Raw genomic sequence first — 72,089 nt, 5'->3', positions numbered from 1 at the left:
CATATAATATGGAATTAATTAAATTACCAAAAAACTAAAAATGGAAATAATTTAAGTGATTGCTTTTTGGGAGTGTGATTGATTGACTGACTGTAAGGTGGGATTGTCAACTTTCACATTTCATTTCATAATATTCTGTTCTATTTGACTTTTCATTACCATATGAATATATTATTCTTATACTTTCTAAAAATTTCTGTTTTTAAAAGATGAGAGCATTTGTATTGGAAGATGCTGGCCTATATCACTTCCCCTATGACATATCAGCATAGATAAATCTGACCAAGAAAAATATGAAAATGAAAACTTGGCTTTATTTTTCTGATATAGTTTACAAGATTATAGAATTTGGAATCAAAAGAAACAGTAACACAATGCAATATATATATGCCTTACTGTTACATCGTATACCTGAAACTTACTGGATTTCGTTAACCGATGTCACTATAATAATAAAAAAACAAACAAATAAACAAACAAAGAAATAAAAGAAACAGAATCTTAGACAAATCTTTTAATACATTTCTGTGCTTCAACCTTTCTACCCTTCAATGGGGTCCTTGCCTGCAATGTTTTACTCCTTTATTCAGAGTCCCGAGGAGCAGAGAAGTTCAAATGCTAAGTTTTAGGAAACTATGCCAGTGGTTGTTTTCCGCCTATGTGAATCAGGACTTGCGGAGAAGAGCAGAACAGTTTTTATGAAGCTTTTGCATGCAAATGAATGTGCCAAATGTTGTTTGAATTACTCAGTATAAGTCAGCAGCCCCGATTCTCCCTGTAGCAGAATCGAATTTCTGCATGAAGATCTTCTGAGGAAGCTACTGACTTACTGAACACTCTGAAGCCACAGCCACCCACACAGCTCATAGCACACTTCGAAAACACTCAGGGGGAGCAGGGTGGTGGGTGAGGAGCCTCCTTCACAGAGACCTGCAACCAGTCTCTTGCTCCTATCTCAAAGACCTGGATTTTAGTCATTTGTCAACAGACTTTGGGGAACCACCCACTCTATTGCACTGGGTTCTGAGAGGACAGTGGAAAGTGCCCTGCAAATTTCTCTCTCTCCCTCACAAGTCTGGCTCCCCTCGATTCTAAACAAAGGGCTCTCCAGTTCCTCTCCCCAGAGTGATGGTGTTTCCATGGGGGCCTTGGGTTGGGGGTGGGGGTGGACAGGAAATATACAGTAAATAGAAAACAAAAATGATTTGTGCAAATCCTCATCTGGGAAGCCTGCATTCCCGGTTGCCTGCATTTATAATATTAAGGGGGGAAATTACAAATAAGGCAGTCAATGAGTTACCATGAATCAGGTCTTTGTTCTTTGGCAAACCCTGCCTGGAAAGCTGAGTTCAGGCTACTCATTGACTTGCAGCATCGATTTTATAGAAATGGTTTTAAAATGTGCCCAACGCCCTTTCTCCTCCCACCAGGCCAGAAAGAGTAAGAAAGGGTGACCACACAGCTGTATACCCTGTGGTCGTGCTTATGAAAGAGGCAAAGTCTATGCAGTGCCTGTGCACTCCCCCAAAATTGGAAAAGAGGTGAGAAAATCGTCCCATGGAGGGACCTTGGAACAGAAAAAGGGAGCCAGTGAGAGTAATAATTCTCCTGGCTCTGTTATATGCCACCCACATCCATGGGCTAGATACTCTCTCTGAACGCCAAACCTGCCCTTCCCTGTCACTCTGCTGCCAAAATGTAGCTTGAGAAGACAGCCAGAAAATTCTACAGTCCAGGCAAAAGAGTTTGACTGGAGGCAAGACCATGGAGTTGGAAAACAGGGAAGTAAAGCATTTTATTCATCTGTATATTCTTTTCTAAGTTCAAAACACTTATACTTTTAATTCACTTGTCTTCCAGATGAATCTGGGGGGCAAACTGTTTTTTCTCCAATTAATAAATAATGAAAGCAAAGCTCAGATTTGATTGGGATCATAGCCAAATTGCTATGGACCAATAGGACCATATCAATAGGACCAATATCAATAGGACCAATGTTTAATAGGACTACATTCTATTCTCTGGTCTTCTTATTTTATGGTCTTCCCCAGACCACATTACCAGTAGATGTCATTATCTGATCAGCCGACAAATGCTTGACAGTAGAAATTCTAACCACTCTGCTGAAAATTAAGGTTCAGGGGACTTTGCTAGAGCGAGAGGGACTTGGGACCTCTCTTCCCTAATAGAACTGGAAGACTAGATCTCATATTACCCTGATATTAAAACTACTTCTTATTTTACAGACATTCAATGATGCCTCACTGGCATTCAGATCTTCTATCTCATTTAAGCCCTGCACTCCGCCCTCCAAAAAAGAAACTGGAGGTGTTGGACTATATGTTTTCCCTCCAAATCTAAAATATGATTCCAAAGAGTTTATTTTTATATTATTATTGTTATTATTATTATTATTATTATTATTATTATTATTTTGTGCTTTGTTATTTATTTCCTCTGGTCATGAGTCTCCTACGCATCCAAGGAGAGATGGGTTCAAATATTTCTCACTTAATTTTAATTCCTACATGAACAAAATAAGCATGACGGCCTCAGATCGCATTTCCCTGTGCGGATGAAAATGAAAATTCAGCATTTCTCTCACTGGACAGCTTGCTGTTTTGATGCTCCTACCATTATTAACATGGCAGCTGTCACAGCAGTTAGCCATGGAAAGACCCATTACCTCATCTGACCTTGTCTCCCTGCCAGGACGGGATATGAGCCCTAAAAATGCTTCCTGGTCTAACCACCATTTCAGGGTTTATTTATCCTAGGTTACAGCAAACATGGCTTTAAAAAACAGGAAATAGAGTCTCATCTTAGTTAATTATGATACCAGTTATAACAATGTAGTTAGTGGAGGCTTTCTGGGAGCAAAGCTTGCATTTCCATACAAGGCTGTGGTGGAAGTTCATCTACTATCAGGGGTTTGAGGTGTGCAGCTATGATACCTTTAATAGGACCTTGAGAGTATTGTATATTTTTACATGCACTTTCCATTGGACCATCAGAAATAAAGAAAATTATACCAGTTTGTGGAATTCTTAAATTGGTCCTAATTCACTGAGCTCCTTATGGGTAAATGAAGTGTCTCCTTTGCCTTCAGTTACAGCTGGCACTTAAGAAACTCTCAATAAAAATTTAATTAATTAAGACTGCTTGAAAGGGAGCCCAAGTTTATTAGGGAGGGGCTAAAAGAGAAAGTACACAAGGACTCTGGGTTCCTTTGTATGGGAGGAGCCTGGGTGCATAATGTCTCAGCTCAAGTTTAAGAAGCAACTCTCCTACTAATAATGACATTATTAATAATAATAGAACCAAAACTAACTGCATACTTATACTTGGCCTGTTGACATACATCATCTCATTTAACAACACTTAAGAGAGTTGGTATTATCATTCCCATTTTGCTGAAAGAAAAAAACATGAGGCTACAAGAAGTTAAATAATTTGTCTAAAGAAATATATGTGTAAATCTGAATTCAGATTCAAGTTAGTCTGACTCTTAAGCCCATAGCATTGACCACAGTGTTATATCGCCTTTCTGCTCTTGGTTTATTTTTGGAGAACAAGTGCTTTCAGAGAAGAGAAGTGAGAGACAATATCATCGCTGTTGTCAGATAATTTTAACTCTACCCTCGTTTCTGAGACCGTTGTTTGCCTTTCCCATCCTCCGTGGTCCCCAACTGCCCCTCATCAGGTCTTCCATCGCCCATTCTCCCACTTTCTCTTTTTACCCTCTTTCCTCAGTAATGGGGACACCCTCAGTAATGGGCGAACTAGGAAACATGGCCACAGTCAATGACCTTGGATAACTCCACTTTCCGTCCATCTCTGCCTCAAGCTGAGGAGAAGAAATAATCTTGCAGGTGCTAAATTCCATGAACCAGCAACAACTAATGTATACAGTTCACCCAGCACCTTCACCCTTAGAGTCTTAACTGATGTGCAGGCAACCATATAAATTAAGCCAGGCAGGATTATTAACCTATTTTACAGATAACAGAATCGAAGTTCAGAAATCAAATACAATTGGGATTTGAGTCAAATCTGGTTTCGAATCTCATCTGTTTTCCACAAAACTACAACAACCTCTAATGAAAATCAGATCCTGCCTATTCACGCCATCCTAAAGAGATGGTCTGCTTCATCTGAGATTTCAAGATCCACCCCCTGCAGCACCGATGTCTTTCATGCAGGGGAAGTTTGCTTAGTGAACAGAGGTATTCTATAGGATCACGTGTCTATGTTGCGTATAAGATTGTTCTTCTCCTTGCATGTAAACCACATTATTTTTATTTTTTTAAAGTCATTTCTGCATTGCTTTAAACATTATCTTGATAGAAAGGGAAATATATAAGGTTTTCGGTATCAATGTAAAGTTTATCAACAAGTCTAAACAGACATATGCATCTATAAATACAATATAAAAAGCAGTGAAATGTGAGTCAAAGAAACCTGAATTCTAGCCCAGACCTCCCAGTGAATTATAAGAAGCCTTGGGGAGGGTGTCCTCTCTCCCAGCCTCAGTTTCTGCAAAGGAAACAACAGCGATGGACTGGAGGGTCCCTATGGAGGCCAGCATTAAAAACTCAGTGTTTTTAGGATTCTTGGCTACACTGACCCTGGTTTGAGAAGGAGAAGTATACTTGTTCTACATAATTACTATTGTAGGAAACTAGTATTTTCTTCCTAGGATGGCCAGGCAAAAGGTGTAGGTAAGAAGATGTGCAAGGAACAGAAGGTATGTGGTAGGCCTGAGTAAGAGCAAGCTGATCTCCTGGAAAAAGAACAGCAGTGCTGAGAAATGGTCACTGTCACTGAGGAAAGAGTTCTTTGAGCCCAGGTGATGATGCTGATGACTCTCCATGGGCGGTCTTCAGGCTTCCTTTCTTCTAAGGAACTTGTTACAAAATGCGCTCTGCAGGATTAACTCATCCAAAGAACATGTAATAAGCCTTGCTGTGTTTCAGACATTTGATAAGAACTGAAAATAAAAGATAATACAAGATCTGTTTTTAGCTCTTGTACTTTATCAGAGGAACAAGTAACAAGAAGATCTAAATTTTTAGTGGAGACTTTATTAGTAAAGAGTTAGATGAGAGAGACAAAATCTGATTATCTCTGAGTTGCCTCCCATCTCCAAAATTTGTGTAATTGTTCTTTGCATTTGAACATCACACTAACTAAGCCCTTTTATTTTTTTTTTCAGATTAGATTCTCATTTGCCTCCTCAGGACTTGGAACACGGTACCTAAAATTCTACTATTCCTTCCCTTGTGGTTTGTTAGGACATATTATTTTCTATCAACTCATAATATTCTTCAACTATTTGATGTGTGGTAAGTCCTAGTTCCCTAACTACATAAAAAGCTCCTTGGGGGCAGAATCAAGACTCATGTTTATTTTGTTTATTCGACAATACCTAACTGAATATTAAGTATATCATATTTGTTTTCCATAGATTGTACTTCTTCCCCAATCTGGGCACATGGTAGAATCTCACTTCCCTGAGTCCTTGAAATTGGGAGTGGCCTTGCTTTCACTGGTGAAATTAAAGCACTTCTGGCAGAAGCTTGGAGAACCAGCGGATAGTTTCAACCATTCTGTTTTTCTCTCTGGCATGTGTCAGGTGACAGCTGCTTATCAGCCTGGGGCCCAGAGTAACTCAGATACCATGGAACAAAGTCCCTTGTCAACCTGAGATGTTCTTGTTAACATGAGTAAGTATCGTCTCAAGCCACTAAGGTTTAGCACTTGTCACCACAGCATAACCTAGCCTAGCTTGACTGGTACAGAAGTGTTCAACGAATATTTGCTAAGCTCCGTCCCAGTGGCTCAATTGCAGCAGATAAGCAAAAGGTCAATATTGGGTTGGCAATGGCCTGGGTAAAGGTTACCTTTATTCCCTGGAAAATACTTTGCTAGCTCTCTCTAATATTCTCTTGTTTCTGCTTCTATAAAAGTACCACGCAAAGCCACTGACATGCCATATCTGTCAGCATTTCTTTCTCTTCGAGGCCACTTTCCTTCAGCAGGGAATGTCTCTCTATCCTTGCCTACAGAATTTAACAGTCAGAATAAGAAATGCTATGAAGTGTCTTAGAAAGGGGAAGAGAACTTTGGGGAAGGTTAGAAATACAGATTGTCTGAATGAGTGTACAAATATCAGAAAGGAAAGGTTCCACTGAGAGCTTTGGATCTCAGTCAAGATCCAATGGGAAATCGAAATCTATAGTGAAGGCTTTGGGAACTTGGCCTCTGGTGTCAGCCAAAACTGAGCTTGAATTCTCCAGCATTTCATTCTCTCACTGGGTAACTCTGAGCAAATTTACTCAACCTCTCTAACCAACCCAGTTTCTCAATCTGGAAAAAGAAGGTAAGAATAGAACTCAGTTCTTAGAGTTATTGAGGACAAAAGAAATAATGTTGCTTCATAATAAGAAAGCATTTTAATATGATGTGCTTAAATATAAGTGAGGGCATTTTCTAGTGCACTTAGCAAAGTAACTACAACACAGTAAGTTAAAAAAAAAAGATAGCTCTAAAAAAAATAAAAGGGTATGGAAACTTCATTAAAGGGCCATGGAACATAAAAGGGAGCTCAGCCTGGGTTCAGCATCCAGGAAACCCTAAAACTCTTGCCCGGAGCACAGTGGTCATTGGCCCTCCCACAAATGACAATGATTTTTTTCTCCAGATATCAGAACTTACTTAAACCTCAGCCAGTTAAAAAGACTCTCTGGAAAGTGTCCGATAAGGGCTTGAGAAAGCAAGGAGACCGTGATAAGTGAGGGTCAAACAAAGTGAGAACCTCATGTTTCCTGGGCTGAGTTCCCGGACTTTCCAGAAAGTTGGAGGTGATTGGCCTTTGTTCTAGTCACCTGACTTTGAAACATTGGCCAGAAGCCTCGGGACAAGTGAGAACATGGAAGGTCATTTGTCCGCCTTCATCTGAAGTGGCCACACTTGTCCTCCTGTTCCAGTTGAATGTGGTCCCAGAGAAATAAAGGAAGAGAAGGAAAACTTTGAGTTCCTCACCTCCCTTTTTCATGCCTTGTCCCTAACAGGGGATCTTGTGCTTTCTTAAAGCTCTGCTCCCTTCAATATTAGTCTCCCTAGTGGAGTGGAGAAAACAAAAGATTTGAAGTTAAATATCCAAATCTGAATTCTCTCACATCAGCTTTTTAACTTATTGTCCCAAAGCCTCAGTTTCTTTGAAATAATAGTAACCACCTCAAAATATAATAATTATTTTATTATAGTAGTATTAGATTTGGGTTTGATTTGAACATCAGAGACAAAAAAAAAGTTAATTTTTATTCCTATAAATGAAGTAAAATCTTTTCAACTGGATAAAATTCCCTAATCTGCTCACTCCATTTATTTTTCCATCCATCTCATCACTCAATAAACATTTATTCTGTGCCTATTATCATACTAAAGTGCTAGATGATGAGCACAAGAAGGTAATTACGACAGAGTCCCCAACCTCATCAAGCTTAAAGACTAAGGAAGAAGCCAGATACATAAATAGATTGTGAAACCAGGCAGTAAATGCAGTGTCCAGCATATCACAAAGGAGTAACACCAGTTCATCCTCGAGGGCTCAGGTAAGGCTCCCCGGAGGAGTGTGAACAACGGCTCACAGTGAAACAGGTAAAAGAGGCAGAAGGGATGAGAACAGACAGGGAAAGCTTAATTCAGGCAAAGGGAGGCAAGAAAGTAAAGCGTAAAAGAAGAAAAAATATTTTCGTACTGCTGCCACATTGAGTGGGAGGTGGAGAATCGTGAAAAATGTATAGATCTTTCTTTGCACCGAGTAAACCTTCATTTTGGAAAGGAAACCCTGGAGTGAACCCCTGCTCTCTAGAACCACCTCTACCTCATCCTCCGTAGTTTCCCAAGTACTTTTAATTCGTACTGAAAATAGAGGGAAAAAATAAATGTAATCACCAAAATGTTCAAAGCTCTTTCCATGTCTCTTTTTCTCTCTCACCCGTTTTCTGTTCCTTTTGTGAGCACTAAACCCCCAATAGTAGGAAGCATTTGTCTAAAAATAGCCCTTCTAAAAGACCCAATCTTCTCTGAGTTTCATAAAACATCTGCTGAACAGTTTCCTATAACTGTTTTTGGCCATTAAATCAAAGCCTGGAGAAACAATGTCTGTTTCTGCCTTTAAAGCAAAGAATTGCCATCAGGCCTTCCTCTCAGATCCCGACGACAATGGGGCCAGAAATAGCCATAGGAGGCTTTGAAACACCTTAAGGCCCAAGTCCAAGCAGAGAGTTACCGGTGTCTTGTTTTTCTTCCTTTTTAAAGAGGCTGTTCATCTCTCCAGAGCAGAATAGAAACTTAGATAGGCAAAACCTCAAGTGGGAGGTTACGCTGCCCCATGCAAATCACCACCTGCAGGGCAGGCCTGCTTGGTGTGCACACAGACCCACAGACTAGTGAATCTCTGTACTAGGTTGGAGGGACAGCTGCCTGCAGAGTGGCATGTGGGGCAGCTGGTATCTGATGGTGCTTGGTTCTGTGTTATGTCTGAATGTTCACAGGGCTCCCACTTGTTTACGTGGCACAGAATGTGGTCTAGGGGGAAAATTACAGACACGAGGCTGAAAGACTCAGTGGATACTCTCCAGACTATGCTTCCAACTAGCCCAGGGTTCTTGACAAGACATTTTACCTTTCTGACTCCGTTCATTTTCTCACCACTGAGTTGTAGCCTGTCTTAATATAAACAAGCATTGGTGCAAAAACCGCTGGCCCTTGTAACCAAGGCAGAAGGCAGAAAGAGAAGGAAGCCAGGGCCTGGTGTGAAGCAGTCTGGGAAACTGCCCAGGGCAGTCAGGTGCCCAGGGCAGCTCAGTGCTGGAATATGGCTGAGGGACCAATCTGGGCAGGGCCAGCATCACCAGCAATGCAGGGAGCTAAGACATCTAAGCACTTGTACAAGACCCAGTTAGGCACTGAGGGGTACTTAAAGCTGGATCAAGTCCTTCAGGGGTAGAAAAGGCCTGGAACACCTCTCTCTAGGTGAAGGAGCATGGGACACTGAAATTACAGAGCACAAAGGGTTCATTCATCCATGGCCTGTGCCTACTGGACTCACACAGCACATGCTTTTAGCCTCAAGACTTAAAACTGTCTCAAATGAGTGATGAAGCCAAATTCACAGCATCTCATGCCATTGTCAGGATCAGCTCAGAACAGTGATGGGTCCTGGGAGCCACCTGTAGGTACAGGCGTGGACAGGTGGGGAGGAGAGGAGCCAATAATGCATGGCTGACAGAGGGCTGTACTTGATGAGCTGTGACCCTCTCCAGGTTCAACTCTCTATGACCCATGTACATCTCTTAGTTGGTATGGAATAGCCTTAGCAGGTTTTGGTAGAAACTGGTTTTCATGTTTCATGTCCATCGCAATTTGTGACTGGATCAAAGGCAATGGAGCCTAGTGCATCTGATCTGAGGCAGTTAGGTGGATACCATGCCTGCGATTGTGAGAGCAGAACTAGGAGTGAGTCCTGTTGTGCCCTCATCATTGTTTCTGGGCTTGATTTGCCCCAAACATAGCCAACTGGTGGTCTTGCAGGAGGGAAGCAGAGCTCATTTTCGTTCTTTTGTCTTGCTTGCTTGTTTTCTCTCTTTTCTTTCTTTCCTTCCTTCCTTCTTCCTTCCTTTCTTCCGGCTACCTTCCTTCCATTTATTCCCGTACAACTTCTTCCTTCAGCCCTTCTTCAACTACTCCTTTCTTCTTTCTCTTACTTTTTTTTTATCTTTCTCATTCTCTCTCCCATCTCCCTCCCTCCCTCTTTCTCTCTCCAAGCTAGTTAGTATTAAATTTGTATTAGTAGCACTCTGAGAAGAGTTTAATAAAAAAATGTCAATTAATATTTTAATCAAAACGATGAAGCCAGATCCCAGTTAAAGTGAAGAAAAAATCCCAACACAGTTGTAAACTCTCATGTAATCTTCTTGAAAACTCAGAATTCAGGAGATGCCTGCCACATCTGAGCAAACGACGCTAAGACAGACAACGTTTTAGCTTGTTTTTGAAATCATTTCTATGTCAGCTGAGTTTGGAAGCAAAAATGCATAACTCAGGCTATGCTTCCAGATTCTGAGCCCACTTCAGGGCTTGCCCCTCACCCTGTTCCAGCCACTGTGCCTGGAAGCCCAGACCAAGGCTTAGCCTTCTGCAGGGTAGCTGAAAAGCAAAGCCTATCTACTACTAGTGAGGCAAAAGCACATTTATTTAAGAAGAGACAGTAACTTAACGACAAATGAGTCCAATGTCCAATATTGTGGCTGAAGAACGAAGCTTCATAGATAATATTTCTTAATAATATCACTTAATCTGCCATTTGACTCTGCCCTACCTGCCAAGGTTGACAAAAATGTAGCCCCGAGCTTCGGTATATCAGGTCCTATGTCATCAACAAGTTTGGACAATGACCAACAGATTCCCGACTGGGTACCGGTCACCATCCCAGCCGCACGACCTGGCCCCTGGGAGGCTTGTCCTGCAGTAAGCATCTCAGTAACTGCTGTTCACATGAGGCACGCGTGGAGTCGTCACTGGACTCCCAGCAGGCAGCCTTGGCCTAGCTGGAAAAGCGTCTGCTGCTGCTCTGGAGGCAGCTGTCTGCTAAGCAGCTGGAACAGCCAGTGCATCTGGGTCTGCCTGCAGGCACTGGGCAAGGTGACCATCTTCGCCTGTCTTTCCTTGTCCACACGTTCAGGGCACTTTCCATTTGGTCTGGGAGTGCAGCCCCAACTGCTTTCAAAGAGACGCCTGCTTTGCTTCCGCCTCAACCTTTGCTTTCCTGTAGAAAAGACCAATGTATTCCTTGTGGGATGCAGATGTGAGCATGACACCTACTGTGGGTGGGAAGGAACAGGGAAGACCGTTGGACTGGCTCAGCTGTGCCCACAGTGGCCTCAAATTACTGAGCGAGGCAAGGGCAGCTGGCTCCTGCTCAGTGGCAGAATTTGGACAGAACTAATCCTACAGTTGGAGGTGACTGAGGTGGCTACATCTGCCATGCAATATTCAAAACCTCCCAAGGCCCTGTGCTTGGTGTACAAACAGGACTTTAGGCCCTTGGTTCCCTGAGAAACCATGGATTTGGTAGGGTTGAGAGGGCAGCAGGCAGTCATGCTCGGCAGTGGGGCTTCATGAGAATAAAGAGCCCTAAAGGGTAGAGAAGAAGTCTCTTATGGCAGCATTTAATGTGATTGGGTAACCAGAGAAAGCAGCCATGGACAGCCTTCCATACAGAGGACGCGGCTGCCTGCACAGTGCAATACTGGTAAAAGAACACAGACCTTCACACACTCACACATACACACACACTCAGACAGACATAGGTTCAAGGTTGGCTCTTCCACCTGGCTCTGTGTCTATGGGCCAATTACTCAGCCTCTCTGAGCCTCAAATCCTTTTGTCCAAAAAAAAAAAAAGGTATTATAATAATACTTATCTCACAAGATTGCCATAAGCTTCAGAGATAACATAAGTGTTTCATGTATATTCAACCAACATGAAGCATGAACTCTCTGTAGGCCTACATCAGGTACTAGGAGCATCACAGGGAATAAAACAAACACACAGCAATGGGGTTTCGGAGAACAGGGGGACACAGACAACAAACAAGTAGGTACACGTAAATATGCATTTACAGATTCTGACAGTACGCTCTGGAGGAAGGTCCTAGCAGAGAGCAACAGAGACGAGAGGAAGCCATCATAGAACTGTAGTGAGACATGATGCGGCCAAGACCGGACAGGTGGCAATGCAGGGAGCACGAAGCGGCCGGGCACTGAGGACTGCTTAAAAGTAGCACCAATGGGATGTGCTGACGTGCGGAACGCGGCTGCGAGACGTAGAAGAGTCAGGCAAAACCGCAAAGGTATGGGCCTCAGACCCAGGAGCAGGCAGCCAGGTCGGCAGAGAGGGGGCTGCGGGGAGCGGGGTGTTCGGAGACCAGGCACCCCGGGGGCGTCACCTGGATTCCGAGCTGTCTTGTTTCCCGAATTTCACGTGTGTGTCTGCTGGAGTCAGAGGAACTTTGGGCTGGAGTTAGAAATGTGGATTTGCCAGCTCCCAGATACTTTCCAAAGCCATGACCGTCTGAGTATATCAAGGAGAAGGGAGAATGAAAAAGAAAGCAGAGCCAAGGACCCTCCCCCCAAAAGAGGTGAGGAACCTGCAGATGGGACCGAGCAGAGAGCAGTGACGTGAAGAACCAGAGAGCAGCATCCTGAAGGCCCAGTGAGGAAAGCAGAGTGAGGAGAGAGGGAGGGGCTGCGTCCCAGGCCACGTGAGTGGGAAACCAAATCGAGAACTGAGATTTAACATTCTTGCTTCACAGGGACCTGAAGGGGTGTCCCAAAACCTCGTCCTTCAAAACAATGTCTTGCTCTTGGAAGTATCCTCCCTGTCCCACCCAGCCTGGTAGTCCTGCCTGGAATGCCTCCTAGTCACAGAACTGCAAGGACTGAGGTGACATCACGGATGGAACCGTCTATTTCCAAGGCCATAACCAGTCTTTGCCCTAGGTGCATGTCAGGAATAGAAGCGTTGGTGTAACCTCAGAAAATGGAGCCAAGCCCAAGGGAAGGGGGTCCGTAACAGAGGCTAGGTTTGACAAGAACGGCACGGCAAGCTGAGACTGAAAGCAGCCCTCAATATTTATATGATCCAAAAAATGTCAACGTTTTCACCCAATCCCTAAGCACCCCTCAATTGAAGATGTAGGGAGCTAAGGGCAGCCGGCCACAAAGGGAGGTCCTACTTTAGCATCAAGACAGCGGCCTCTTCAGTCAGGGGGTGAGTGAGGAGAGCATGCAGGGCGGCCTCATCTGCAGGTCCTGGAGCCACCTTCCTGTCCCCTGTTCCACAGTGTTTATGGATAGGAAGGCAGCGGGGCTGGACCACAGAGAGGAAGGCCAAAGCCCTGGTCTGCCCGTTGCTGATAAGTGATTCTACAAGACAAGCAGAAGGAATCCAGACAGAGATCTAAGAACATCCAGATGCTTGGCTCAGCGGGCTGGTTCCTGGGGTATGACAGGCTTTCATGTGTGCCCCAGCTCCTGGGGAGAGGGGCCTGGCTGCAGGCCCTCCCATCCTCAGCTTAGACCCAGGCTCCCTAGGCAGGGGAGGGGATCATGTCTGTAATCTGATCTCCCCAGTCCTAGCTGCTTCTTCTCTGCACCCCCCACCTCAAACATGGTCCAGGCTCTGTACAATCTGCAGAATCAAACGTGAGGTATTTACTATGTGCTTAATAATTGAAATGAGGAGTACGCATCCGGCATTGTGCCAGGTACTTTAGATACTTTAATAGAGTCAATCTTCACACACCATCTATGAAGTAATTACTAATTTGTCTCCATATGATAAATGAGAAAATGAGGCTCAGAAAAATGAAGTAATCTTCCTAAGTTTGCACAGCTAATAAATAGCCACACCGTGGTTCACATCCAGCCCATGCAATTTCCTAGGCTTGCTAACTTAGCCAGCCATTGAGCCTAGTTTCCTTGATAATCAGGGAAGAAAGAGCACTCAAACATTGCATGCATTTCCCTACTTAAAGTACTTTACATCAGGAAGAAAACGAGGAAGGATTTAACAAAGCTCCATACACACACCAAAAAACACAGTCCAAATATTTCAGGGTCCTTCCATCCCTGCATTCTCCCTCCTCCAAAAAGGGAAAAGTAAATTGCCTAGTTCCTTCTTCTGTGAGTTTGATTGAAAAAAGAAGCAGAGGATACAAAGGGGAACGACGAAGTGATAGGCATAGAACTGAAGCAAGACAACCTGACCCATCTCAAAGAGGCAGTAATGGAAGCACCATCTTTCCATGGGCTTGGGGAAGAGCTGAGCTGCCCTAGGACAGAGGCTCCCCTTCCTCTCTTGTGATCGCTTGTCATCTTGCAGAACAGAGAGGATGGAAACACCAGGAGGCGAGGAAAGAACCAGAGAAGAGAAAAGGATGGAGCGAAGGTGAATGATGGGGAGAGACAGCCAGACACAAAGACGGCCATGGAAAGACTGAGCATATTGACTTTTCGGGTTTTTCAGACCCTGTGATTCTGTGAAATCTGGTGATTCGGGGATATGACAGAACCTGGAACTCCAGGGCTTTCATTGGGGTGGGGCGGGGGGAACAAGTGAAAAAAAGGAAAGCTTCTAAGTTCTCAAAACTCTTGATAAATCAAAACCAAAGAGAGACAAGAACCAACAGAGAGAGCACTTGGAAAGCAGAAAATAGGGATCTGAATAATGAGAGAGGGTCAGAGATGGGTTAAAAAAGAGTAGTCATTGAAAGACAGAATAGTAAGCAGGAGGGAGGTGGGAAGCGAGGTAAATCTGACCACCTAACCTTATTCCTGTCCTTGACCTTCAGGTCTAAGGCAGGGGTCACATAAGTTCCTGCCTAGGACCCTGTTCATTCCTTCCTGCCCCAAGATCCATATGTAATCCTGGGTTTGTTGATCTGTTTGGGGATCTGAGTCCCTCACCCTGACAGGACAGGAAGGATGGTGACCACTCTGTAAACGTTGGTTGGATGAATGAATGGATGAATGAATGCCTGATGGAGCCTTTTTGCCCTACCAATTCTCTGCAGGTCTCTCTCAGAGGTTCCAGCCCTGGCTCCCCTGGGTTAAGAGCTGCCTCTCTCAGGGCCGAGCTCCTGCTGATATGACTGCTCCTCGCCCCTTCCTGATTTCCATCTTTATCTTTTCCCCACTCGATGTGAGAAGCCTCCACAGGGCCAGGAGACAGAAAGGAAAACGGCAGGGAGATGAGACAGGCAGGACTGGCAGAAGCATTGTCTTTTGTGTTCATTCATCTGCCAGCCTCTGATGGTGCCAAGGCTGGGAAAGTGGAGAGACGGCGGGAGGTGGGGTTAGGGCAGGAGAAGGAGCTCTGCAGCGGATATTAAAGAAGTGGAGAATTTAAGCCAGAGAACGATTTCGATTTCATACTGCAGGGAGTGAGAGACGGGTAGGGATGTCTTCTCCATACAGACCGTTGGCTCAACAGGAAGTGAAAGGCACACCACCTCAGCAGTGTGTTTGGGAGGCAGAGTCCTCAGGTCCTGTAATCACTGGCCCCGACTCCCAAGTCGAATCCAAAGTACGTCTTCTGTAGTTTTTCAATGAATATATTCTGCTCCGAGCCAGACACTGTGTGTACTTAGTGCTAGGAACAAAGCAGAAAATAATGTGGACCAGGTCCCTGTCCAAAGGGTGCACATAGGCCACTGGGGAAAGTGTATAAACAAGGAACTAACTCTATAGTTGCAGTTGTGATAAGAGTTATGAAGAAATAGCACAGAGTCAGACTCAGGTAGGGACTCTTCTTCAGTCCCCCAGGAAGTGATGTTAGTGTTCCCCTGGGAAGTGAAGAATGGGTAGGAGTGACCTGCTCACAGGTTGTAGGTAAGTAGGGGGAGTCTTGGAGAAGGAAGCAGAGAAGGTTGGGCTTGAGGAAAACCAAAATATGGACAAGATAGAAGTAGTTAGAAAAGAGTGGGGAGCATTCCCAGGTGGAGAGAAGTGCAGGACTGAATGCTGTTTGCACCCCAGAAGGGGCAGAGTGGGGGCGGGGGTGCGGGCAGCCTGATGGGAGAGAAGGAGGAGTCGGAGCAGTGAGTCCAACTAGCTAGGTGCCAGGCCAGGAGGGCCTTTCGAATTCTGGTGGGAGGATTCCCATGAGAGGCCAAGGGAGTACTGAAGGATGTTGAAAGGTGAGCACCAGAATAACGTAGGTGAAAAAACGTGTTTAGTCAGACGGTGATGTGTAGCATAGAAGGGGAGGAGAGAAAAGCTAGTTAGATGCCACAGCAAACTAGGCCCCAACAGGATGGGACCAAGAGGGGCACGGCAGGTGGGACCAGAAAATGCCCAATCTCAGAAGCATTTCCAAGGCAGCAGCCAGGATCGGGATCTCGTATACAGGTGGGAATCACGTTGCTCGCTCGTTGGTGCACTCCTGGATCTAGAATCTGAATGACTGAGAAGATAGTTTACAAAATCAAAAGAAGGGAGAGAAGGGAGTATGGGGAGCAGACGGGGGAGAGGCACTTTTAATCGGAACGTTTTAAATTTTAGCAAGGACAGTTTCAACCTAAAAGGCAATGGTTGTCAAACTCTGTGTTAAAAGCAAACAAAATCTTAAGAAGAACCTAGCACATAACATAGAGTCAAAGGGAGATGCACTAGTTTAAAACAAGGCCTGCTGTGAGCCCTAGCCCCTTGGCACCCCACCGCCCACCCCTCAGATTCTGAGGGGTCCCCAGAATTACGTTGGAAACCACTCTGCTATCTGCATTTGAAGATACTGACCAAACTCAGGTGAGAGATTTGAGTCAGAGATGAAGATTCAAGGTCCCCAGCATAGAACTGATAACTAAGACATTTAAGACACTTCTGAGGACATGGCCCAGTGCCAAGCTCCCATTTAAAGACTAGAGAAGAGCAGGGACCTTCAGCTAAGCCCTAGCCTGTCTGTTTTTTCCTTTAAAATATTAATTGCATGTTTGTGTGAAATAGACATGTCTTCTCTTCCAGACTCTCTTTCTTCTAGCTCTATCTCTCCTCCTTTCATGAGTTTCCTATCCAATGACATTCTCGTTCTCTCTTTCTCCTCTTTCTCTCCTTCCCCCAACCCCACCGCAATCCCTCCATGTCCCGGCTCCTTGCTCTTCACTCTCTCGTGCTCCCCACCACCACTATCCTGCCCCTGGCCAGGGTCTTTTTGGTCATGGCTTATTTTTAGTCCCTCCACCGTCCTGAGGATGTGAACAATCTTCCTGAGTCGTGGCTTTGCAAGGAAGCAGGGACAGACAGCTCCCTGGACATCTCTGAAGATCGCTTATCAGCCTCTAGCCAGGCCTGCAGGGGACAAGGCTTGATCTCCCAGTTCCCCTTCTGGATGGAATCTCAAGCTCAGCCTCTGAGTCAGAGAAGCAGCTACTCTTGCTGGTCCCGGGGAAGCAGCTCGAGCGAAACTCACTGGATCCACATCACATCCTTCACAGAGCCCATTTCAGGAAAAGAGACAGTGCGGGAGCCTCTGCTGTCTGTGTGACGGAAAGCAGAGAAGAAGCCTATGCAGAGAAAAAGCAAAGTGAAATCGATTCTGAAGAGCCTCGCGTTTGAGTGCAGACTTGGATGTTAAGGTCCTGAGTAGCTTGCCAATTCCACTCGACCAGCGTTTACAGAAACCCTCTTCTGTGGGTAGTGCCAGTCTGGGTTCCAGTCTCACTTGACAAAATGAGACATTATACTAGATTATAAGAGAGGCGTCTATGTGTTAACAATTTCCATATGCAATGTGTCCATACAACCTTGAGACACGTTATCCACCAGGAGCAACTGAATCTCAAAGGGGTTTATAGAGCCATACGCCAGCAAGTCAGGATTTAAAGTCAGTTTAGTGTCTCCCAGGCCCAGGTATTGCTGCTTCGCCACTCTGCCTCCTGGGGCCTCCTCCGGCTCCAAGCATTACCTGTCCTTACTGCAGAGGAATAACAGTCAAGTCTTGTCAGTTTATTCACTTGCCAGGGGCTCAGGCTGGCCCTGTGAGATTAAAGCCTTCCGGAGCTCACAGTGATCAGAGATTGAAGATCTTCTGCAGGAGCTATGTTTGTCGAGGCAATGGAGACCAAGCCCCAGGTTGGGGACAACTGATTAGTCATCTAAACACATAGCGTGCCCCGTTACCTACCAGCATCACCAAATGGTGGAGAAAGAAATTTTGTGTGACACGGTTTCACTCAATTCTTTAATCCAAATTATGAGAAGTAAGTGCAGTTGAATGTTGCCATGCAGTGTCGAATGGGACAGGATTATCAACCAGCTTCCTCCTGGCCATTTCTTTTCTACATTCTTCTCTCTGTCTCTCTCTGTCTCTCTGTCTCTCACTCTCTCTGCCTCCCTCCCTCCTCCATCTCCTCTCTCACCCCCTCTCTCAATTTCTCCTCCTCCTTTCTCCTCACCCCTCCTCTCCCTCCATCCTTCCTTCTCTCTCTCTCCTCTCTCTCTCTCTCCCCCCCCACTCCCACTCCTCCCTCCCTCCCTCCTCCTCCTCCTCCTCCTCCCTCTTCCCTCTACCACCTTCCCTCCTCTCTCTCTCCTTTTCCCAGCAGTACTCTCTTCCCCAAACCCGGCACACATATACCTTTGGTTGCAACTTAACTGCAACTGCTTGTGTTTTAGATGCTTTGGGATTTCCTGACCAAAAAAATATTAAATGGTGTATAAGTCATTAAGTGATGTGTAAATCACATAGCTGGGGTGAGAGGTGGGAAAGAAATAGCCTGAATCAGACTCAGAAACTAGTTTCTTCCAGATGGACACAAACAATCCCAAGGGTGTCGCTCAAAGAGGCGCTGGTCTGCTGACCCTGATGCAAGTCCTGGGACCCAGCTGATCCCTATAGGATATTAGTCACGCTGTAAAACCGCTAGGCCAGTTTCCCAGGCTGGGGGACCCTATAGGCAATTTCCCATAGGGTCTCAGAGCATGAGAACCTATGCATCTCACTGCCCAGCTGTGGGCTCATGTTGCATCAGATGTGATTCGTCTCTTAACACATGACTTCGAAAATGTCCCAGGACAAAGCTGTAAATGTCCTCAACTTCTTTCATAGGGGGACCTTTGGGACCCAACCAGTTACCCTCCTCCCGGCCACAAAGTATTTCAGAGCCTGGAAGAGTCTGGAGTCCTAGCCACAAATGCGTTTCCAAGAAGGCATGCACTGGGAGTCACAGAGATGATGCTGAGGGGAGAAACTCTGTTCCCCAGGGTGCCTCTGAGAGGAAGCCAAGGGACAAGAAGCATGACTCCGAGGTGGCAGCCCTCGAAGACTGCTCAGTGTGAATCCCTCCCACAAAGGCCCTTTCTTGGACTTGTTGGGTCTTGGCTTAAACGCCTTCCTCCCTTCCCTCCCCAATGATCAACTTCATCTTTGGAGTCCTCTCAGTGTTATAACATTTATTCTTCAGCTGGTCATCAACTGGAAGAGGGGAAGTGGCAATGATATCTCATCAATGACCGAACGGGGAAACACATTTACTCATTATTTATTCCATCTGCAGCACAATAGGAAGGAGTTTGGATTCAGAAGAGAGATGGAAATCAGAATGGACAGAGAGATGAGGAGATGGAGGAAGGAGTAGGAAACGTTGCCTAAACGGCAGACACGCAGGGAAAGCCACGCCAGGGAGGTGTCTGGGATGTGCCTCATCACCTGACCCACGGGGGCAGACTCAGGCTCTGCTCTCAGAGTGTTCCTATCTCGATGTCCAGGGACACTCCCCAGGCACAAGCCTCTCCTCTTGCCCTGCTCACCAGCCCCCGTATCTTGTGTCTTGATCCACCCCAAAATAACATTAACGACTAAGGATAAAACTAAAAGCATTGCTCTTCAGAAGCAGAACTGGTGTTTTCACTGGTATTTTACTCTTGATGATGAGATAGGTGAATGAATCACTTTGGCTCTAAGGCAGTAGGATCAACCAGATGACATAAAAACCACAGTGAATTCCAGAATCTGAGGCTTTATTCTTTATTCTAACCACCATGGAGAACTGCCCGCCTGCAGAAAGATTGACCTCTTCATATCCATGGAAGCTTCTCCCAACCCTCCACTGTCTTGTTTTCCACATCTCTTATGATGAGAGTGAGGGCAGCAGGAGAAATCCAGGAGTCTGGAAGAACACAAAAAGCAAATGGCCGGACCCCCGAGAGAGACCTAACTTGCCAACTTTTAAACTAAGTTTCTGAGCACTAACAAAATCTAAACCCCTAGGTACTGGGGCTGATTTACACTGACCTGAGGTGACTTCCTGTTTTTGAAGAAAAGAGGTGAGTAGAAGCTTAGTGACATGTTCTGGGCATCAGTCAGTTTTGATAAACAGTCCTCTCCTGACTTCAGCATAACTGGGGCATATTTGGCGAGATAGAATTACTCCCCAAACAAGAAGTTTTTACACCCAGGCGTGCTGTGTGCTTAGGAGAGGAGAGACTAGCCTCTGGGGCCTGAAAAGGGTGGACACAGGCCTTCAGCGAGCTCATGGGCCACCAGCTTCAGTGGCCTTTTCTCAGCATGAAACAGAGAAAGCAATGCTAAAAGAGGCTGGGTGAGAATCAGAGACACACACTGGCTGCTGCTTTGCATTTGATTGCAGGAAAAGGTCTAGCAGAGTGTGAAGTCCGCTGGGCAGTTTCCACGGGACTAACGGGCGCTGTCAGGTCAGCAGGGTGATAACCCACACTGGATGTTCTGGGCGAGACCCGATTTCAAACTGCTCATCCAAATGTGTCCTTAATAGAACCCAATGTTAGCCTGCGTGTCCTGTTCATATTGGAGTGATGTCACCGTGACCATGGATGGCGCTGGGTGGGCTAACGTGGATCTGGCTTTGGGTCAGGAGTGCCCCTCTCCCACACAGTGAGGCCTTCCTGCTCTGACTCCTCCATGGGAAATAGCATGTGTTCCTTATTCCATTCCTGCTAACCCCCTACCCTGCTTTCTTTTTCTGAATAACAGCAACTATCACCACCTGAGATACTATTTGTTCATTGGTCTTGCCCCTCCTTACCCCCGAAACACAGTAAATGGCGGTTAGAAGAGTGAGTTCATTTGAATCTATTATTCGTCACTTCCCAGACTAAGCTTCTTAGGAATAGGGCCCGTGTCTTACAATTCTATTATACCTCTCCCATGCCTTGTACACAGTAAGCATTCTAATAAATGTACATGAGGCACGAATGATTCCAGTGGAGTCTATCTTTGGAAGAAAAGAGAGGAATAAAGAACAAGAGATAAGAGGGTAGGAGGCCCCAAAACACACACTCCACCAGACCCTACACTTGGGGTCCTGGTGCAGCAGCCCTGCCTGGGTCTTCAGCACAGAGCATGCTGTGTTGCTGCCCCATCCCCTCCCCCACCAACTCCCATTTTCCTAACACTCTTTACATAAGTTTTTCCTCTCTACACTCAGCATTCCTCACCTGGTCTCCACACAGTCTCTTATCATTCCTATACCAAAATCCACCAGACTCACTCCTGCCCCTGGTTTTCACCCAGCAACCTATAGCAATTGCAGCCAGCTTTCCCCAAGGATGATTCTTTGACCAGAAAAGCACAATAAGTTTGGGGTGGAATAGGAAATAAGAGTGGGCTGGCTGTAAAAGTTCTCATTACCTTACCTTTTCGTAATAAGGCAACTTTTCATGATAAGTTGCAGACAACTTATCATGAACCTGCTGCACTCAGGAGTCACCCTGAGGACTGTTTCTCCATCTCACACAAGGAAGATAGAGGCCAGAAAGAGCTCACAGCAAGCTGCAGGGAGAACCAGGTCCGGGGCCTAGGTACTCTCAGCCTGCTTTCACACATGGAATCTCTGCAGGTGCCAAGGGACAGTACCAAAAAGCCCCAGTGTTTGGGTCAGAGAGACCTGAGTAGGAACTATCCCATCTGTATCCTTGAAAAGGTGATTTAACTCACTCAACCTCAGTCTATCTCCTGTGAAATTGAGAAAATAGCATCTAACTGCTCACAGGGCGGTGTGATATTTAAATGAGATAGCAAACATAAGGTGCCTAGTTGGTCTCTAGGCATTGCAGATGTTTGATAATGCAAAAATTAGCATGTAAACCTTTATTTTTTTGGTTGCCAGTACCATAAGATGCACAGCAGAGACTGCAAAACTAATATTATTAGCTACCCAAAAAGGGGAGGATGAAGAGAAAGACAAAAAGTAAAAAAATAAAAGAAGAATTAAGGGTAGTTAGCAGTCTGTTTGGATTGAAATGATAATAACAATAGCAAGCCAGCAGCTATCTGCATGGAAGGAGAAGTCGTGAGTCACCGTGTGGCTGTAAGTGCTATCACAGAAGTACCCGTGAGGGACGAAGAGACTCTGTACAGGAAGGCCGCCCACAGTACACGTCAAAATAGGTCTTTAAGGACAAGGAAGGGAAAGTCAACTTTCGACTTTGGGAAAAGGCATTTTGGGCAGAAAAATTACACATGCCAAGGCAGCAAGCTGAGAGCCCTAGAGCCCTCAAGCCCTCGAGCCCAGGTGGCCTGTGTCATGGAATACATAGGGAGCTGATGAGAAATGAGACTAAGAAGGCAGGTAGGGCGGTGTCATGAAGGGCTCATTGTGCCTTCCTGAGCAGTGACACTTTATCTGAGTCCTCACAATATTCCAGCAAGGGTAGGGGTGACACATGACCAGATTTCCTTCAGAAAGATGACTCAGGTGCCTGTGGAGGGGAGCACAGAGGAGAGGAAAGTTGGAGCATGGAGTTAGTAACCACTCTAGGTGGAGAAATCAAATAGGTAGATTGCCTCCACGGTAAAGGAGTATAATCTTCAGAGCCAACAGTGAACTCCAGAGTCGCTAAAATCTAAAATGTGAGTTGGGCTTCTCAGCATAGTCTATTTCTCCTGCTCTGTGTGAGAGTTACTATAAAGCCTATCTTCACTTCCCAGCTGCTTTCTAATCCTAGAGATAAAGGTGAGTAATCCAAAGGAAAGGGCCCCCGAAACCAAAGAGATTATTTATTTTAAGTAGATTGACGTCTGTAGGAAGGGGAGGAAAAAAAAAAACTACCAGGCTTGAATGGGGGAACCATGACATTCACATAGCTCAGCCATTGTGTAAAGAGAAAAAGTCCTCCAGATTGTGTTTGTCCAAGAAATCAGACAGTTTACGGTCTCTGAGTCAAAACACTCAAGGATTGGAAGCCAGAGTTTCCTGGGCTGAACCCAGTTACTAAATAAAATGAAAAGGAAAAGAGCAATTAGATGCCATGAATTGTTGTAAAGCGGGTGGAGTTGGTTTCCAAGGCTCTAATCCAGCAGATGCAACAGAAGAAACGCGGGAGCTAGGCGCTGAGGTGTGCCAGCCGCCCTCCCACCCCAGCTTGTGCTGCTGATGGGTCACAGTGAGATCTCCTGGGATCTGGGGATGTCCTAGTACCAGTGGAGTCAGTGAGCCTGGCCTGGTCTCAAAGGCCAGCCTGATTAGTGCCTGCTCATCCTAGAGATCAAAGGAAATCCCTGCTCTTTGTGCTAATTTGAGTAACAGTCTTCACTGATGTTCTGCAAAGCATGGCCGCCCCAAGGAGCAGGCCAGTCCTCCTTCATCCTTATTGAAAATATTGTGAGGACCCAGGAGGCTGGGCAGGGGCTTTATCACCTTTGGGGGAACAGGATTAAGGAGGAAAGCCTCACAGGTGGGAACAGCAGGAAAGAAAAGCTGAGAAAGAGAGATGAGATGATGGGGGGATGATGGGGAGGCTGCTGTAACCTCCAGGGGCCTATTCACGTCCCTCCCCCAGCTCCTACACCCACAATGAGTTTCAAGCCGCCATTGTATGCAGGCTGGAATTAAAGAACCACCACTGGCAATAGAGATCTTATCTGGACCACCCAGCTGAGCACTGAGAGAAGAAATAGAGACAGTGATGAAGAAAGAGTGCTGCTTGACATTGTAACGGCTCATCTGTGCTCCAAGTCACTGAATGTGACCTGTGTGTAGTAAGTTAGAATCCAGCTGCCTCCTGCCTGGGGGAAAAAAAATACACCAGGCCACTTCTGTATGTGTCTGGGGTCACATAGTGACCCCTGGGCATTGCTCAGCTGTCTCACACATGGCTACACCTCCGTGGCCATCAGAGGGGCATGCTCTCTGAATTGAGGTTCTTAATGGAAGACTCTCCAGGATTTAAGTCCTAAAGATTGCATTTGATAAGATTCTAAAAGGGCCCCCTCAAACTGAATAGAAAGTTTAGCTCATCATTCAAAGTAATGACAACTTCAAAAGGAAGTATGAAATTTCTTCTTAAAGATGAAGAGCAAAAACATGTCATATACAAATGAAAGAGGAAAAACCCCAGCACAGTCTGTAAACTGTTAATTACATCTCTGTTTATTTCAAAAAAGCAGATCGTCTTGATGTGTGTGTATACGTATATATTAAAGGGTTAGATTCTTTTCTTTAAAGCCCTTTTTAAGGAAAGCTCCATTTCCACAACTAACCCTTCTGAGAACAGATGAGGTGTTTCCCGGAGCCGAATCCGATTCTTTCAGCTTTACCAAGGAGCGTTGAATGGTCACCCACATTGTGTGGCAGAAAACAGAACAAGCTGTTAGACTGCACGGATGCCATCAAAGGGCTGTTGAGGTGCATAACTGCCATGCAGCTCAGCTCTCCACCTCACTCTGTGGAGACTTGCTTACGTGGGTAGGTACGGGTGGTGGGGGTTGTTTTGAAACCAGCATCAACACCCTTTCTCTGAACACACTTCATTTCCCTGAGGGTGGCCCTAGACCCATCTGCTTAGGATCAGTCTGCCCTGGAAGGCAGCACCTCATCCCTTCTTTATTTTGGTCCCTCTCTCTCCTTCTGCTTCCTACTCCGCATTTTATTTCAGCAAAGAAAGTAGCTGTAATCTAGACCACGTTAAGACAGTAGGGACTATATCAGCCCTTCTTTATGGAGGCATTTGCATTTTGCAGAGCAGAAGACATCAGGCCAGGGCTGCAGGAGGTGAATAGTGACCATGAAGCCAAGAAGGCTAGGACCAGAATGGGTCCCTCAGGAGGGGGGAGATCTGGACAGGCCTTCTGAGTATACCTCAGATTCCACCACACTGTCCCTGATTGTTCTGCTAGAAGTCAAGAACTTTTTGGTAAAGGTGAACTTGGGAGAGTGAGAGGAGGCATGAACTTGGGAGGTGGAGAGGAGGAGTGCAGAGCAAAGATGGTTTTACCAGCACACCCTCTGGGAAATTCTACAGAGGGGAAGAGAAGCAACCCGTGAAACCAAGTGACTTCCATCTTTAGCCCTGAGTGCTGCTCAGCAAAAGTTGAGGATCTGGTCATTGAAAGACCCCTGGATTTAAATCAAAAGAGTTAGAGCTTCCAGAAAGCCCTTCTAGCAGCTGTGTGACATTGAAGTCACCTTCCCCTCTGTATCCTGTAAAGCAGGCATGATCAAAAGATGCAGGTAGAAACAAAATGGTCTACTGACTTGAAGGTGCCTCCACTTAGAGGTAGTCAGAAAATGTTTGCCAAGTGACTTCAAGACGCAGTGGGACTGGAAGCATTTTCTTTAGAGCACAGTAACTCCCTTCCACACTTGGCTTACACCTGAGAGGAAGGAGAGAGAAAGAGTCACTGACCACATGAGAATCGCCGTTTGTGGAATAAAAGGCATCATGGGACCTTTGACAATTCCGCAAGAGCCCAGACCTTGACCACGGGAGGCTGATTACAGAGGCTGGCATTGGCGGGGTCAGGCCAGGGAGCAAGAAAGAGGATATGGCAATATGGCAATGCCCCAGGTGGGCAAGGCCGTCCTTCCCAACATCCAAGCATAGGGGACGCTCGGTCTTTCCTGTTGAAAGGTTCCAGGGAAGCCACCCAGATTGGAACCTGAGATCTGGCAAATAAGCAAAGGAAAATTGGTTTCGATTATTTTCCAGGGCTTCCATTCTCTCTGATGTGTTAGAATCCTGATAGCATTTATCAGAGTCAAACATTTCGTTTATTCTGTAGGTGGACAGTCAGTCTATGAAACACTGTCCCAAAAGGGTGAAGGCTGCAGGGTCTGACACTGATACTGTCCCCAGAGTTGTGCGTGTGAGTGTGTGTGTGAGTGAGTGTCTGTGTTTTAAGGTAGCTATATAGCTTTCTTTTTAAAGTACATGGATCATAGAAAAGATACAATGCACCTTACAATAACTTGAACTTCTGCAAAGTCCTCTCATTTCTGCAGGGCAAAAAATTTGTTTTTTAAAAGCTGTTTTGTCATAAAGTCTCAGCAGTTTGGATTTGGGCCTTCAAGTTTGACTTTTCGTCCTTCGTGTGTAATTTACAATTGTGCTGAGGTCCTTTGGCCTGGAACTCGGTGAGTACGGCTCAATGGTGCCCCCTCAAGGCCAACAAGGAGGAGTGCAGTAAAAGAGGAAAGGGTGAGGAACCAGGAGCCCTTCCACCAAGGGAGGCCCAAAGGCAGAGTGTGCAATACCAAGTAGATGTACTATTCCCCAGCTCTGACACTGGCAAGCCATTTATGAATGTGCTTATGTAGCTGAAAAGATATTGAGCTTTGGCATAAAACAGGACTTGGATTGAATTCCAGCACAGACAAGTTACTTAACCTCTGTGACTCAGTTTCCTTTTCCGTATAATACAGAATGCAAAGTAACATTTTTAGATTGCTTACTATGTAGCAGACTCTGTTCCACATGCTTAGCGTGGTTTGACCCATTTAATCCTCACAAAAAAACCTATGGTTTATGTGTTATTATTATCTACTTTATCCAAATGAGAACACTGAAGCCGAGAGTGAGCTAGAAACCTCCACAGCTGGTAATTAGCAGAACCAGGTTTGAACCTTGGTGGTGAGGTTGGGAGCCTGGATTCAACCACACATTTCACTGCTTCCCACACCTCCCCAGATGGGCCACTGGAGGACTCGGAAGAAGAATGTCAACTGCCTAAATCTGAGCCTGGCACAGAACTGATGCTCAATAAATAGTAGCTACAATTAGATTCCCATTCTTGGTTTGACTACTTCCATGTGCATGACCTCAGGCAAAATATTTCAACTTCTGTGTGCCTCAATTTCCTCGTCTGGAGAATGGGTCTATGGAGATGCCCTCCCAGGCACTTTCTAGTATATTTTAGGCTAACTTAAAAAGTCTTATTGAATTTACTAGACAAACCAATCAGTTCACCTCTCAGGATACTTTCTCATCGATGAATAGAAGTAGTTGGGGACCCTTAAAGACACCTCTGATTCAATGGCATTTAAATCCTTTCCGTTGACCGTTAAGAGAGAGATAGAACATTATGGACTGCAGGCATGAAAACTAAGAGCCTTGGAGTCTTCCCTAGCTCTGTGCTTGCAGGCTAGGAGTCTACATGGTGATCAGGAACATGCTTGGAGGCGAGGAGTGGCCTTGAGCATTCGGATCCACCCTCTGGCTCATTTATCCTTCTGTAACGCAGCACTTAGGTTCTCGATCCAACAAAGCTTTAGAAGGAAGAATACACATAGTGTACAATGGGGTCTCCAGTTAGCTGGGCTGAGAGCCCTACTTCCTACTGTTCGGTGGGAGAGAGAATCCAAAATGATGTAGCATCCAGCCATAGAAGTTACCTCATATTCAGGGAATCAGTAAAAAGAGATCACTAAGAGGACACTCATAACATTTTAAAACTCTCTTAACTCTTATGTGACTGGTTTATTTCACTTAGCACAATGTCTTCCAAGTTCTTCCATGTTGGCATATATGGCAGAATTGCCTTCTCTTTTAGGGCAAAATAATATTTCATTGTATGTATGTACCACATTTTCTTTATTCATTCATGCACTGATGGACATGTAGATTGTCCATCTTGACGACTAGGAATAGTACTTCAAGGAACGTTGGGAGTGCAGATATTTCTTTAAGATCCTGATTACGATTTTTTTTGGATAAATTCCCAGACGTAGGATTGCTCGATCATATGGCAGTTCCATTTAATTTTTTGAGGCACCCTAAACTGTTTTCCATTTTGCCTTCCTACCAACAGGTTTCCAATTTCTCCATATCCTCACTCCAACACTTGTTGTCTTTTGTCTTTTTCATCATAGCCATTCTGTCAGATATGAGGGGATGTCTTCTCGCAGTGAAGTAAAATATGAAAGAGAGTGCTAAATTAATAAGTTAAGAAACCAGTAAATAGTGTTTGGACAACAGGTACACCACATCAAAAAGTTATGTATGAATCAAAAAACCCAATTAACTTTGGCTATACATTCTTGGTATTCTTATTGTTGATACTAACCTATGAGACAATAGGAGAAAAATACAGTAGAAGGAAAACCTCCCAATCGCATGTGTTACACACATGCACACACACACACTGTTATAAAGAGAAACCTCTTCTTTATTTAAAAAAAAAAAAGAAGAAGAAGAAGAACAGGTGAGTTTAGGGGTGGGAGGGGAGAGGCAAGAAACAGTTCTCTGTGTGGAAGGAGGTCTTAAAACATGCCTTCCAGAGAGAGTCCAGATTTGGGAGGCATTTCTTTTGAGAATGGAGAGGCGCTATGTTCCTCTCAGCATAGCAGTTAAGAAGCATAAGCCAAATTTTCAAGGAAGTCTGGCTCTTGTCCCTCATTGGAAGATGCCCCTCTCGGCAGCTTCCCTTGACTGCAGGCTTGGGAACTTGTGTTCTGCGCCTGGAGAGACCCCTTCTGCTCAAATGCTGGTGGTGCAATGCAGCAACTGCAGAGATCTCATAGAGATGCTGGGGAAACGGGCAGAGGCCAAAACCAGCCCACTGCCCCAGGCCTGGGCAGCCCCCTCTCATCTCTGACAAGTCAGAGCACCGCTCTGTCCTTCGTGTGCACACCCTGGACCACCACGTCATTCAGCAAGCTCTGTACTGGAACTGGTGGGAAGCGTTCCTGAGTTTCCATGATATACTCAGAGGCCACTGCAGGAGAGAGCTGGGCACACATGACTACAATGTGGGTGGAGGATTTTTACCAGAGGAAAGAGCAGGGCAGTGACAACCCTGTCTAAGGAACACACAGCACCTTCTCCAAAGAGGAGTTATTTGAGCTATTAAAGAGGATGATCCACCAAACAGAACAGGTGAGCAGAGAGTAGAGTGTGCAAAGCTGGGGAGGCCTGAGGGGCAGGAGGCCGGCACGCTGAGGTCAGGGGGCTCTCTGAGGGTGGGACATGCAGTAGGTAGGGTGGGAGCCGAGGCTAGAAAGGCAGGATGAGGGGGTACGGAAGGGCTCTGTGTGACAAGCTGAGGGTCTGCAATTTGTCCTATAAACAACACTTGGCCTCTTTGATATTTAGTAGATAATAAAGATTTACAAGAAAAGCTGATATTTCTTCAGGATATATACTGGGCCTGGAGTTGGAATGACTCAGGGACAAAGTGACAGAGCAGTGGCCTCCCAAGTAGCTAGAGATATCTTCCCTTAGCCTGTTTTGTTTGTTTGTTTGTTTGTTTTGTCTAAGTATCATTTATCACCTCTTCTCTGAAGACAATATAATACATTTATGAGCAGAGGGGCTGGCTATGGAGGCCTACGCCAATTCTTACTTTAGAGCACATGATCACCACAAAGAAAAGTCTCTGTCCTCTGTGGGACTTCTGAGGCAACAAGAATCCAACTTGAAGAAGGTTTACAACAGAACAGGGCTAAAGAGACGAAAAAAAAAAGTAAGTTAAGAAAGAAATACATTATTACATTCGCCATTAGAGAACATAAGTTTTAAGTAAGATAATTCACATCAATCCAGCTACACTGGTGACCTTCATGACAGAAGAGGTGACAGCTGGACCAGTAAAGAAATGACACGTGTCCCCCAAAGTCCAGACCTTTGTATCTCTGTAACAATGGTCCCTATAAGACTCAAATGGAATAACTGACCAGAAGTCGGAAACCTGAGTCCAAGCCCAAGTGGAATCCGGCAACCAGTGGTTCTAGGAAGTCTCTAGCCCTGGACGAACATTTGGCTCTGGGCTCCACCTCCTGCCATCTGGCCATCCTGAGTACAGAGAGGAAGTGAAAAGTTCATTGGGCAGAAAAGACCAAGTGGAGGGATTGCTCTGCTCATCCAGAAAGCAGCGCTATTGTCCTAAGGCCCCTGGACCTGCTGAACTGACCCCAAGCCCAGAGAGCACCTCAAAGATGGGATCTTCACTTGCCTCAGGCCTTCAAGCGCCTGCTCTCTCCCATGAGCTCAGTGGAGGGAAGCGATGGCCTCAGAAGCACTTGTTACCAGGCAGAGGCTCCATGTCATGAAATGTGATCCCTCCCAGGTCCCCACCCTGTGGCTTTCTCATAACCATGGCTGGCCAGGCAGACAGACTCAAACCCTGCTGACAGTCCTCTTTCTGGGAAAGAGCAAAAAATGGGGCTCCCTGAGATCCTGGAGGGGTCCCTTCTCAAAGCCTCTAGCCTGGCCAGGAGTGTCCACCTGTTAGGAAGAGCCAGCCCACTTAGGCCAGAGTCTGGGGGCTTCACAGTGATCCCCCAGGTTTGAAGAAGTCCAGACTCCTCTTTCTTAATGCAAAGGGCTCTGTCTTATTTATCTCTATACTTCCCTTGCCTGGCACAGTTTTGGCATGCAACAGGTGCTCAATTATTCTGTACTAAGTACACTGGGTTGACGACAGTTACTTCTTCCTTATCACCATCATTACTGTCATACTAAAACAACAACAGCAGCTGTGACAGTAGCACTTAAGCCTCCCCCAGCCTCCCATGTCTCAGGACCGTGCTACTGTAGCTCATTTAAATCTCCCAGCAACCCTGTGAGATGGACACCATGATCACCCCATTCTCCAGGGGAGAGAAGTGACTAGATGGGAGCAGTGGCTAGCAGAGCTGGCTGCGGCCCAGCCTGACTGACCTATAGCCAGCACACTTGCATGCTGCCCCCTATTATGTGCGTCACCCGGGTGTCTCAGAGGAAGTCCCAGTAATGGTGCCTCAAGAATGGTCTCATTCCAGCCATAGTGGGTGACCTAGGCCAGGAAGGAGCTTCCTCCCCACTGGCACACCCGGGATCAGATATTGTTGGCATTCCACTCTTCTCCCGCTTGGTCTTCTACTCACCTAGCAAATAATCGTTAGGTGTTAATTATGTGTTCTGCTAGGCAGGTGAGATGCATAATAAACATAACGCATGTGGGTCTTTGTCGGTGTATGTCTGTGTGTTTTACTGAGGGGAGTGGGAGGGACTATGGAGAGGAGTGAGAAGAAATACAATGACCAGGAAACTATACTAACCAGCCTCCTTGCCTCCAACTTCTACTTCCTCCATAACCACTACCTATGGACTCTAAAAGCCTGCCTTTTTAGCTGACCTCCAGAGAGCCATCTGAGCTACCCACAGTCGAGCCCTCTCAGCAGCATCAAGTCACAGAAAACGCACAGAAAGTAGAGCAAACACAACCTAGTCTGGATTCTAGCTTCCCCACGTATAGACTGGTGAACTGCCCAAGCCTCAGTGCACACCCATCAAGTCATTTTCCCTTTGGTGCTCTTGAATAGGCCAGCATCTACTGGGGCGAGACACTGGACTGGGTCAAGAACTAAATGTCAAGCAAGGGAATGGAGACGGCTAATGAAAATTGCTTTGGAGACATGCACATGAAAAGAGAAAGAGAAATTTGACGATACCTGGGAGTAGGCATATAGCTGAGAGAGAGGGTTCTAAGGCTTGGAGGGGATTTTATACATTTATAAACTGAGGTGAGCAAGCAACAGAGAGGAAGAGGTCAAGACAACAGGAAAGGAAAGTGTGACTCTGGATGACACAGACAGAGGCGAGCAGCCATGGAGTCAGACAGACCCGAAGGACTTTGCTACAGGAGTCCCCTTCTGCTCAGAGCTGAGTGGGAAGAGGCGGACGAGGAACAGAAAGGTGTGGCGAAGTATGTCAGGAGCCAGTGGAAAGATCGGTCCTGACAGTCCTATTTGTCTTCCTTCTGTGAAACGGGAATAAGAACAGCCACGAGAATCAGGGACTGAAATATTTCAAGGAATTTTGTAGTGAGGGGGGAGAGGGTTTGAACCAGGCAGTGAGGGTCATGGAAGGAGGAGCTGAAAACAAGGTTGGGACTTGATGGGGAGCTGTGAGTTCTAGTTGAGTTAGGAGACCACGAATTTTAGCTGTGAAATTGTAGAGGTTTTAAAATGTCATTTCTTAGAAGAGGTGGAGGATAATGAAAAGTGGGACCGCAGATTCCTGCGGCTACAATTCAAATGGTGGGAAGGGGAAATGAGAGGGAGAGGAGCCGGGTGATGCAGCCAGGAGCAGCAGGTTGAGGGGACAAGAGCATCGGCAGAGCGGTGGGGAGAGGGGTCCCTTCTCGCCATGACCCAGCGTCATAGGGCCACACGGCATGACTGGAATGTCACTGACCTCGAATACCTGAGCTTTGCTCCAAACTATTTGGAGACAAACTGACCTAGGATCCAGGATAGAATTAGGCCTGCCCTTGGGGTCGCAAATAGGCTGTCAAGGCTGCTTCTGTCCCTCAAGTAATACCCTCCCATTTTCCACAGGCTCTACCTCCTAGAATCTTTCCAGGATGTGCTATCTTCTTTTTGGGTGTGGTGGCGAGGGGCTAGGGTCTGGACTAGGCAAACCAGGTGTCCAGGGTGCAAAAATCAAGAGCACTCGCTCTCGGTGGTGTGCTATTCAGGTCACACTGCTGCCTGTTTTCCAACAAAAATCACTGTTCTCAGCTCGTATAGATGCTCCATGGTGCAGAAACAAATATGCGGCCCAATCTTAGAACTTGCAGACTAACTCTGGCAATATTTTAGAAACAGGCATAAGAGACAACTGAACGAACTCTAATAAACAGAATCAGCATGGTACAAACATGTGCTGCTTTTGCTGGGAGATGAGTTATGAATCCAGTATTCTTGTGCTCTGTTTCAGATATCCATGAATGATGGGTGCTGTGAGAACCTGAACCACCAACAGCTTGAACTCTAGAATTTACTCCTAGCACCTACAACATGCATCTATTGAACACCTTCCAAGACACATGATAATGCAGCTAGGGTCCTTAGTTTCTGGAAGTTTTCAATTTGGCAAGTGAACCCTGGGGCTTCCCACTCGCTGTCCTTTTTTAGGATTGAGACTGCAGAGAAGCCAAGCTGGCCTGCTGGGCAAAGAGAGCGCCGCCTGGTGGCCATATACTCTGCCTGCAGTGTCCACTTCCTCCACCAGACTACATGAAAAGGCTGTCCTTCAGAAAGACCTTGAAGCCTCATCTGAGCCACTGTCTCTTCTTTTCCTTTGCTCACTACCTGTTCTGTGTGTCCTCTTGGCCTTCCTTCCCATCTGAGATGCCACAGGCAGCTGGAAACTTCAGTCTGGAGGTACCAAAAGCAACAGGAGCCTCTGACCAGAAATACATTTGCTTCTTCCCCTCCCCTTCCCTCTGGATTCTTTTCCCATCACCTCCAGCCTTAACAGGAGCCTTGCAAAGATCCCTTGGGCCACTCGCAAGCTCAGGAACACAGGGCACTTGGGCCGTCTTCCCACACGCTCCACTCGGACCCACAAAAGACCTTTCAGGGTTCTCCCGTAAAAAGTCTATGGTGTTTTAAGGGAAATTGAAACAATAAGAACAGGTCATCAAAGATGAATCTCAGTGCCCACTGCAGTGTTTCTTCCCCAGCACTGGCCACTGGTTGGGGAGAATCTTTAAGCTTCCTTTTCTTCTCTCTCCTACAAAAGGACAAATCCTGGAGAGACAAATATTGGTGCAGGCAGCAGAGAAAGCAGGTTCATTCGGTTATTGTCAAAAGCCACCAGGGAAAATCCAAGAAAAATAAAACCCAAATTATTGGATTTAGGTTTTAATTCCCACATTGACTATGTGTCCCTTATTTGTCATATTTTCACTATGTTTGATGACTATATTGACTCAGGCTGAATGACACATCCTTAAGAAGCTTTCTAGTCTCTCAAAATACCCGGCTTAAAGGAAAATCCACAGCTCCCTTCTAAAGAAAACTATGGGTATTGATGATCTGATTTCCACACAATGGATATGTTTACTAAGTTATCCTGTGCACTCTGCTTTAACCCATCAGTGTCTCCGCCACCCTAAGACAGTGACGAGACCCAGCGTGGTACCCAGAGGCCCTCACATGCTGCTTCTCCCACCACTCTCTCACAAAAGCTACACCTGGACCCAGGTATCAGGCTCCCATATGGCTTCAGCCAGAGTCCCTCCCCTAGCAAGTCTTTCTGGAAAATCTTTACTCACCTTCAGTTTTCCACTTAAATGTCCTGGGGTATGTCTGCAGCTCTTGTAATACTTTTTACTGTACAGTAGGGTTATCTGTTTCTTCTGTCCTTCCCACAACACTGAGTTTCTCGTGGGCAGTGCTCATCCTTGAATCCTCAAAATGTAGAAATAACACCATCTGGCTGTGTTAGGCACTTACAATTCTTGTTTAATGGATAGATGAACGAGCAAAGAAATAAGGAGGGGGAGGGGAGAGAGAGAGAAGAGAAAAAGAAAGAAGAAAGAGAGAAAAAGAAAGAAGAGAAAGAAAGAAAGAAAGAAAGAAAGAAAAGAAAAGAAAGAAAAGAAGAAGAAAGAAGAAAGAAAGAAAGAAAGAAAGAAAGAAAGAAAGAAAAAAGAGAAAAGTGGGCCGTTCCCATTTCCAGGTGCTCAAAACACATGTCAACAGGGACCTTCTACTGTGGCATACACCTCCATCCCTCAGGTAATATCCCCATTCTCCACCTCCTATAAAAATCACATGTTTTTGGGTCTCATGCCTCCAGGATTCCAGGGCTGCAGAGAAGCTAATTCACACTGTGGTGTCAGTGACTAATATTTACCTCCTCTTATTTAATCTCTGAAATTTCAGCAGTCTTTGTAGCCTTAATCTCAGTGAGCGAGTGTTGTGAAATGGGTTGCGAAATATCGATTCCTCTGCCAGAGGGATATATTTGTAGGGCAGAAGGGAGATTTGGGGGCTTTTAAATTACCTATAGATTTTGTAAGGCTTGAATGATTGTACTAAAATAACTGCTTTATCCAAAGCTGAAGTGGGCCCATGAGGGCCTCTGCCCTAGAGGCCGTGAATCTCGATGTCTCTGAAATCCTCATTTGGAAACCACAGAAGAAGTCTGAGAATTTGAGGCAAGTGGGGAACAGAGAGGAGAGATAAGGGAAAAGAAGGAAGGAAGCAAGAAAGGGGAGGGAAAAAAAGCTCCTATAGGGAGTGTCCAGTGCAATTTGACTCTCCTGTTGCTCATGCTTCATCCATGAGCCAAAAGTCTTCATAAGATATATGTCAGTTCTGATGGAAACAGGAAACTTGTGAGGAAGTGTATGGAGGGGGAAGGAATGTTTCAGAAGATAAATCAGTACTCTGTAAATCCAGAGATGGTGCTTGGTTGGGCATAAGCTAAGACAAACCGGACACCAAATGATCCTCAAAATAATGTAGCTGACCTCCACAAATGGGGAACCCACAGTCTGTGGTCCTGGCAGTCAGCACTGCTGTCACCACAAAGAGGATTGCTGAGACAATTATCTAGATGTATAAGTACCCCACCCCACTGCTTTTTTCTTAAATACCTAGTATTTCAAGCAAACACCATCTGATGCCACGATAATCTGAATAAATCTTGATTTCTCAGTCCTCTCTATAAGGAAAGAGTCTCTATCACAGTTTCAACTCTACTTTTTTAGAAAATAATTTCTTACTGCCCAAGGCTGGAGAAGGGACCCCCTCCTACATGTTCCCACAGCTTCCAGAACCATGTTATAAAGTATACTGTTCCGTAGTCACCTGATTACTTATCTCAATCCCTTACTCTATAAATTCAAATCAGGCAGAAGTCAAGTCCTGTTTAGTCTGATATCCACAGCTAAACACCATGCCTGGCACACGATAGACATGATTTGCCTTCTATCCACCTGGCACAAGACAGACATTTTATTAGTACTTGTTAAATTAAATCAAATATTAGCCCCACTTAATAATACAGTGATCACTACAATGTTTTTCCTTCCTCATTTCACTAGGTCATTTTGTTGAAATTATGTAATTTTAGAAAATGATTAGAATTTCTCTTCCAATCTATATGGTCTATATCTTTGTTTTAAGAATTGTTATTTAGCACTAATTATACATTTCCAGACAAGCCATTTGGTTTCTGTTTAGAGTCATTGGTTGTTGGATCATTTAGCCATCTCTTAGCTTCCACTGTTGCAGAGAAGAGGCATGTGCTAGTCTAATTACTTCTCATTTATATATCATGTGTTCTTTTTATCTGGAAATTCAAGAGACTTCCCCTTTACTTCAAAGGTCTATAATTTTACAAGAACATGCCCATCAGCAACCAATATTTATTGAAGGCTCACCCTGTACTGGGCACTGCTCTAGACAATTTTCATGTATTAACTCATTTAATCCTCAAAGTAACATTTTGAAGTGAATATTATTGTTCTTTCCATTTTACAGGTGAGAACACTGAAGCTCAGAGGTTAAACGTGTGGCCTAAATTCAAACAGCTCATATGTTGGAGAGCCAGGTTTCAAGTCCAAGTGCTGTGGCTCCGGAGTCTGTGCTGCTCACTGCACACATGTGTACTTTTATAAAATCAAATTGACTGTATCTTGGTGCCCCCTTTGCTTTTATAGATTTATATCTTCTTTCAACTCAGGAATATATTCTATAATGGAATTTTTTAAAAATATTAATTCTCTTTTCCTTCTAGAGTTCATGCATCACTTCCTTAGGGAAGTCTTCCTTGATCTTCTGAGGTGAGTCAAATTGTCCCTTCCTTTGTGCTCTCTCATAGTACCATGGACTTACCTCAATTTCAGGTCTTACCACATAGAATTTCCTGTTACTTGTCTCTCTACCCATTAACTACAAGCTGCTTAAGGGCAGAGAATGTGTCATGTTCACTGTTGTACCTCCAATAACTATTCCGTGACTGACATATGGTAGGTTCTCAGTAATGATAGGCTACTATTCAAAGAATGGAATGACCTCTGACTTCCAAATACATTATGTGCTGCTAGCCAATACTCTAGCAAGACCTCCAAACTCTTCCCCTCTGTTAGCCCATGGCATTTCTATCAGGGAGCCATAGGTCTATGCAATGTCCAGGGGGCACCCATCTGTCTTACAAGGTCACACCCAAAAATCTCAGTCAGCCAGCACCTTCTCCTTTATCTTCCCATGTAATTAGATTCTGCAGCACTAATTTTTAAGCACATTTTAAACACCCTACTAAAAGGAAAAGAACAGTTTTAGGAGGTGTAGGAGACCCCAGAATCCCCAAGAGAAGAGACACCAATGCAGGCTATGAGGCAAATGTCTGGACCTTCAGATGCAACAAAAAGGAACGTTCACCCCACGCCGAAGGCTCCACATCCACCAGGCACCTGCTGCATAGCGTTAGGCTGGTTCTCACCATTTCCTCATCTTTGCCAAAGGCTTTCATCTGAATTGATTAGGATTTCTTTCTATGGTATGATCACTCAGTCTTAAAATAAAAGTAAGAAATGACATCTGGCCTCAATTTAAATTCGCCATTTAAGACCCTGCCAGCCTCTCATTTAACATTCTTATTAAGATGAAAAAAGACAAGAATTCACAATACCAAAAATTGAGACTATTGACAGAGGACTTCCCACTGAGTAGAAGTCTAGCAGAACCTGATGACAAAAGCAGTCAATGGTGTGAGGAACAAGGAAAAATCTGCTTTTCTTCAGGGCTACAAGGTCAGCACCAGTGGGGGAAACCAGTCAGCTCTCCTCGTAGTGAGGGCACTTCCATCCCCGAGTGTGCCATTCTCCCATCCTTCTCTCACATTTACATCAGTACCTGCTTCCCTAACTAATTAGAGACTTGCAAATCCAAGAATAAAACTACACAGAAGCAGAGTGCAAGAGACTGGAAGCAATGCATTGCCTCCTGTGAGGCATGAGCATCAGAAGGAAAGCTCAGTAAGGAAATGTAGAGGGACAAAAGCAAGGCAGTTCCCTATTGCCACCAATGCTGGATTTATAACTTTTCATGTAGCTTATATGGTCAGCTTGATTGAGAAGAGTAAACTAAAGGTAGTAGAAGATGCTCTCATGCCAACAGAATGAGCTAAGATGAAGACTTGCCAAACATTCAGAATTTAGCTAAGGCCTGTCTGAATGTATATCAACCTGACATATACCTGTTGAAATAAAAAGACAATTTAACACGTGCTCCAAAATACAGAGAGTATATATGGGCAATCTGCACACTTGGAATATTTGCAAACATTTTGTTTGGTTAGCTATGGGTCTTATAAAAAAATTGAAAAGCATGAGAAAGGAGACATCATCTTAAAGACTCTGGAAAATATTAGACTTGACCTTTAAAATAGCAGTTTCAATAAAAAGATATGGCCTCTTTGAAATAGTAACAAAAAGCTTAAAGAGAGACAGGATATAATAAAAAAATAAAAGAAAGGAGAGAGAGAGAGAGAGAGAAAGAAGGAGAGGGAGAGGGAGAGAGCGAAAAATAGAGAGAAAGAAGGAGAGAGAGAGAGAGAGAACTACAAAAAGATAAAAAAGGAGTAAGTAAAATCATGGCAGATTATAAGCTAATAAAAAGTATACATTGAAAGCAGGAAAAAGTAGAATTGAAATTGCAGAAAAACCAACTGGTAATTGGAGAATAAACTTGAAATTTCTTCCAGAATGCAAATGAAAACAGAGAAAAGATACCAGATATGGAAGACAAAGAATGAAGTTCTAGTACAGCTGACTCTTGAACAACACGAATTTATACTGAAGGGATTCACTTACATGTGGATTTTTTAAAATAAATATATAGAGTACTATAAATGTATTTTATCTTCTTTATGATTTTATTAATAACATTTAATTTATCCTAGCTTACTTTATTATAAGAATACAGTATATAATATATATAATATAAAAAAAATCTATTAATCACTGTTATGTTATCAGTAAGACTTCTGATCAACAGTAGGCTATTAGTAGTTAAGTTTGGGAGGAGTCAAAAGTTATCGGTGAATTTTCAACTGTGTGGGGTTTGGCACCCCTTATTCCTGTGTTGTTCAAAGAGTCAACTGTATAAGCATGAGAATGTCCTTGAGGAATAAACCAAAGTTACTTAACCCAGAGTAATAATCAGAATTATAACTAAAGAACAAGGAAAAAAATGTCCTTGAGACCAAAAATGTTCACCATGTCCCTGGCTAAATCAACTATAAATAGCTACATTCCAGAAATTTATTGTAAAGATAAGGATAACAGGAAAATGCCCTACAAGAATGCAGGTAGAAATCCATGCTACCTATAATGGAACAGGAAATTAGATTGGTAGAGTGTTTATAGAGAATATTGAAATTTAAAAATTATATACTCTTTGACGTTTTCTTTCACTTGTGAAGGTAATAAGAAAACATCATCAGTTCTTCAAGAGTTCAGAAACTATAATACTGTATACCTCTTTTGAACACACATACCCAAGGGAGGAATTTCAGAACCCAAGACTTGAGATGTCATGGTGTCATCATATCGGCAGGCAGCATTTTAAATGAATCACATCTAGAGTTAAACTTAAATAATTGCCTTAAACCATGGTTACAAAATTAAACCAGAAGTTCAAAAGTGGCTTTAGAAAAAGAATACACAGTGTGTAAAATACAAGTATTTTGCAACCAGTATCTGAATCAAAAACTCAGGAAAAGGAAAAACGTTTATGAAAAAGTAAAAATGGCTTAACTGCATTATCTTCTATAGGAAATGATTCAAAAAGCAACTTTACTCTTGACTTTGGATAACTAAAGAAATGTAGATTAAAGTATTTTTTTGAAAATGTCAAGGTAACCAACAGTGTAGTTAAAAGCATAGTACATTCCTTTTAAATCACTGCTTCCCGAGGCCTTTCTCTCCTCCACAATCCAGTATTTCCTACAATCAACTGTGCCTTCTCTTCCCACCCGCCTAGACCTCTAACATCCACAATTAAACATGTTCAAGTCCCTGCAATTCTTAAAGTTACTTGTATATATTTCCAACCCTACATCTTCTGACCAGGTGGTTGTCTCTCTTGGTTGTGCATTAGAATCTTTGTAAACTTTCTCAGGGCTTGGGTCCAACTCCCAGAGGTTCTGATTTAATTGGTCTGGACTATGGCCTTGGCACTGGGATTTTTAAAAGTGCCTCACATAATTCTGGTGTACAGACAAGATCGAGAAGTATGTTGGCCCTAATTCTCTGCTCCCTTCTCAGCAAATTCCTAGAAGTTTTTCACAAAACCTGTCTCTATCCCCTTTTCTCCTAACCTCTTATAAACCACAGCAATCAGGTTTCTGCTCCATCACTTCTCGTAAATACTTCTTGCCAAAGTTGCCAAAGGCCCAAATGCCACTGAATCCCAGTGGTCCCCAACCCTTCTAGCACCAGAGACTGGTGCTCCTGTGAGAATCTAATGCCTGATGATCTGAGGTGGAGCTGAGGTGATGATGCTAACGCTGGGGAGCGGCCGCAAATACAGGTGAAGCTTTGCTCACTTTCCCACCACTCACCTGCTGTGAAGCCTGATTCCTAACAGACCACGGACCTGGACCCGTATTGGTCCCGGGGGTTAGAAACCCTTGTAATAGACACTTTCAGTCTTCATCCTCTCTGACCTCTGTGAAGCTCTAGATACTTATGATGCTGCATTTCTTGCCTTGCTCTCATCCTTTAGAAGCTGAGACTCCACACAGCTCAGCTTTTTCTCTGGCTTCTTTACTGCCCCTTTCAAGTACATCAGATGTTAAGCTGCCTGTCCAGCCATGAAAAGTTAGTTCTTCTGAATCTTGTTCTTAGTCTCCTTGAAGGACAATTTCCTCCATGCCCATGACTACAATTTCCATCTTGTCTTTGGTGATTTACAAATGTGTTTCTCCAGCCTGGACCTTTCCTGTGAGCTGCAGGCCCCCACAGCCCACTCCACGTCACACCTCTCATCTCCTCAGCCTCTCCCAGCCCCACACTGTCTGTGTGATCCTCTCTCTCAGAGCGCCATCTCCATCCATGTGCACAAAGCCAGAAACAAGATGTCTCTCTCACTCTCCACATTTCACCTCCCAATGAGCCGTACTCAGAGTACTTCCTTTTCATCCACTTCTCCCTCCAGCTCCAGGACAATGAACCCAAATCAGCTGCCCGAGACTCTCTCATGGCTCGTGGCTGTGGGAACGTCCCAGCTGGCATCCTCCCACTCATCCTTGTCTCAAGTGAGCTCTGCAAGCCACAGGTCTATGCTATCATCCCCTCCATCAAAACTCTTCAATGACTTCCCATTTGTCTCAAGAGAAAAAGTGGAAAATATTCTTTTAAAGAGAAAGGAGAAGGTCTTCTCTGGCCTGGTCCTTGCCCTTCTATCGACTTCACTCAGTACTCTCCTCTCATTCTCTGCATTCCAACCTTCGTGCCCTAAAATGTGCTGAGTCCTCCTGACGCATGGCCTTTATCCATTCTCACCCATTTTTTCTCTTCTGCAGAGAAGGGGCTCCCCTACCCAAAGCTCCCTCACTCACTCCAACTATCTTTGCCTCATCCACTCAGACATTGTTTCTTCATGGAACTCTTCCCTTCACTTTACGCCCTGTCCTTCTTGTTTGTCCTCAGGTCTGGATGTAGCCCACACCATTCTAACAGCGTGCGATTCTTTCCTCTAGCATAAGCAAAATGTGCAATAATGCATTCCTCTGTGAATTTCTCATTAATCCCTGCCTTTTGCACCAGACTGAGCCCCGTGAGGGCAGGAACTGCTGTTGGTTTTTACTCATTGGCCCCAGAACCTATCACTGGCATGTAGTACGAGCTCAATAAATGTTTGTTTAATGAAAACTAAATCTAAAACTATTTTATATAACACGAGTGATAAAAAAATTAAATCATAAGAAATCACAAAGAAATATATAAAACATAAACCTAAATAATGTTAAATTCAATCTTGGCAGCTTTGAAAATAAATATAAATGGTTGAAACATGTTGCCATTTAAAAATATTTTTTAATGATCACATAGGGACATGTAAATTTTCACATAATATAATGTTCAGGAAAAAATCTGGATATAAAACTTTGTATAATAAAAATTTTAATTTCTACTTTCTCCTCAATAAAAACAAGAAAGGAATCCCCAAAATGTTAATAGCAATTATTCTGGGTAGTAGAATTATAGATGGTATTCATTTTTTATATGTCTATTTCTCAGAATTTTCAAGTTATTTTAAAATATATATATTGCTTAGAAAAAAGCTATATCAGTCAATTATGCTTTATGTTACAGGTTACAGAAAACCAAACTCAAAGGGGCTTAAATGATAACAGGAATATATGGCTGACATAACTAAGAATGTCTGGTTATGGCTTATTCAGGGCCCTGGCTTTATTTTCTGTAAATATCTGTGTTTGGTCTATTTCTGTGTTTAGCTTCAGTCCCTGATCGACTTCCCTCATAATGGCAAAATGGCTGCAGCGGCTCCAGGCTTCTCATTTTTATATCATACCATATATCATACAGAAGGAGATAAAGCATCTGTGTGCCACTCCGATTGGACTAGCTTAAGATACAGGCTTACTTCTGAACCAATCACCATGGCTAGGGGTTGCTACTAGTTCATTTCTCCATAGCTAGAGCTGGAGGTGCAGTCAGATTCCCTAGAACCATATGGATCACCAAACAGAAATTCAGGGCTGTTGGAAATAGGTAAGGAGGAAATGATGCTTGACAGACATGTTCACTATAAACATTTTAAAATAAAATACTTGCTTACCTAATTTAAAAGACTAAAAGGCACTACGATGCAGTGGAAAGGGCATTGGTACAATACAAGGATGCACCCTCTCACCATTTCTTTCAACATTATACTGAATACAATACTAATGCAATAAGGAAAGAAAAGGATATACAGATTAGGAAGGAAGAAATAAAATTATTTGTTAGTAAACGACATAATGGTCTATGTCAAAAATCCAAAAGAGCTAAGAAAAGGGCTCCTGGAACTAATAAGAGATTGCAGTATACAAAGTTCACATACAAAAGTCAATTGCCTTCTTTTATATAAAAAATGAATAGATAGAATTTGAAATTAAAAGCATAATACCATTTACATTAGCACCCAAACTAAAATACTTAGGTATAGCTCTAACAAAAGATATAGAAGGTCCATATGGAGAAAATACAAAACTCTGATGAATAAAGTCAAAGAAGAATAAATAGAGAAGTAATCGTAGGTAGGAAGACTCAGTAGTGTCAAGTTGTCAGTCCCCATCTCGCCACAACTTATTTTATAGATTCGATGCAATCCCAGTCAACACCCTAGCAAATTATTTTATGGATATCAACAACCTGATTCTAAAGTTTATATAGAGAAGTAAAAGACCTTGAATAGCCAACGCAATATTGAAAGAGAAGAACAAAGCTGGAGAACTGACACTACATGACTTCAAGGCTTACTATAAAACTACAGTAATAAAGACGGTGTGATATTGGCAAAAGAACAGACATGTGGATCAATGGAACAGAATAGAGAGCCCAGAAATAGACCCACATAACTATAGTCAACTGATCTTTGATAAAGGAGCAAAGGCAATACAATGGACAAACAATCATCTTTTCAACAAATGGTACTGGAACAACATAACATCCACATAAAAAAAAAAAAAAAAGACCTTATACCCTTCACAAAAATTAACTCAAAATGGATTATAGATCTAAATGTAAAATATAATTATAAAATTCCTGAGAGATAATATAGGAGAGAACCTAGATAACTTTGGGTATGGTGGCACCTTTTTAGCTACAATACCAAAGATACAATTCATGAAGAAAAAAATAATTGATAAACTGAGCTTCATTAAAATTAAAAACTTCTGCTCTGTGAAAGACAATATCAAGAGAGTTTTAGAAGACAAGCCACAGACTGGGAAAAAATGTTTGCAAAAGACACATCTGATAAAGGACTCTTATTTAAAATATACAGGACATGGTTCCATAGTGTAGCAGTTAGCACGTGTGCTTTATATGCAGAAGGTCCTGGGCTCACACCCCAGTGGAGCCACGGTCCATGGTCTGTGGCCATACCACCCTGAACAAGCCCGATCCCGTCTGATCTCAGAAGCTAAGCAGGGTGGGGCCTGGTTAGTACTTGGGTGGGAGATCACCTAGGAAGACCAGGTGCTGTAGGCATAAATAGTAATAAAATAAAATAAAAAATAATGAAAAATAAAAAATATATACAAAGAGCTCTTAAAATTCAATGATAAGAAAACAAACAATATGATTTTAAAATGGGCCAGAGATCTTAACAGAGAGCTCACCAGAAAAGATACACGGATAGCAAATAAGCACGTGAAAAGATGTTTCGCATCATATGTCATCAGGGAAATGTAAATTAAAACAACAAGATATCACTACACACCTATTAGAATGGCCAAAATCCAGAACACTGACAACAACAAATGTTGACACAAGGATATGGAGAAACAGAAACTCTTATTAATTGATGGTAGGAATGCAAAATGGCCCAGCCACATTGGAAGATGGACACGTAGTTTCTTACAAAACTAAGCATACTCTTACCGCATAATCCTGCAATCATGATCTTTGTTATTTACCCAAAGGTTTTGAAAGCTTATGTCCATACAATCTACTGCACAGACATTTATAATGCTTTTGTTTATAACTGCCAAGCTTTGAAGCAACCAAGATGCTCTTCAGTAGGTAAATGGATAAATTGTGGTACAATGGAATATTATTCAGCACTAAAAAGAAATGAGCTATCAAGCCATGAAAAGAGATAGAGGAAACTTAAATGCATACTTCTAAATGAAAGAAGCCAATCTGAGAAGGCTACATACTATAATTTCAATTATATGACATTCTGGAAAAGGCAAAATTATGAAGACAATAAAAGAGCAGTGGTTACCAGGAGGTGGGGGTGGGGATTAGATGAATAAGCAGAGCACAGAGGATTTCTAGGGCAGTAAAAATACTCTGTATAATGTTTTAATGATAAATATATGTCATTACACATTTCCAAAACTCATTGTACATACAATACCAAGTATGAACTCTTAAGTAAATTATAGACCGAGTAATTATGACTTGTCAATAAAGGTTCATCCTTGATATAAATAAATAGATAGATAAATAAAAAAAGATACCCCTCGAGTGAGTCATGTTGATAATGGGAGAGATGACGCATGTGAGAAATCTCTGTATCTTCCTCTCAATTTTACTGTAAACCTTCAATTACTCTCAAAAAACACAAAATCTATTAAAAATGAAAAAAGAAAAGGGCATTGGGACCAAAAATCAGGAGACCTAAGTTCAAATTTTGTGGTTGCCTTTTACTAGGTGTAAGATATTGGACAGTTCTCCAGGTCATTCTGTAAGGTCCCCACTCAGTGAAATAGCTACTTAAGAGATCCTTTTCCACTGTCACAGGAAAAAAGAAAAGTAGTATGAAGGTGGATAGAAGATGCCTATTTTTGGTGGCAGAGAGTTAAAGAGGATCCCACCTGATGGCTTCTATTTTCTTGGTGAAGTAGGGCCCAAGAGCACTGGTGAGGCGGGATGTGTAGAAAAAGAACTAGAGGTAGAGCAGAGATTTAGAATAGTTGTTGCAAAAGTGGAAGAGGGATGTAGTAAGATCATCCTTACAAACTAGCGACTCAATAAATGCTTCCTGAATACGGAAAAAACAGCTTTAATTTTTTTAAGCTGTATCATTGTTTTGCTATTAAAATAAAATGATCTGTAAGTGTGAAATACACTATACAAATATAAAATGAGATTATGATGGAAGTCAGTGGTTAATAAAAGAATTTGCTTGCCAGATATTCGCTTTAGATTTTTTTAAATGCAGATGCTCTATGTCATAGCACTAACTAAAAGTACTTTCACATGGATGACCATGAATCCTATAAAATTTAGACTGACGGCTGGGTAGCATGGTAACTTATCAAATTTTTGAGCATCATCAGAACTAAGCAATGTTAAGTTTAACTCAATTTGAAAAAGATAAGAGCAGTTACTGGAAAAAAAAAAGCAAAGAGGCATTTCCTGGAGTCAACAGAAGGAAAGGTAAGACAATGACATAGCAAGAGAATAAGCCATTAAGGATAGGTTCTGTAGGTGACCTAGGAAAGGGAGTTTTCTGCACAGGATGTGGGCAAATCATTACTAAAGTCCTCTTTTCTCAACACCAGGCAGGGCAGGACTACACAAAGTGCCATTAGATTTTTCTTCAAAGGCTCCAAGAGCTTACGCTCTCATGCCCCACCCTCTACTTCAATCCCAATAAAAACTTTGCCTGGCATCCCAGCATCAGGGAAATTACTCTCAGTGGAAAAAATAAATTCTTACCTCTCATCCCATCTCTCAACAAAAATACCATAGCTGTTTCTTATGAGCACTGCAGTCTTGTTTGACAATATAATGAAATCTGGTTAAACAGATGAAAAATGCCTTAACCTGAGTGTTTATCTCAACCCTGCCAAAGCTGCAGTCCCCCAGGCACTCCCATCTCTGCACAGAGGGTCAAGAACCTTTAGTTATAACCCATGGCTCTGAGTTGGCGTCTTGCTACAGCAAGCCACTTTTGCAATAGCAGAAGGCAGGACTTTCTGTCAGTTTGAATTTCCTGAAGTGGACTGGCCTGTGTCATGATCTCAATGGTGTCTGGGGGCAGTTTGTTCTGTCAAATCCCTGGAATAAAATGAGAAGAGAAAGGGGAGAGTAAGTCTAAGAAAGCAGCAGAAGTACAAGTTGGCAAGTGATGCTCAACAGTATCCACCTAGGGCAAGGCTGCATGTGCCAGGGCTGGGATCCCGCCAACAAATAACCTAAAGAGACACCCTTTCATGGTTCTAGAGAACCAAAGACAGTCTAGGCAGAGTCTGTAATTCAGATGACTAACTGGCCATTTCTTTCAAGTCAAATCTACAGAGAACAGAGTTTATGAAAATTGAGAAATTACCCAATTAATGCTAGGATAATTTTGAAGGAAAAATGCAATTTAACATATGAAAATTTAGTGTAAGAATTGCTGTGATTCATTCAATGATTTCCAACGAATTTACCTTGGAGTTTCGCCTTCTAACCAGACCTTTCTCTCTCTCTAGCACAGACCCCCTAGCACTTGACATGGCTTTCCCTGAATGAGCTCTTTGAGAACAGGGAATTATTATCTGCCACAGACTTTCACCACTAGGAGATATTCAATAGATGCACAGTAACTGAATTAACCAATGAATGAGTGAATAGAATAAGGTCATTTGAGAAAGGACAACAAATATGTCATAAGAGTAGCCCTGTGGGGTCTCCGGGAATGACTTCAAGAACAGGTTATCATGCATGCTTATCAACCATACTTGAAATAAAGGGTTTTCTTTCACCTCAATACAATGTACCCAACTGCTTCAGAAAGTAATTAGCTTCAATTCCACTTCCTGTTCCAGTGCTAAGCAACATTGCCATTCAGCTGTTAATTTACCTGTGCTTCCCCCACCTAGATTCGATTTTATAAAGATCTACTGATTTCCAAGAAGATTCTTGAAGATATAGAAAGATATCATATAACTAGATATTCAAAAAGTTGGTAGGAGATATTTAAGCAAGTTACCTTTACTTGGTATTTATTTTCTCTCAGTGGTTCACTTTATTTTAGACTGGATTGGATTGGATTGGATTGGATTGGATTGAATAGGATTGGATTGGATTTGGATTGGACTGAACTGGATTGGACTGGACTGGACTAGACTGGACTGCATTGAATTGGAATGGATTGAATTAGTTTGGAACTGTTTACTTCCATGTATTGCTTCCTCCACTAGACTGTAAGTTTCTTAAAAGAAATGAAGGACTTTGAGTTTTTACCTATCACAGTGTTTGGCACATAGTAGTTACTCAATGTTTGCAGAATAAATAAGTAAAAGAGTTATTTGAGAACAAGCCCCAAAGTATCTAAGATATACCTATCATTTATAATTGGCCTTGTCTTTCTTTGAGGTGGATGACGTTGCTCTTTATTATCCTTAATAATACTGAAAATTGTAATTTGGGGGAAAACTATAAACCTTAAGTGCCTCATGTGAAGTTTTTTTATAATATGTTTCAGGAGGTTTGCTTTCTTTTTAAAACATGCATAAGTGAAATGAATATCGAATAGATAAATAAATTTTGAACTTATAAAAAAATAAATATACACTAAATTGCACAAACTGCCTTCCCCAAATGGTAGCATGTCCAACACGCAAGGAAGTCGGATCTTAAAAACAGAAGGAAAGTCAAGAGTGGAGAATGTAATGCAGTGACGAGAGGAGGAAAACCAAACAGTGGACCCGAACAGGGCTGAAAGGCAACACTGGCAAGAACAAAAGAGATGTATGTCACCATTTTCCCTTCAGATCGTTTCCACAATGTTAGAACTGAAATAAAGCTGTGAGTTCGTCAGAAAATTGAAATGTCCCTCTTCAAAATGATCTCTCCAGTTATCAGTGGGGCAGCTTGTGTCTGGAGGGTCGTTAACCTCCTGCCCTCCATCCCTAACCCTGGGGCTCCAGGGGTATCTGTCTAAGAGACTAGTTTCCAGAGGGGGTCAGTATTCCCTCTTAAGAGCCCCCAGAGCAAATGACTGAACAGATTAGGACGGATTAGACAGATAACAACTCAGACCCTTTTACAAGCACATTTTTCACTCGACACTCAAATTCCCTTCTGTGCCCCACAGTCTCACACAACCCAACGACTGGATAGTATTACTGAAATATCTTTGCGCCAGCCGAGTGCGTGGAACTGTGCAAAGCCAGATGTTCTTGTAACTCTGTTTTACTGAGTTATTTATATCCATATAATATTTGACATTTCCTGTGTTGTTAAAGAGTTGGGGGCCCTTGACGTATTTTTAAGAGAACAGTGCCGACTTTTCATTTTTTTTCTTTGATGCCCAGCACCAGAAATAAGTAATATAGAGAGGGGCTGTATTAAACAGATGCTTAGATATCTAAAGTCTACCTTATTTTAATGCCTTTCATCTTAAATGATCTTCATGAAAGATGCTAGTCATCTAAACTGAACACATGAATTAAGCCTACTATGCAATAAAAGCATAGTCCATGAGCTTAAAATAAGTCAGCTAATAGACAAAGAAAAAAAATTAAAATATTGAAAGTATAATCCACATTTCTAGGACTAAACTTTATGGAGTATTGATACATGAACTAAATCATATCTTTCAATTTGATAGATGTGGAAAGGGCTAGTTAAATTCTTTTCAAGCTTACTCAAGTATTCTCTGGCAGATTTCTCTGGCTAAATAGAAACAATAGAAAATTTATAGAGTTTAAAGTATTTGGTTGATCCTTAGCATGAGAATATTTACAATATATATGAAATTTGATATCATAGAAAGTAATCATTGTGTTTTCTTTGTTTATTATAAGAATCTACTCACAAACTATTCTTTTTATTTTTAAGATTTCCAGATTTTAAAAAAAAAAAGTTTTCTCCATTATAAGATGTGACAGGGGTAAGGTCTTGGTTTACAGTCAATTTTTAGTATCTCTGGCTGCTCAACACTGAAAGCAAGGGTCACAGAAAAACAGAAGAAGTAAGGTGTGATTTATTTGGGGTCTCTTTGGTCTTCAGAGTTGCTTTCTAAACTTTCTCACAGCTCCCTATGTTAGTGTTTTTTTTTTCTTCTCAAGATCAGCTTCCTTTCCTAAAAACAGAAGACCTAGACACATCATTGTGCAGAGAAACTTCCAAAATACATCCTGTCTTCTGCTGTATGTCTTATTCCTGTTAACCCCATTCTGCACCCCTCCCCATTGTCTGCAGCTGAGGACCCTCCTGACAAATCAAATCCTTCTCACCACTTAAAAAAAACAACAAGATGCCATGGCCTTCTGGTGCCCATCTGAGCACAGTAAACCTCCTGCTCCAACGCAGTGGTCAAATCCCTTGCAAATCCTCTAAGCCGTGATAAGTCGCTAGTCTTCAAATAATGCACAGATCCTCTTGGAGCAGATAGGCCAGGTTGGCCCTCAGGGTATAGGCTTGCTTGTCTGTATCACCAGTTCCCCAGCCCTTTGCCACCTATCATGTCGGATTCCGCACTGAATCCTTCCAGGGTCGCTTAACTGTAATAGTTGGGATGGGGGAGCGGCACCAGGGAGGCCAGTGTGATCTGGACTAGGATCTTATTTTGGACCTACATCTCCAAAACTTTTCTAGACCCTAGTTAGGCCACTAGTCTCTGGCCCCTAAGTCAAGCTCTTTTCCCATCACCTGAGTCCTTGATATTTTCCCTTCAACTCATATTCAGCCCATTAATCTTTTCCTTGAAAGACTCTCTAGATTTTTTGTTTCCCCTCAACATGTGTTGTCCAACTTTGCTTCTTTCCTATCTACCTCAGAACTTTCTCCCTACTGCCACAGACAACCTCTGTCTAAGTCTAGAAAATCTCCATGAGATGGCACCTCAGTTGGCTGGGACAACAGTCGAAAGCTCTTGGCCACAGTGTTTGAGAAGAGGTGGAGAGAATTCTGTCCACCACCCTCTTCTATCAGCTCTCAAATCCATATATCCCGTACGTTCCTGTGGCAGCATCTCTTTCCTGAAATATGGATTTGAGTGCCAAATGCTATCCTCCATGTCATCAGTCCAAAAGTATGCCATGGCCTGCTGGCACATGGCATACTCAAGTCCAAAAGCTACTCCTCCAGAAAATCTAGCCCTTTCTTCAAAGATATCAATTGATTCATTTAATTGGAGCCTAGAGGTTATGAAGCAAAGATCCCAATGTTTGACTTTGGGGTGAGGAAGTTTTTTATCACATAAAGACTTTCACAGCCACTAACCTAGAAACTTTTCCAAGAAAATTGGACTAATGGATGTGGATAACTTAAGACAATCCATCAATACCACATGGAAAGCAAACAAACAAAAAATATTATACTTGGGTTGGTTACAGTGAAATTTTTAAATGCAAGGAACATATGTTTAAATCTAAAGAATGATATCCGCCCAGATAATGAAAGGGGAAAATGATGTATATTCCAGAAGAGTTAGGAGCCATCTCTATAGAGCATCACAAATTCTAGCATATGAGAACCAAATGTAAATAAGTAAACATAAGCAAAGAGTCTAACATGGTGCCTGTCATATAATAAGCATTCTTTAAATTATAGCTAGAATCATTATGATTATTTTATCAGGGATAGGTGGAGTCTCGTCTTCAAATAAAGAAATGGAGGTACAGAGAGGAAAAAATTACGTTCCACCAGGCCAAAATCACCTCTCCTACTGCCGCCTCTAATTTCTGTTCTCAAAGCAAGACTATTAGAGTGACCAGAGCAGCCACCGTTCAACTCCAAATTCCCATCCTCCGAGTATAACATTCAGAAATGCTTAAAAAACAAACATCTAGTCACCAGATGTCTTTAACATCTGGCTAAAGCCATAAAACTATCCTCTACCACCACTACCTCCTTCCTAACTCCAAAGCATAGGGGGGAAAAAAACTTATGATATCTCTGATGTAGTGAAATAAGATCTTGACATATTCATCTTAGTGACTTTTTTCTTTCTTTGTTGTATGTTCCGACTCTCTCCTCGTTATTTAGAGGCATCCACATGGCTGTAAGGAAAATTTTGACTTATATAGCAAGAGGATTAAAAGACACATTCTAATATTCTATTCTTTTAGAAATTCTAACTTAAGCTCCTGGGAATCAAAAAGGAAAGCCCTAAGTGTGATAAGACATAACGTGGTTGCCTACTTGGATTAGGAGGAGAAAATGATCATACCCTTTATCCTAAAGAGACTCAACGATGATAACTTGGGTTGGCAGTAGAGGAGCAAAGGTCCAGAGATCAGAACCTTGGAACATGGCAGGGGCCAAGACAACAGAAATAAACCCAAGGGGACGTGGAGGAGAGAAAGGAATCCACATGAATATGGACAAGCACCACCAGCAGCTAACCACGTTAGCCGCGCCCCTTCCACAGAAATTGAGTGTCTAAAGATCATTTCACACGGTTCAAGAGAGGAATATCTGCTGATCTCCATCACCAGTTTCTTGCAAGAGGCCACTGACACCTCCAGAAGACAGACACCTGGCCAGGCTCCAGGGCTTTGCTAGACATTGGTATTGGGAACAATCTGTGAACAGTCCAGGACATTCACACAGATCTTCTAGAAGAGGATGGGTTGCCTGACTCCTAACCAAGCAGGAGGGGTACAGAATGACAAGCTCAGCATTGATTGTGGGGTATGTCTAGACCAGGGTCTCTCAACCTCAGCACTATTGCCAATTGGGGTTGGATACTTTTTTGTTGTGTAGGCCATCCTGTGCATTGGAGGATGCTTAGCAGCATCCCTGGACTCTATCCACTAGATGCAATAGTACAGCACCACCTCCTAGATGTGATACTCAAAATGTCTCCAGACATAGAGACAGCCCCCTATGGGGGTCGGGGATGCAAAAATGTTCCTACTTGAGAACTGTTGGTCTAGATAGTAAAGAGGCCCTCCTTTATTACACTAAATCTGTACACACCTTCAGTATTGCAGGGCAAGACATTAGATCGCTTATAGCTACAATCTGTGACCAGCAAGCCACTATCTCAGACACTATCCCAATAAGTGCATTTATTTTAAGTCTCAAAATATTTCAGTCACCCACTACTTTCTTCTCATACCCCAGCTGCACACATACAACACACACACACACATCACACACACACACACACACACACTACACAAACTTTTAGTGATGTGGTATAAACCAACCCCAGCATAAACTACTTATTTTCTAAGTGCAGTAAATAAGTACAGTAGTTAATTATGAAGGGGAGATTTCTTAGGAAGCAGTAAGATGAAGCTAGATAATAAGTGGTAAAACTGAAAATGGGAACAAGTCTAATACCAAATTTAGGACCAGTGGCAATTTTTGTGGAATTAACAATTTCTTGAACAGGTGCTTAGGCAATTATTATTATCCTCAAATACTAATTAGTAAGCCCCCTCACTTCCAGATGAATAATATTCAAAAATATTCTTAACTTTTCTAATGCTTTTTCAAAAGCATTATAGAAATAGAATATATTTCTGCAAAATAGAAATATAACAACATACTTTATAGGATTGCAATATGGATTAAATGAGCTAAGTCATTAAAGCAATTAGCAGAAGGCCTGACACTTAAAAATTTCTCAATAAAGTTAGCCACTGCCATTTTCATTATAATGGAATAATGGATTGAAGCAACAAATGATGGCAATAACATTTTACACAACACATTTTGAATCTCTGACTTATCTAATACTCTCTCAACCTGACGATATAGACACAGTGATCATTACACCCCTTTAAACCAGGAATCAGCATGAAAAGTTGACCAGACTTGCTCCCAGATGTATAATTAGTATGTGGTAGCCTAAGACTCTAAGCTATATCCTTGGATTCCTACCTGAGTTCTCTTTGGCCAGACCTACCTGACAACGTGCTGTGTGTCTACACCCTAGATCAATTAGGATTTCAGCTGATGTGGATGGCTTAACCAGTAAGAAATTGTATTTGGCTCATGTAATTGGTTGTCCAGAGGTTGGGCAGATTCCAAGAACATGCAGTCAGAACTCTGGCTACATTTCTCCCACATCCTCTGGAGCTGCCTTCCTCTGGGCATCAGCCTTGTTCTCAGAACAGCTCTCCTCATGGCCATGAGAGGGCCACCAGCAGAAACGGAGGCAAAGAGAGAAAAAATGGCTATTTACTGCTCCTCTTAAAAGTGAAAGAGAACATTCCCAGAAGTCTCTGCAATCGTCACCTCAAATAGAATAAGGTGCCATGACCACACTCCTGAACAAAATATTCTGAAGGAGGATGGAATTGCCCTGATTTCTGCAGTCAAATCATAGCCCATCCCTGAAGCTGAAGACAGCTCAACTGTCCCTGAGAAACAGGCCATGCAGGAAAGAGGTGTGCACCATGCCAAAATTTGCTTGGGAAGGAGGGAAGTGAAAAGGGAAGCCAAGTAGGCAACCATCAAACTCTTTATAACAAGGGTTCACAGTCCCTGGACCATGGACCAGTAACTGTCTGTGGCCTGGTAGGCTCTGGGCCGCACAGCAGGAGGTGAGCAGTGGGAGAGCAAAGAAAGCTTCATCTGTATTTGCAGCTGCTCCTCAGCATTAGCATCACTGCTTCAGCTCCACCTCAGATCATCAGGCATTAGATTCTTACTGGAGAACGGGTCCCGGGTGCCAAAATGGTTGGGGACCACTGCTTTATAGTGTTTAAGACTTAAAGCTTGCTATTGGGAGTATTGTCCAGCTTCTACTTTCTTTGTGGTGATCATCAAAAAAAAAAAAAAGTTTTTAGATAAATGGAATAAGTAAAGCTCTCAATAAGGAATAGAGATATGAGAAGAGTTCTGAGAGAATTGAGGGAATCCTATAATCCAGAAGATCTCCTAAAGGTATTTATTAACAACAAGAGAAGCAACACATCTGAATGAAGAGATGCTAAATGCATGAAATCTTCAAAACTATGAAAATTCCTTGAGGTCAATTTCCTAAGACTTAGACATCCCACCAACTGCTTCCTGGTTTCCTCTGTCATTTAATTTGCTCTGAGTAACAAAAACAACTCCGCACCCTCAGTTTGTTATTTAACGTGTTGCAGAGAAGTTGACTTGTCAACTTTTTATGAACAATTTCTCCCCGAAACATCATGAACCTTTAGCAGTTCTTCAAGAGTTGGATTTACTCTTAGTTTCCAGATTTTAGCAGCAGCTAATCCACAGATATTCCCTAATAACGACCTGGACACGTCCCCTGAGAAAAGAGGTGATGAGCTGAAAACCCCTTCTCTGCCTGACCTAGGAAAGATGACTTCTAGAAATGCTTCCCTCAGGGTGTTTGAGCTTATGTCCAGTCTGTGGGAAAAGCCACTGCTCTGAGTGCCCTGGTGGAAGGTGGAGAGAGGTAATCCCATAGAAGCCATGGTAAGATAGCATTCTTACAGGTCAAAAGACGAAAAGAGAGGAGAGAGAAGTGTGGAATGAATGAGTGGGCTCTGCTGCTACATTACTTCCTGAGCATGCCCAGCTCCTTACCCAGAACCCATGCTGGGATGGGAAGGAACAGCTGCAGGAGCACTGCGAACCTTCCAGTTCCTTGCAGGACACCCAGACCATGGCCCTGGATGCCACCGGCTCCTCTGCAACCTCCGTCCTCCCTTTACTCTACCACAAGGCCCCAAGCCTTCATCCACTCACAGGTGAGTCCTAAGAAGCAATATCACTAAGATGAAAGACAGAAGCCTGAGAAGGCTGATGCTATAGTTTAAATAAGTCAGCTGCCCATTAATTCTACTCAAACTCTCCCAAATGACTCGCCACCACTACCCCTCCAGTCATGTCACTCTTTCTAGCCCTAAGTGAATAACCGTTCAGTTAACAGATCTGTAGCCACAATCTTCAGAAAGTCGGTCACCAACTCAAATTTCTAGGAGCAAAAAACCCAAAGTTGCCGCTTGTTTGTGATATTGTTTCAGGCCCACCATTTCATTCTTTTGGGGATCCGCATGGTGGATCTAGGACCTGAGGCCCAGGTCTAAGGTCTTGTGGTCTACCAGAGATGTCGCCTGCCGGGGGCCAAGACAAGTGGTGACTTCTCACCCCACACATGTGCTCACTAAGTTATGTGAGCTCAAGCCTTCTGTTTCTGTTTATTTATCTTGCGTTGTGTTCTTTTATTAACCAGAAACTTGAAAAAAAAAAAAAAGGCTTTCTTTCTTGTGTTGCCATTTGGCAGAAGACTAGAGGTTACAGTAGCAAGCGGAGCCTAAACACTTTTTTTAAGTCTCGATGAAAGTTCCTTCCAGAGAGAAAAACTGTATCCGATTCCCTGTCTCCCAACTGAACCTCTGAAGGACTTCCCACACCTTACCTTCAAATAACAGAACCCTGGCCAACGAAAATGGAAAAACGTAAATTTTTGCACGTAAAATGAAAAATCAGAGAGTGCAGACAGGCCTGTGTCAACAGGGTATTTTTAGCTATCAGTGAATTTTTAGAATCAAGTTTTAAGGCATGGTTCTTTGCACATGGACCTAAGATGTGTATTTTAGGGCCTCTGCTACCCAGGGCTCTCCTCACTTCATTTTGAATAGTGGATAGTCTCCCCACTTAAAAGACTAGGACAATAGAGGCCCCGGTGAGGGGAGAATGACTTGCATAATTTCTCAGTGACCAAAGAGCAGAGATGAATGTCTGGAGAGGACAACTGCTTGATAACTATACCTCTTAGGGAAGACTCTAACTTCCATCATTTCTGATCTTCATTTCTCAATATTCACTCATTGGCTCCCTCCCTAGAATTCAATATTGCCCCTTTCTTGTGCATTACTTTCATCTTTCTCTATTACAGACTGAGTTCCTCAACTCCAAGCTCAAAGGAAAAAAACAAATCAAGTGTAAAAAGAGCTCTCTTGCAAGGTTCTCGGAATCACTGTCCCCAGATCCAAACAGAATGGTTTTAAAACTGAGAGTGACAGTGAGTGACAGGCTCTGGCTGGGGTTCAGTTATCAGGCCCTGCCCCTTGTGCCAGAAGAGGAGATGAATGTGGCTGTTCAATTTTCCCTCTATTTCCCTCAACAGTCATGGGTGGCTAAGTCTCAACGATCAAGCTGTGGCAGTTAGAGGCAGGAAATGGAATCAGAGAGGAGTGATTTAAACTTACCCACCATAGAGAGCCCCTGGTGCGACAAGCTCTTCCAGGTCCCAAAGCCCCTAGCCAGATTTGCACCTGAACAAATTCCCTAGGGTTCAGATGGCCCTCTGCATTTCCTGAATTCCTTGTGAACCTGTGTCTGGAACCCCACCAGCTGGTGCTGCCCAGTCACCTTCGAAGGGATGTCCTGAGCGTCCTGAAAAATGGACTCCAAAGGGTCAAGTAATGTACAAAACTCAAGTGGCATTATCCCAGCCTTGTTCCTAACCAAATAAAAAAAAAAATCTGAATGCAAATCGCTTCCCTTTTGTCCTCTGTTTTCACTACTTCTGACATATAATGGATCTTAAAAGTAGAAAGACAGAGTCCCGTGGAGCTGGCGATGGAGGCTGCTTTTGCCAACACCTGACCTTCAAAGTTTCTTTTCTGTAGCTAGCGCTGCCTTTGATCAAATATTACACACATGTATGGAAGCAGTAGGATGACACACATACGCCTAAATCATAAAGCTGAGGGCTCAGCAGAGGCAGTTTTTCCTACCATCATGCAAGAGTAATGAGAGAGTAAGAGATTTTTTTTTTTTTGAGTAACATAACAAGATTGCTTATAAGCAGAACTAGATGAATTCCTAAAGCCAAACACAACTCACTTTTCAACTCGCCACAACTTGTGTGTACCTAAAACTGAAGAAAGCTTTCTTACATTGCTGCTTAGCTCTGTTTAAAAATCAGTCAGCATTCGGTTACTTATACCTCTGGTTTTTTTGATAAATGACAATTTCTGAATACATCCCTTATATGTAGACTGATTTCCATGGAAATAATTTAGTGATTTTTTTTTTATTAGAAGTGTTCCTGGGGATATTACTACATTCAGAATAGGTACACTTCAGCAACTGCAGCTGCTGAATTTTTTAAAGTTTGGTGTTATAATATTTCATCAGTTATAATGAAAAATATTGGTAACATTTAATATAAAAGGCTATTTATTAATATAGCTAATATTTATTGAAAATTAAGACCAGGCACTGTGCTTAATACTTTAGAACATAAAATAATTTAATCTTTATTAATACCTTTTGAGATATTAGAACCTTTTGTTGTTATTGTCCTTACCTTAATGAGGGGGAAACGGAGCCTTCGGAAAGTTAAATAACTGGTCAACATCATTCAGCCTTTATGTAGCAGAGCCAGCACACAAACCTAGGTCTATTTGACCGAAAGCTAGAATCTTAACCTCCACACTATGTTGCCTCACTGAATTGTTAGTGTGGTAGTTTAGTAGTAATTGCTAAATCGTTCTTGACAGCACTATTACTCAATCAAACTTTCGAGTCCTTGATATATTCTCAAATTTCTACTTACCTTTCTTTTTCAAGGAGTTTCCCAGTGGAAAAAAAAGAAGAGAGTTTCTTTTTAATTACAAATATAATCAAAATACATACATAAATAAGTCTTTGTGTGTTTACAGCATTGCATGATGGTTCACATCTCACTTTGGAAACTTATTACCCATAATTCCTTAATAATACTGGGTAAATTTGTTTATATTTTGTATCTCAGTATTGAAGCATTTCTGGAATATTAAATATCAATATTTGAGACAGTCAGTAGTGACAAACTTGAGCAACAATAGCATTATAAGGTCAGATGTAGCAATAAACAGCAGTGTTATAAATATAAATTCTTTAAAAGATGCATTCAAATCTGTATGTTTCTAAATATTGTGGAGATGTCAGTTCCCTCCATTTTATCTATAGATTTAACATAATACCAATTAGGGCCCAGCAGGCTTTTTGAGATATCAACAAGATGATTCTAAAATGTATATGGAAGACAAGGTTGCTTGATAGCTAAAAACAATCCCACAAAAGAACAAAGTCACAGGACTCGTGCTATTCTTTTACACTATGACTTCAAGACTTACTATAAAGCTACTATCATCAAGATAATGTGCTATTAGTGAAAGGTTAGACAAATAGATCAATGGAACAGAACAGAGAACTCACAAATAGACACATACAGATATAGTCAGCTGATTTTTGACACAGGTACAAAGTCATGGCAATGAAAAAAAGATAGTCTTGTCAAAAATTGTGCTAAAATCTTTAGATGTCAATATGCAAAATAAATTAAGCAATTTAATAATGAACAACTACACATACCTCGCACCTTACACAAAAAATTAATTTAAAGTAGATCATAGTCTTAATTGTAAAAGTTAGAACTATCAAACTTCTATAAGAAAACATAGGAGAATATCTGCATGACCAGGTGTGGTAAAGAACTTTAGATATGACAACAAAAGCAAGATTCACAAAAGAAAAAACATAAATTGGATTTTATCAAAATTTAAAAGTTTTGCTCCAAGAAAGATATTGTTAAGAAAATCAAAAAACAAGCCAGAAAATGGAAGAAAATATTTGCAAACATAAATCCGATAAAAGATATTTTCCAGAGTATACAAGGAATCGCCAAAACTCAACTACAAGAACAAAACAACAAAATATTGGACAAAAGATCGGAAAAAAACAGCCTCAAAGAAGACGTATGGATGCAAGCACACATATAGAAAGAAGTTCAGTATCATTAGTTAATAGGGAAATGCAAATTAAAACCAAGTGCTGGTATTAAGAGCAAGTAGAGCTCTCAGATCTACTGGTAAGAATGCAAAATGGCACAGGCACTTCGAGAAATATTTTGGCAGTTTCTTATAAAGCTTAATATTCACTTGCCATAAAGCCAGGAAATCGTACTCTTAAGTATTTGTACAAGCAAATTAAACACTTACATACTACCAGAAACCTGTATGCAAATATTTACAGCTTTATGCATAATCATCAAAAATTGGAAACAGCCTAGATGTCATTCGGTATGTGAATAGACAAATAAAATGTGGTATATCCATACAATGAGTACTACTCAACAATGGAATATTATTCAGCAATGAAAAGGAACAAGCTATTAATTAACACAACACGAATGAATCTTAAATGCATTTTGCTCAGTGAAAGAAGCTAAACCTCAAAGTTATATATTGTATGAGCCCATTTATAAGATATCGTGAAACAGGCAAAACTCTAAGGATGGAAAGCAAATACCAGTGGCTGTCAAGAGTTGAGCACAGAAGGAAGAGAGGCAGAAGAGAATTTGGGGGGCAATGGAACTGTTGTATAATACTATATAGGGTCATGCTATACATTTGTCAAAGAACTGTATATCACAGACAGTAAATTTTACTGTTTGTAAACTTTAATACTCAGCTCCTAAAATCAAGGAACCCAAGATGAAATGCAGACTATAACAACTTACTCTAGCTGCATTAGAAATGAATGGCATAACCATACTGGAGGATTGAGGAAAAAGGTGACCTAAGTAAGTTTGGGAAACGCTGTGTTTACCAGATACTATAAGGCTATATATATATATAACATATACATGCACTGTACTTTACTTGGATGAATTTATTTCTCCCAAGGGTATGAATTAGCAATTCTGAAGCAGCTGCCTAGGTATACTATGATTGAACAAACAAATAAATATATTATGGATAGTAAGTGCCAATTTCTCATTATTGGAGAAAGGAATTGCAAATGAGCAAAGAGGAAATGCTACAATGAACCCTCTGGTGCTGGACTGCCATCAGAGATATCATTATTAACTCATTCTTAATTATATATACAAATTTTTATAGACTGTATAATTCATATGTTGAAGCCCTGACTTGAAATGTGACTGTACTTGAACAAAGAGACTTTAAAGAGATAACTGAAGTTAAATGAGGTCATAAGGGTGGGACCCTAATTCTATGACTGGTGTCCTTATAAGAAAAGGAGATACCAGGATGTGCACACACGGAGAAAAGGCCATGTAAGGACACAACAAGAAGATATCCACCTGCAAGCCAAGGAGAAAGACCTCAGAAGAAATCAACCTAGTCAATGCTTTAATCCTAGACTTCCAGCCTCCAGAACTGTAAGAAATAAATGTCTGGTGTTTAAGCCACCCAGTCTGTGGTATTCTGTTATGGCAGCCATAGCAGATTAAGACAGAGATGGTGAGATATGAAAAGAATTATAGATATGCGTGTAAATTTAGGTTAGTATACATACATATATTCCTTGTCCTGTCTGTCAAGAGGGCCTAGAAGAAGTAATAGCTAGTAGCAAGGAGCAAAACTAATTCCCAAATATTGGTTTCTAAATATTATTTTCCAACATAAAGAACCAGGGATCCTGGGAGAAGCAGTTGATTCCAGAGCTGGGGGCAGGGAAAATAAAAAATAATCCTGGAGCATCATGTAGTGCTAGAAAGTAAGGAGATGCCAAAATAATTAAAAAGGAAGGGGCATGTCAAAAGAATTCAGGAGTCAATCTGAAAAAGCTTTCAATGGCCCAAGTGGAACAATTTGAGAAACAAAATAAATTACCATCCAAAGAATAAAATAAATATCCATGAATTTATACTGAAGGGGCTGGAGGTGGGGTGGAGAAGAGGGAGGGAAAGAAGAATAGATAACTCTTTCTTACAAAAGAATTCCAATTTAAATGTAGAAGGAATGAGCGGAATCACCATTACAGCACCACAGCAATTATTGCTCAAGGTGAAATCCACCTATGTGTACTAAAACTGCTGAGCAAAAGAGTAAGGAGAAAAGGGATATTTGCATAGCTTCTTATTAATTTCAAAGGAGGAAAATGTTAATTTTACAGTGTAATACCTTGGCCAACACCACTTTGACCAAATGCTGAAGGTCAACATCACCAGTAACAAGACATATCAATGTCATGAACCCTCTGGAGTGATATACTGCGAAAGACACATCGCCTCTGTGATATTCTTCCCCAAAATACAAAACCTCAATCTAATCATGAAAAAACTTCAGACAAACCCAAATTGAGAGACATTCTACATAATACTTCACCGATGCTCTTAAAAAATGTCATAAAATAGAAGGAAAGACTGAGAAACTACTATAGATGGAAGAGACTAAGGATACGTGACAATTAGATGCAATATGGGGTCCCAAACTGGACCTTGAGACAGAATGAGGACATTGCAGGAAAATCAATGAAATCTGAATCGTCCATAGTTTAGTTAATAGTACTGTACTAATAATAAGTTTTGATCATCACACCATGGTTATGTCATATGGTAATATTAGGGGAAGCTGGGTAAAGTATATGCACGAACCAACTCTACTATCTTTGCAACTCTTCCTCCTGGGATGAAAGGAAGGGAAATAGAAGGCAATATTGAATATTTTAAACATGGAAAGAGAGAAAGGAGTTATGAAATCAATGAATTGGCCTTATTAGTGAGCAACTCCACCACCACCTAAAAGGAGATGGAAAGTTAACCTATTTCACGGGACATATTGCTAGAAACTCAACAAAGAAATATGACATTAGAATTTAAAAGGAACTAGAAGTTCTAGGGACTAGAACTTTTAGGTTAGTATTTATACATATGGGCCCTATGGCTCACCAGGCAAAGTTTGACTAATTACTTATATAATTATTTATGTAATATCTTAAATACATTACCTAGATAACATATAAAAGATTCTCAGAGATTCAGGTTTCTCACATGCAAATCCATTTCACCAAGCAAAAGATGGTGATAGCCATAATCATGTCACTTAATGGAATAACATATATAAAAGTTGCCATAAAACAAAAGTAATTTCTGTTTCAGAGTCTATTTTTCCATCTGGAAAGTCAGCATGAATTTCTCATATGTGTTGTTTCCAATCACATATGACTCTAAGTGTTACATCAAATGTATTATATAAATGTTATAATATTAGAACATGATCAGGTTTTGTTTGTACATACATTTATATCTTTCTTTGACAGAAGTAATATTTCAAATAGTTTGTTAGCATGAATGACCTTTTCAATAGCACATGCATTGAAAATTGGAATAAAATTTACCCTAAAGATAAGGGTAATTTTCAATGCAGGTAGGGAAGGGCAATTCTCTTTATGAAAGTACTATTTTGTTTACAAATTTTTTTAAAGCTAAACCATAAAATTTATATAAATGTTTTCCAGTATGTTAAAATGTGAGAAATGTAATATAACTAATTTAATGGAAGTTTGTCAGAAGCATATCAGTTTCATCAGTTAATGTCAGCTAAGTATACATGCAACACATACACACTGAATATGCATATGTGTGTGTATCTATTCAAACAAGTTACTATGGATTTTTTTTTTCTTCTTATTTTATATGTAAGAAAGCTGTATGGAAAGTGTGCCTGGAAAATAACTACCTCTTTGCTCTAACTCACACCATCGCTGACCTTGGTGGGTGCCCAGTCTTCCTGCCCCAGCAGTAGTGGAGGAGCTGAAATGAGAAGGCCCAAGCATCGACAGTGTGTTCCCTCCATTCCTGTCCCCAGTGAGGCAGGCAGGAAATGCCAGCCTCCTCACAGGAAAGCCTGTTGTGGTGAGATTTCCCGATTTACTTTATAAATGCAAGACGGCCAGATACAGGAGGAGATAAGGACTCAAGATTGCAAGTGCTTATCATCTCCCAGAGTTCTGGCCCCACAACCATGACCAGTTTCTCTTCTAGATGCAGGGCAAAATTCAGTTTGTTCCCAAATTGAAAGAATTCCCCATCTGAAGAATATGACCACCCAACCTTGTCAGTCCTTGCAAGGAAACCACTCCAAATAACTTAAATTTTTACCATGAGTAGTATTCTTGCCTTAGGAATTCCTAAGCAAATTAATAGAATGTTGCTCTTCACCTTGGCTACATATGGAAGTCACCTGGTATGTTGTAAAAAAGATTGGGGTATCTGGTTCCCCAAGCAAGCTGCTGAAGTACCCACTTGATTCTTGTCCCAGCTGACCTGTGGAATTTTCCGTGACAACACTTGGTTCTGATTTTTCACTGCTGGTGCCGTTTATATAAAAAGTTTAGTAGAATGAAAAGGATAGGGACCTCGAAAAGACAAGACAGCTAGCAGAGGTGGCTAGCTGAGTTAATAAATGACATGTGGACCTAGCTCAATTTAAAATCACATAGCTGCAGAGGCCACCCCACTCTCTGGTCAGAACATGAGGAAGAGAGTGATGAGGGGTGGAGGGGGCATTATTCATTTGAAGGAGAACCCTATATCTTCAAGGTCCATTCCATTCCACCCCTTCTCTTCTGGTCAATTTTTATAAAATAGAACCGAAGTCATTGTCCAAAGAAGAAGGCTGTATAGAGAGTAAAGCATAATATCATATTCTTTCCATCTCCATATTATCAATCACTTTGAAGCAATGAGAATTTCAGAGTCAAGTACTCTGTTCATCTATTTATCACTCACAAGTCTGATTTTTTAAGAAGAAAGAATAGGACTCGGAATAAATCTATGTCTCCCTTTCCTCAACTAAAAATCTAGGAGACATCTTACTTCACAAAGTCTTATTTAAAAACATACACCAAGAAAATAAAAACATACCCTCCACTTTTGATCTCTTATCTAGAGAAACCAGGTTCCTTCAGAGGAACTCACAAGGTGGTGAGTCCCCAGTGTTTATTGTGTTAAGTGGGGTACATTGTTTGCGTTCAGCTGCAAAGTACATTAAAATAATACTGAGCGACCATGCTCTTTCTGGGACCCCACTGTTCCCTGTCTGTTAAAGTCGAAGGTCACCAAAATAATAATAATGATACATCAGAATAGTATTTGATCAAGCAAGTATTGACATAGCTTTTTTCCCTCTCTAGAAGTTGGAAGAATTTGGCCCAAAGCAACTCAGTTCTCAAAAGATTACTGTCAGGCATTAGTATTAGGAATATCATTTACACTTCTTTTCATTCAACTATTCCCCACACCTCACTCCACTCTTACAACCTCCCCTAAAACATATACCCAAAGACTGTCATGTCAAATATAATTGGTGTTGGCCCATTTAATTATATTTGTGGGTTTTTGCTTGTTTCTAATTGAGGTCAGGAAGGAAGGAAAGAAGGAAGGAAAGAAGGAAAGAAGGAAAGAAGGAAAGAAGGAAGGAAAGGAAGGAAGGAAGGAAGGAAGGAAGAGAGAAGGAAGAAGAAGGAAGGAAGGAAGGAAGGAAGGAAGGGAAGAACATGGCATCTTTGCTTCGGACAGCACTGCCCTCTATTATCCTCGGAAGCTGGAGTAAGCACACTTTACTTTCTGCAGCATCTTTCTCAATGGGGTACCAAAGGGTTTTTATTTTCAATTAATATAATCATTTTTCATCTCGAAGTTGCAATGGATGGACCAGTTGTCCCACTCTATTAAATCATATTTGAATACTTTAAAATCATTGATTTATTCACCCTCAAACTGTGATGGCAACTTTTTCTACAAGAGGTCCTGAAGTTGATGGTTTCTTTTATTTCCATTCTTTCCTCTTTTTTAGGGTTAAGGAAGGCCAGATTGATAGAGCAAAGATAACACAGTCTTTGTAAATCTTTGCCTTCTTAGAGATAGCAAAGTGATGTCACTCAGGTACTTTCCATGATTCATTCCCCAAACACAGGCAAAGGAATGAATGAATGGATGAATGAATAAATTATTTCATTCAGTCATAATAATTCCTATCTGGAATCATACTGGAATTATCACAAAAGATTAATTGCACAGTTTTTAAATAAGAACAGAAATGGAGAACGTCTCTACTAAAATGGAAAAAAAAGACCAAAGATGAGACTAGTAACATGCTTGTTAAAATTATGAAAATTTAAGTTGGAATAGGCCTCAGGGATTATCTAATAAAATAAAATTAATTGACATCCATATAAAGAAATAGTGTAAAGAAGAGGAAAACTTGCTAAGGAAGTGGGAGGAATGTGTATAAAGCTTATTATAATCTTTGGTTTTAAGAACTTCTATTTGCTTTAATGCATAGTCTCATTTATTCTTCAACAACCTCACCTCCTCCTCTCCAATCCTGGGGAACTTTGCATATTTTTATTCATGGGCAGGGCATGGGGTGAATCTGTTAGCTTAGGGGAGGGGAGGCCCTTTCTCTTACTTCCATTTGGATAGCAAATTTCTTGCCCCAGTAGTTTTCCATCTCACTCTAATTACTCTCTACACCTTGTTACTCACGCTAAAAGCCTCTTTAAAATGAGGATTTGTATGAATGTGCTCGTGTGTGTGTGTGTGTGTGTGTGTTGGGTATTTGTGTTATGTGATAGGAATCAAAGAACTGACCAGGTCACACACATGTTGAAATCTAAAGAGTCTTGTCTGGCAGCTCTTCTTTCTCATGGACCCTGTTCTACTCACTGCCTCTATTTCCTGGACTTATCTCCCTGAGCAGATTTCCCACTCCTCTCTCCTCGCAATTTCCAGAAGCTCAATCTAGTTTTGCAGCCTGACAAGGGCTACAAGAACACACAGATAATGAGAGATAAGGAGCATGACACCTTGTTGGCTACCCTTTAAAATCTGAAATTGCTTGTTGGAAGAACAGGAAGCAACTTCCTTCCTTTCTCGTCATTAACAGAAAAAATAACGGAAAATCCAGAGTAGCTGGATTTTATTTGGGTTGGAATGAACCCCAAGCACAGAAACACTGCTTTACACACAAGGCCACACATGGCCCCAAACACTGTGAATACACAGCAGATATTGACCATTATAGTGGGTTCTAGAAGAATTGACTAAAGCGGGTCAACATTGTCAATTCCCTTTTACTTTCTTGGAGAAACCAAATCATGGCAAAACACTGTATCTCCGATGTACTAGTTTGTTGGGATTGCCATAATAAAATACAAAAGACCGAGTGGTTTAAACAACAGATGTGTATTTGCTCACAGTTCTGGAGATTAGGAGTCCAAGATCAAGGCAAGGTGTCAGCAGGGTTGGTTTTTCTTGAGACCTCTCTCATTGGTTTATAATCGTCCCCTCACTATGCCCTCTCATGATCTCTCTTCTGTGTGCCCCTATTTCTGTGTCCTACTCCTCTTCTTCTAAGGACACCAGTCACATTACATCGGGACCCATGCATTTTACTCATTTACCTTTTTTTTTAATGCCAGTTTACTATTTTTTTCATACTATATATACATAAATTTTTTAACATTTTATTTTTTAAATTTTCTCCCTCCCCCTTCCCCACCTCTGCCACCCCCTGGTAACCACTAGTCAATTGTCCATGTCCATGAGTCTCCATTTGTTTGTCCTGTTCATTTGTTGCTTTTAGGTTTATATCCCACATATGTGATATCATGTGATTTTCAACCTTTTTTGTTTGGCTTATTTCACTTAATATGATTATTTCAAGGTCTAGCCACGTTGCTGCAAATGAGAGTATTTCATCTCTTCTTATGGCTGAGTAATATTCCATTATATATATATGTACCACAGCTTCTTTAGCCAATTATCTATCGTAGGACACTTCGGTCGCTTCCATGTCCTGGCCAATGTGAATAATACTGCTATGAACATCGATGTGCAAATATCTTTTTGAATATGAATTTTCAAGTCTTTGGGGTAAATACCCAGTAGAGGGATTGCTGAATCGTATCTTAAGTCAATTCTTAGTTTTTTGAGAAACCTCCATACCGCTTTCCATAGTAGCTGTACCAATCTGCAGTCCCACCAGCAGTGTATGAGCATTTCTATTTCTCCACATCCTCTCCAACATTTATTACTACTTGTCCTGTTGATTATAGCCATTCTAACAGATGTGAGATGGTATCTCATTGTGGTTCTGATTTACATTTTCCTCATAGCTAACGATGTTGAGCATTTTTTCAAATATTTGTTGGCCATTTGTACGTCTTCTAGGGAGAAGTGTCTGTTCAGGTCCTCTGCCCAGTTTTTGACTGGAATGTTTTTTGTTGTTGTTGTTGTTATTGAGTTGTATGAGTTCTTTGTATATTTTGGATATTAAGCCCCTATCGGAGGTATTGTTTGCAAATATATTTTCCCATTCGGATGGTTTTCTCTTTACCTCATTGACGGTTTCCTTTGCAGAGCAGAAGCTTTTTAGTTTGATGTACCATTTTCCTCTTTAAAGGCCCTGTCTCCAAATACAGTCACATTTTGAAGCACTGGGGGTTAGGGCTTTAACATATACATTTTAGGTGGACATAATTCAGCACATATCCAGTCATTAGAAGCAGAACCAAAACTGGAACCCAAAGTTTCTAACCCTAGAACATTAATTTGCCATTGATTTACATCCTTTCCCAGGCTAAATAATCTCACAGTATTTTTGGCACGCTCTAATTAGAAGATATCTCATGTTGATCCAATTGTAACTTTCTTGTTTAATAAGGAAGCTGAGTCCTAATTGTCTTCTTTGGATACATAGAACCCCCGGTTGATGCAGAGTGGCACCACCTAGATATCTTCCTCTGCTTCCCTACTGGGAGCATTTCTTACATCCAATCTCCTGCTCTCCTAAACTCCACATGAGGATCACTTGTTAATCTATGGGTTGCAAATCTCTGGCCCAAGGAAACAGTTTGGTACAGGCTGGTGAGAGAGCAATAACCATGGAAGAAGAAAGCCCCTACCCTGTCTCCTTTTGGAAACAGTCGGAGGGATAAGTTGGCTTTAATGAGTCTTCCTGACTCTCTCCGCCCATCCTCCTCTTTTTTGCTGCTCCTTGTGGCAGCTGTTACCAATTTCAGCAATTTTCTTCTGGCAAATTGAAGGCTTCAGGTGACAAAGGGAGTTGGTCATATCCTCCTAGAGAATGAGATAGCCTGGGTCCTACTCTCGCCCCACCCCTGTTCCCAGACTGGGTGGTTAGGGCTATAGGGCACTTCCCCAGTGGGTATCCACAATCATCCACAACCCTCCCCATCTCTCACACAAGCACAAACAAGGCAGGCTTCCAGGTCTATGTCCAGCTCTGAAACTCTATCTGAAAGGAACTCCACATTATTCCTCACTTCATTCTCAGCTCATTTGTTTTCCCAGGACCACCAAGATTTTATTATTTGCATGACCCTTGGAATGAGTACCCATTCTGGTGCTTAAAATTACAGGAAGAGTAGGAAATAGGACACACACATGCACACACACACACACACACACACAATAAAAAAAATACACACAAAGTGTTGGTATAGAACTTGGAAACTGGACATTTCTATCAGCTGATCACATCCAGGGTGCTTCAGAAGAGGCACCCTGGTTAAACCATTTATGTAAAAATTAAGCCAGCGCATGAGCTCTGATTTTATGTAACCCTACAAAGCAGAAAATTAATCAGTATCAATCAGGAGAATTTCCTTATCAATTTTTTTTCTTAATAACATGTGATGATTTGGTTTGGTTTATTTTGTATTCTCTTTATAAGTTATTGGCCAAAAAAGAAGGATATAGCTAAATAATTATTCCACTTCTCTGCCTATCAATTTCAGTGTGGACGCCGGGTATCCAGCAATGAACAAAACACTCAACTCTTGCCTGCAGGGAGCTTACTATCTAATCAAGGGAGAGAAACCTTAGATAAATATGTCTGCGAGCAAGAATATAAGAACAACTTTGAAGACATAAAGAAGGAAGAGTTTAAAAACTAGAGGAAGGTACTCAAGTGTTCTCTTAGAAATCCTCTTCAATCCAGTGCAGACGCAAGAAGAAAAGGGTCCTCATACTTTCTGTCTGTCTGATTGTGATGGCCAAGATTGAATGGGGGGAATATAGTGGAAAAACACAGAATTTTCACAACTCGGAAATTACTTTGTAAACGGTTGAAGAGCCTGCTTTACTCCAAAGAAGAATTTAAAATATGAGGTTTTTTTTAATCCCCTAAAAGAAAAGGAAGAAGACTTGGAAGTGGTGTAGGGAGTGTGGAGGGAGGAGGGGAGGAAAAAAGGAGTGGGGAAGGTGAGAGGGAGAGAGGAAAGAAGGGGAAAATATAAAAGAAGGACCAAGAGTGGGAAAACTTAACCTGGATGATAAGTTATTAATTAGACAATTGTTTAATTCTCACCTCCTCTGGTATAGCTGAAACCCTCCTTTTTAAATCTCCAACTTTGCTAAAAAGAACCTCTCTTTAAAATGCATGACATCCTTGTAAGATGTATTATCTGATGTTGAAGCATCTTCTGTTTTATTTGTAATTGTTTGAAATGGTGTGTTTGTTCCCTTGAGAGGGAAGATGATCTCTCCAAGAATCCCAAGAATAGAAATACAAGGGCAAGGGCTCTTGTACTTTAGCCCCTTCCCCTCCTCAAGCTGGGTCTTGTTTTCCTAAGCAGTGGTTAGGAATGTGCTGGGCGGGGACAGCCTCGCAGTCAGTGCAGCCCCAGTCACGGTCCCAGGCTGGCCTTTCACCTTATAGCTCTCCTGGCTGCTCTTATTAAGCAGCAAAATGTTTCAATATGTTGAGCTTTGGGGGAGGGATGGAGAGAAAAATCGGGATATTGTTGAGAAGGAAATAATGAATAACCTTGCCGCCAGTCCTCATACCCCCCACGTGGGGAGATCTGGGTGATAAGTGTGCTTTCTCCAGAAATGGAATCCTAGCAATTGCCTTTTGGTCAAAAATCTCCAGAGACAGTTGGGGGAGGAGGGGACTAGAGAAGAGGGAGCAGGTACTAAACAAACTTTCTCAGTGTCTAGAACCAAAGCAGTCAGGGATCTGGGTACTCAGAAAAGAAAGATAAGGAAAAAGTTTGAGAAACTGAGGCCAGTTCTCAGGAGCGCATAAAGCTGTCAGTTTCGTTTCTACAAATTGACACACTCCCATCTCTATTCTTTCCTGTTACCTCTGCTTCCCTCTCCCCACGTCCAAGATCAACTGCTCTGGTCCCTGCCCCTCATTCTGGGCAGTGGCCTGGTGAGCAGTTCCCAGTTACATGAGACTCATGTGCAGGGTGTGAAAACCACCAAGGCCGGGGTCTGCTTCGAGGACCCCGGATTGGGCAAGTGAAAGAGCGAATATGAGCTTGGACTCAGAAACCTGAGCCCCACCCAAGGCCAGATCTCTAAGTAACAGCGAAGAAATAAGCAACATTCCAAATTTCAAGAAAACACAAATTTGAGGACTTAGAAATGGTTCCTTAGCAAGGATGTTTTTTAAATGTGTGACATATGCAACCCACTTTGCTCTTGGAGATGCCGCCTAGAAATAGAGGTCAGAGGAGGTGTACTCCTGGGGAGGGCAAAATAAGTAGTGACTTTTAAGTAGGAAAAACTTAAGAGCCTTTAAAATAAAAGATGTCATTCATATTGTTTAAGTCTGAGGAATAATCACCTGCATAGCAATAATATGAAACTAAATAATCAGTTTAAAGAAGGCCTGAGTCTCTGTGTCTCCCTTGGGCTTAACAGAGAGAGCAGTCTTTACATTTATGATTTGTGTGTGGTTTCTAGTGCTCCTCGACATTTCCTAGTAACACGGAGAGGTTTCTGGAAAAGCAGCTGGGGGCAGATGGGTGGCTGTCTATTAAAACAATTCATCAGACAGCAGTTGAAATATTGATAAGAAAACGGAAATCATATTACAAGACGGGAAAAGAGAGAGGAAGAGGGAGTGGGACTAGAGAGCTGCAGAGAGACAGCGGAGAGGAAAGCTGCTAGACGCACAAACTTGAGTGGTTCCTGCCACCTCCCACCATGTGCAGAGGCTTCGGCTGCCTAGCTGGAAGCTCTGGAAGGAAAGGCAAACTTTGACTGCAGGCAGCCAGCAGGTCTAATTCCGAAAGCCAAGGATTAGGGGTTCTGGGCGCAGAGAATTCGCACAAAGAACTTGAACATCTTGACGTTGCCGGAGTTCCGCTCCTGCCAGCGGAACGGGATAGGGTGTCTAAGGTGAGCATTTGTGTCGGATCTCTGGGGGGCACTGACGGGTCGCGGCGCCCCTCTCTGCCCCGCTGTCTGCTTTAGTTCTTTAGTTGCTTTAGTTAGGGAAGCTTTCCGAGGCTCTTTCCCTCGTTCTTTCTGGGGCTTTCTCTCTCTCTCTCTCTCTCTCTCTCTCTCTCTCTCTCTCTCTCTCTCTCTCTCTTCTTGCAAATTTCATTCCAACTTTCAAAGAAAATGGAGAGACTCTGGAGCAAGGGCACCAGGGGAGGAGGCAGTGAATGGGAATCTAGGAGAAATGGAGAAACGTACCTGGTCCCTGAACTCCTGTGTGTTGTGGCTTCAGAAGCCAAAAAGCTGGAATTTGTTAGTGGAGAGAAAAGTGCTTTATCAGAAACACATTGGCTGCCGGAGAAGTTGCACGCTGCCACTTTAAAGATAGTTTAAGAGAAGGAAAGAAGAGGAAAGAGACAACCACCAGACTTGGCACAGCAGGGAGAGGCTCAAAGAGGCACCTGGCATCCTAGAGTAGTTTTCCACCCTCCAGTCCAAAAGTTCAGGCCTCGGACACCATCTCCTCTGTCACTAAAAATGAGGCCGCATCATTCGTTGTCTTTGCCTCTGCCCGAAAACCTGTTTTCTTTTAGAAGCGGGGGCTCTGAGAGAGGGGCCCCTCTTAGACCTCTGGAACCTTGATCCAGTCTCCCTCCATAAGTGGTCCTCTAGCAGGGAAGATGGAGGCAGCTTGACGCTGGTGGAGTCTTAGGGTGGTGGTGAAGTCAGGCAAAAGTTCTCTGCCCTCGGGCCCCAGGGCTGTCAGCTCTGTGAATAGTTCCCTGGGCCCTCTACCTGCCTCGGTGGGGAGACCAACCTCTGTCCTGGCTGCGTTCTCTCCTCCGGCCAGGACAGACCCTGGCGTCCCTAAGTGTGAAGCTACCTAGGCTCCGGGGGAGGCGGTGTCTAC

The 72,089-nt window shown here is 42.4% G+C and overlaps 1 non-coding gene across 1 annotated transcript; it reads left to right on the top strand.

Annotated features, from left to right (window-relative positions):
* Positions 1 to 43,705: 43,705 nt before the first annotated feature.
* LOC120610573 (5S ribosomal RNA) lies at positions 43,706 to 43,824 on the top strand. Its single transcript, XR_005654957.1, has one exon. It is a non-coding gene; the product is annotated as a 5S ribosomal RNA (ribosomal RNA).
* Positions 43,825 to 72,089: the final 28,265 nt, after the last annotated feature.

Source organism: Pteropus medius, unplaced genomic scaffold, assembly GCF_902729225.1.
Source record: "Pteropus medius unplaced genomic scaffold, Ma_sr-lr_union100, whole genome shotgun sequence".
NCBI lineage: Eukaryota > Metazoa > Chordata > Mammalia > Chiroptera > Pteropodidae > Pteropus > Pteropus medius.
This window is presented reverse-complemented; position numbering and strand designations above follow the sequence as displayed.